At 36.6% G+C, this 72089-nt stretch overlaps 4 protein-coding genes across 6 annotated transcripts; all 4 read left to right on the top strand.

Annotated features, from left to right (window-relative positions):
* The first annotated feature begins 2357 nt into the window (after positions 1–2357).
* wdr47b (WD repeat domain 47b) lies at positions 2358–22429 on the top strand. Its single transcript, XM_073843791.1, has 14 exons — positions 2358–2483; positions 5166–5335; positions 6521–6604; positions 6692–6776; positions 8449–9236; positions 12428–12533; positions 13458–13627; positions 14974–15201; positions 15293–15460; positions 17278–17447; positions 18378–18548; positions 18659–18790; positions 19805–20023; positions 21580–22429. The coding sequence occupies exons 2-14, from the start codon at positions 5178–5180 to the stop codon at positions 21720–21722; spliced, it is 2622 nt and encodes an 873-aa protein (XP_073699892.1). The 5' UTR covers positions 2358–2483; positions 5166–5177; the 3' UTR covers positions 21723–22429.
* Positions 22430–22556: 127 nt separating this feature from the next.
* LOC141338250 (chloride channel CLIC-like protein 1) lies at positions 22557–33673 on the top strand. 3 transcript variants are annotated; one of them, XM_073843793.1, is made up of 12 exons: positions 22557–22662; positions 22877–23058; positions 26846–26965; positions 27137–27247; positions 27338–27562; positions 27650–27790; positions 27932–28031; positions 28248–28345; positions 29907–30053; positions 30130–30705; positions 30990–31067; positions 32736–33673. In XM_073843793.1, exons 2-12 carry the CDS (start codon positions 22885–22887, stop codon positions 32811–32813), a joined length of 1848 nt encoding a protein of 615 aa, XP_073699894.1. In that variant the 5' UTR covers positions 22557–22662; positions 22877–22884; the 3' UTR covers positions 32814–33673. The 3 variants fall into 3 exon arrangements, with proteins under 3 accessions (XP_073699894.1, XP_073699896.1, XP_073699895.1); XM_073843794.1 differs by having other exon boundaries at positions 22628–22777; XM_073843795.1 differs by lacking the exon at positions 30990–31067 and having other exon boundaries at positions 22626–23058.
* An 843-nt stretch (positions 33674–34516) lies between these two features.
* LOC141338118 (chloride channel CLIC-like protein 1) lies at positions 34517–47075 on the top strand. Its single transcript, XM_073843678.1, has 8 exons — positions 34517–34606; positions 35481–35676; positions 42127–42305; positions 45364–45483; positions 45644–45742; positions 45831–46061; positions 46126–46260; positions 46671–47075. Exons 1-8 carry the CDS (start codon positions 34517–34519, stop codon positions 47073–47075), a joined length of 1455 nt encoding a protein of 484 aa, XP_073699779.1.
* Positions 47076–48652: 1577 nt separating this feature from the next.
* On the top strand, positions 48653–60093 carry LOC141338119 (chloride channel CLIC-like protein 1). Its single transcript, XM_073843680.1, has 10 exons — positions 48653–48656; positions 51696–51877; positions 57753–57818; positions 57983–58075; positions 58167–58382; positions 58480–58626; positions 58767–58866; positions 59031–59128; positions 59325–59471; positions 59545–60093. The coding sequence occupies exons 1-10, from the start codon at positions 48653–48655 to the stop codon at positions 60091–60093; spliced, it is 1602 nt and encodes a 533-aa protein (XP_073699781.1).
* The last annotated feature ends 11996 nt before the right edge of the window (positions 60094–72089 follow it).

Below are 72089 nucleotides of genomic sequence, written 5' to 3' on the forward strand. Positions count from 1 at the left end.
GTTGTTTGCAGTTTCTCACTCACCACATGACAAGAGCAGTTGTCCTTTTTCTACAAATCTGTGAGTTGCCGGGCTCTAGTTGGAACTCATACTTGGTCGCGGTATCAAACTGTATCGCGGCACATAGCTTTTTGTACCGTTACTCGTGGTAGCAACTGCCGTTGGGTCTGGCGTCTTTCTGTTTTTCCTTATAATCTTCCTTTCAGAAAAGCAAAGCACGTGTGAAACGTTTCGTGTTTTGCTGAGTTCAGAAGCTCCAGTTTGGTGCATTCTGAACTACGAATTTTGTAAATTTCATACAATGTATTTTTGGCTATTGTTACAAATATACCTGTGCTACTTAAGATTTTGTGGTCCAGACTCACATTTAACAATGTTACTGATTTTACTGTATTTTTAATCAATAAACTCATTCTTGGTGAGCATGTGGAACTTCAAAGCTTTTATAAAACCTTACTGTCCCCATACCCTGTTAACAGCAGTGTATGTTCTGTTGTGAAGATCATTAGGTAGATGGTCATTAAGCAGCTATAGGTATAGCCTATGAAATGCAGAGGTAGGACAATTTTCAAAGAAACATTACACCACTAGCAGAAAGTGGGACACAGTCCTGCAGAGAACAATTCTAGTTGCAGGTGCATTTATTGCATAAAAAAAACAAAGGCCTTTGCCAAGCAGGGTCTCGCTCACAGACAGGAACTGATGGACACTTGGGTTTATGAACTTCTTTTGTGACCTAGATTTAACAAAAATTGAACAGCAGAAGACTCACAAAGATAAAATCAATTGATGAACTGTACTTTGAAAGTCAATACTTTGTGAGATAATAGGGTAAATAGGGTACAAAAAATGACTTAAACCTCTTCACCAATGGTCACTGAAACAGGTGCTTTGTCTTCAGATATATCTGATCTCATGCGGTTGACCACCCTCATGAGGTCAAATATTTCATGAACTGTTTCGTTTTGTATTCATTTTCTTGCCTTGTTACATAGATTTGAATGTCATTTAGTAGAGGCTGTCTAGTCTGAGACCAAATGTGTGTTTGTAGTTTTTCCTAAATATATATTTCCTATAAAAGTAAAGAAACTGTACAATAATCTAGATAACAGTTTTACATGGTTGAGCTGAGTCAAGATCTCTGATGGATATTTAGTTATATTAACTGAACTTTGCTGTAGTTTACAGATTCACAGGAAAAAAGTCAGAATTGTAAGTTTATATCTCACAATTATGAGAAGAATGTCAGAATTGTGTGTTTATTTAATGTAATTCTGAGGGGAAAAGTCCGAATTGTGAGTTTGTGTAATGTAATTCTGAGGAAAAAAAGTATATCTCACAATTCTGACTTTATAACTCGCAATTGTGAGTTTCTAAACTCAGAATTGTGAGTTTGTGTAAAGCAATTATGAGAAAAAGGTCAGAATTGCGAGTTTATATCTTAAAATTATGAGAAAAATGTCAGAATTGTGAGTTTGTGTAACGCAATTATGAGAAAAATGTCAGAATTGCGAGTTTATATCTCACAATTCTGAGGAAAAAAGTCAGAATTGTAATTTTATATATTGCAATTCTGACATAATTTCTCAGAATTGCAAGTATATATCTAATTCTTATAATTGTGAATTTGTAAAGCAATTATGAGAAAAAAAGTCATAACAAAACATATTTTTAGTGTGTTTGCTCATCTGCAGTACACCTCTAAGACATTTCCTGTCAGATGTTAGAAAGTGTCTGTAAGATGTTTCTGATTTAGAATGTATGTAAAACCGACTTTTTAAAGACATTGATCAGATGCTTTCCAGATGTAGCGGTCTTTAACAGACATCTTGACGTAGGCTATATATCTCTGAATTCATCTCAAACAAGCTCTTGTTTCAGCTCAACCGTAAGTTTCATGTCAGCAATGTACTCAGTATAATTCAAAAACATGCTTATGGATCAGTCTTGTGATTTCATAGCGCCATCAAGCGGTCATACAGCACAACAGCAGGCTTTTTTGCCTTCTAGCAAAATAAAAGGATATACTACACTACAATTAAATAATGTTTCTTAAGTGTCATAATGTTGAATAGTTTCAAATAAGAAATAAGAAAGCGTTGTCCATTTTTGTCCTATGTCCATTTTAGACCGAGCAAAATCATTTGAATAATTTGAACCCACATAATGTCATAATTTAGATTTCCAAACTCATAATTTATAAGAGAACCTTAAAGAACAGAGCAAGGTCCAGCGATGCAGCGGTGCAGCGGTGCGCTCAGTGGGTGTGACCGAGGCAGCGCGTCTCTCCGCCGGTAACCGGCGCTGCTGCTGCCGCTGCTGCTGATGGAGAGAGTGAGACAGGCGGAAGGTGGGTGGGGACATCTGAGCCATTGTCGGGATAAACGCACCTCACGCTCGGGCGACTCAACGCTGAGCTCGCGTTAATCCGCCCTGGAGAGGACTGAATAAACAACTCGGGTTTGGCCGAAGCTCGATTTCAGGTAAGGTTTTGGAAATGCTGCAGGGATTTTTTACCTTTGTCTTGCTAGCACACACAGAGTTAAAGCTCAACTGCGTTGTATTGGGGGGCCAGACAGGACATGAGGACATGCATGCTGTTTATACCTGTGATTGTCAGCGAAAATGACAGATTTGAGGATGCATGCAATGAACTGGGTCAGTAAATGGTCAGCTCAGCAGCCTAATTCCCAATGCTGCTCTCTCCATTGCACTGGTGCAAACACATTGAAATGCAAGCTTGTCTTTGCTGACAGGACTGCATGGCACAAGTTGTCGCAGTACTTGCATGCAACTGTTTGGCATGCACAATAAATCAAGACTTTAAGATGCTTTGAATCACATTAATTATGCTTCATTTGAAAAGGGATTGAGATATGTGACATTAATTGATGCATTGTGTTTATGTTGTTTTTTTTATCCTATAGGTGTGCTATTTTTAGTATATAGAGTTAATGATAATTACTACCAAATATTTTTACTAAAAGCTCTTTTTAAAGAAGTCTATTTATTGCATTTATTTATTTATTGTTTGTTTCACCTAATATACTAAGTTAATCTATCCCTAAGGCCTAAACTTCACATTAATTGTTTATAATAATTTATAAATATATGTATTTATTAAATGTATTTATATTTGTTTAGTGTAATGTTCTGAGGTAATGATATTTTCTATCCATCACCTATTAACTAATTTATTTATTTAAATGTATAAATTACATTTGTAAATGTATTATACTAAATTAATATTTTTAAATATTTAGTTGTTTGTTTGTTTTTGTTTTATGTATTTATTTTTTGATCTTTTGCATTTTTTATCACTTTATTTATTTATTTGTAATGCTTGAATAAATGTATTTATTAAATGTATTTAATGTATTTAGTTTAAAATACTAAGAATATGTTAAATATTAACATGATTTAATATAAATATCTCAAATATGTCATATTTAAATAAATAAATGTTAATACAACAAGTTGTATTTACATTATTAATATTTAATATATATATATATTGAAAAATATTATGTTAGTACAATACATTTTTGTGTGTTATTGTAATAATATTTATATATATATATATATATATATATATATATATATATATATATATATATATATAATACAATAACACAATAACACACAAAAATGTATTGTACTAACATACTATTTTTCTTATACCCAACAGAATATTCCATTATTTGTTTGTTTTTGTTTTTATGTATTTATTTTTTGACGTTTGGTATTTTTATCACTTTATCTATTTATTTGTAATGTTTGAATAAATCTATGTATTAAATGTGTCTTATGTAATTGATTTAGTTTAAAATACTGTTAAATACTGATTAAATGTATATATTTATATTTATCAAATATATCATATTTAAGTAAGTAAATATTAATAAAACAAAATGTATTTAAAATGATTATTAAAATTTGATATTTATAAATAAATAATGGTAACACTTTACAATAAGGTTCCTTAGTTAACATTAGTTAACCACATTAGTTAACATGAACTAATAATGAACTGCACTTATACAGCATTTATTAATCTTTGTTAATGTTAATTTCAACGTTTACTAATACATAATTAAAATCTTGTTAACATTAGTTAATGCAGCGTGAACTAACATGAACAAACAATGAACAACTGTATTTTCGTTAACTAACGTTAATGAAGATTAGTAAATACGGTAACAAATGTATTGCTCATGGTTAGTTCATGTTAGTTAGTACATTAACTAATGTTTAACTAATGAACCTTATTGTAAAGTGTTACCTAAATGATTCAATATTAGTAAAATTACACTCACAAATGTATTGTACTAAAATAGTAGTTTTCTTATACCCAACAGAATATTTAATTATTTATTAGTTTTTTTTTGTTTTGTTTTTTTGATGTTTTATTTTTTATCACTTTATCTATTTATTTGTAATGTTTGAATAAATGTATGTATTAAATGTATTTTATGTAATTTGTCTTGTTTAAAATACTGAGAAAATGCCAAATATAAACATGATTTTATATATATATATATATATATATATATATATATATATATATATAATCTCAAATATATCATATTTAAATAATTATTTATACAAGAAAAAGTATTTAATATAAATATTCAATTATTTAAACATTTATAGATTTTATAGATTTATATATAAATAATTAAATATTAATAAAATTACGCACACATCATATCATATCTATAAATATTAATAAATGAAATATATAAATTTAATATTATTTTTTAAATAATTGAAATATATATTTATATATAGATAATTAAATATTAATGACTATATATATATATTCATATATTTAAATGTTCATGAAATATTCATAATAAATATATTTAATTTTAATTGTATTTATTTAATTTTAATTTTTTTTAAACTGGATTCTTAGTTTCTGAAACCTTGCTCCCACGAATAATATTTATTTATTGGTTTTTAGATTTTCATTTCGATGTTTGTGAAGGCTTTGTCTGGACCCTCAACAAAGAGCATTTATCATCCTTATGGGAATATTTGGTTCCCACAGTGTAGGCGAAACCACACACACACACACACACACACACACGCGTGCGCGCGCACACACAAACACACTCTGGCTGTCCTCGCTTACAGATAACCTCGTCCCTCTGTCCCTTCAGGAATCTGACACCATGACTGCAGAAGAGATTATAAACATTAAAGAAGCAGAGATAATCAAGCTGATCCTGGACTTTCTGAACTCCAGAAAGCTCCACATCAGTATGCTGGCCCTGGAAAAGGAGAGCGGCATCATTAATGGGCTTTATTCGGATGATATGCTCTTCCTGAGGTCAGTAATAAGCTGTTTTTAAAACTTAAACAACTAATGAATTTCTGGTGATTCTAAAACAACTGTTTAAAACATTGGATTCACTAAGGCATTTTTAGGTTTTTAAACAGAGCAAAACAGCATTTCAATTGATCCAAAATGCAGAAAAAAAAATTATGAATTCAGTTTTTTAGAAACCATTTACTATAGTCTTTTTTGAAAAAGCTGTGCCATCCTTAAAGGAACACTCCACTTTTTTTGGAAATAGGCTCATTCTCCAACTCCCCCCGAGTTAATAAGTTGAGTTTTACCGTTTTGAAATCCATTCAGCCGTCTCCTGTTCTGGCGATATCACTTTTAGCATAGCTTAGCATAGATCATTGAATCCTATTAGACCAGTAGCATCACGTTCAAAAATGACTGAGTTTCCATGTTTGTTGTATTTAAAACTTGACTCTTCTGTAGTTATATCGTGTACTAAGACCGGTGGAAATGCAAAGCTGCGAGTTTCTAGGCTGATAAGATTAGGAACTACACTTCCATTCCGGCGTAATAGTCAAGGAAGTTTGCTGCCGTAATATGGCCGAAGCAGGCGGAGTATTATCAGAAATGAGTTCCCAGCTAGTTTAGCATTTGCACATGTGCTGCGTGGTATCACTGCTCCTGCTTCGGTCTTATTACGGCAGCAAACTTCCTTGACTATTACGCCGGAATGGGAGTGTAGTTCCTAATCTTATCAGCCTAGAAAATTGAAGCTTTGCATTTCCACCGGTCTTAGTACACGATATAACTACAGAAGCTATGTATCTACAACTACAGAAGCAAATATCGAAACTCATTGGCCATTTTTGAACGTGATGCTATTGGTCTAATAGGATTCAATGATCTATGCTAAGCTATGCTAAAAGTGATATCGCCAGAACAGGAGAACGGCTGAATGGATTTCAAAACAGTAAAAATCAACTTATTAACTCGGGGGGGAGTTGGAGAATGAGCCTATTTCCAAAAAAAGTGGAGTGTTCCTTTAAATGGTTGTGCTGCTTAATGAACTGTTGAAATGGCAAAACAGTGTGTTTTTCAAGTCATGAAGTATTGAGTACACTTGCATTTCCTGCAGTAACATCGTTTTTCACTTATGAAGGAATGTTGGTTAATATTTTTGGCAGGTAAACTCATTTTTGGCTCTTTTCTGTTTTTTTTTCTTAGGCAACTTGTATTGGATGGGCAATGGGAGGAAGTTTTGCAGTTCATTCAGCCTTTGGAGGGCCTGGATAAATTTGACAGAAAGAAGTAAGCACAGTCAGTTTTGAATCTTTTGCCAGCATTCAGGCTTGTGTTGCTTGTTTCACAGTCGTTTGGGCTTTTTTTCCTCTTCAGGTTTCGGTATATCATCCTAAAACAGAAGTTTCTGGAAGCTCTGTGTGTAAACAACGCCATATCTGCTGCAGATGACCATGAGAATGTGAGTGTTTGTATGTGTGTGTGTGTATAAAATGGGATCATGTTAATGAGGATATGAGGATAAAATGGGATATGATAATAATAGGAATAATGTGAATGAATGAATTTTATATTTAAAAATAAATAAATAAAAATGAATTCAAGCAAAATGAGAAAGCTTAATTGTATATTATTATTATTATTATTATTATTATTATTATTTACAATTAAACATTCCATTTAGCATAAAATCAGACATGATTGATTTATATTTATTTATCTATTTGTTTACATTTAACTAACTTTTATCATTTTTAATTATGTTAATAATGGTAATAATGTGAATAGGATTTTATACTAATAAATAAATGAATTATTGCAAAATGGAAAATTTAATTGTTTATTATTATTATTATTATTATTATTGTTATTTACAATTAAACTTATTCCATTTTGTATAAAATGACAAGATAGATTGATATTTATTTATTTACCTATTTATTTACAGTTAATATTTTTGTCATTTTTTATTATGATAAAAATAGTAAAAATGAGAATGAATGACAATTTTATACTAATAAATAATTAAATTCATGTAAAATGGAACATTTAATTGTTGATTATAATTTACTATAAACTTATTCCATTTTGCATAAAATATGACAAGATTTATATTTATTTATTTACAATTAATTAATTTAGTTATCAGTTTTGATGATGATAATAATAGTAATAATGTGAAGGAATGATAATTTTATATTAATAAATAAATACATTAATGCGTGTAAAATGGAAAGTTTAATTGTATATTATTATTATTATTTACAATCAAACTTCCATTTTGCATAAAATCAGACATGATTGATTGATATTTATTTAGTTACCTACTCATTTAGTTACTTGTTTTTTTAATAATTTTTGATTATGATAATAACAGTTAAAATTAGAATGAATGATAATTTTATACTAATAAATAAATAAATAGATATATAAATAGATGCAAAATGGAAAGTTGAATTGTTTAGAATTATTATTGTTATTATTTACAATTAAATGTATTCCATTTTGCACAAAACCAGACAAGATTGATTGATACATATTATTGTTTTTATTTATTTGTTTACCTGTTTATTTACAATTAATTCATTTTGATCATTTTTGATCATGATAATAAAAGTAATAATGTGAATAATTGACAATTATGTACTAATAAATAAATAAATTCATGCAAAATAGAAAGTTTAGTTATAATATTATTATTTTATTATTATTGATAATATATTATTAATAATATATATATATTTTTTCAATTAGGCACATTCAATTTAGCATAAAGTCAGATTTATTTATAAAAAATGATCAGTTTTGATGATGATTATTATTATTATTATTAATAATAATAATAATAATGTGAATTAATTGTTTTTATACTTATAAATAAATAGATAAAAGGCTAGACTTTTATGCAAAATTATCAAAAATAGCCTTTAATACTGATACATACGTAAATAAATAAATAATGTTTATAACCTTTAATACATAAATAAATAAATATATAAATGATACTTGTTGTTTATGCAAAATGGAAATGGTGTAATTGTAACTTGTGAATATTTTTGTTATTTGTACCATGAAAATAGCCTTTAATACTGAGATATTATACCTCTTATAACCTCTTTCTTTTCCACCTGCAGCTGGAGCTGACCATGCAAGACGCGGTGAAGTCCCTTCATTCCCTGGAAGAGTTCTGCCCAACCAAAGACGACTACAGCAAACTCTGCCTTCTCCTCACGCTCCCGCGCCTCACAAACCACGCCGAATTCAAAGACTGGAACCCCAGCACGGCCCGCGTGCACTGCTTCGAGGAAGCCTGCTCCATGGTGGCCGAATTCATCCCCGCCGACCGCAAACTAAGCGAAGCTGGATTCAAAGCCAGCAGTGACCGTCTGTTCCAGCTCCTCATCAAGGGAATACTCTACGAATGTTGCGTCGAGTACTGCCAGAGCAAAGCCACCGGAGAAGAAATCAGCGAGGAGGAGGTTCTCCTAGCTGTCGACGTCCTGTGTGGAAATGGTTGTGAGGAACTAGACTTGAGTTTGCTGTCTTGGCTGCAAAACCTTTCTCCGTCGGTCTTCGCTTGCGCGTTCGAACAGAAAACCCTCAGCATCCACGTAGACCGGCTTGTCAAACCGGCCCGGACGGGTCACGCGGATCTTCTCACACCTCTGCTCACCAAACTCTCACCCTGCCCATCATCACCTCTACGCCGGCCGCAATCGGCGGATACTTACATGTCTCGCTCTCTCAATCCTGCCCTGGATGGACTGTCCCATGGTTTGGTGGGAAGAGAAAAGAAAAGCTCAGAAGGTGATGGAAAATCAACGGCCATGTCGCAGTCGTTCGCCAACTTCGGGTATCCTTCAGGAGGAAATGGAAGCAAAAACCCACTGGAGAGCAGCGGCTTCAGTGAATCGCCTGACAGGTGGGATGGCACATTCGTAAATGACAATTTTGTTGTCATTTAAAGGGATAGTTCATGCAAAAATGATAATTCTGTTATTAATTACTCACCCTCATGTCGTTTGAAACCTGTGAGACCTTTGTTCATCTTCAGAACTCAAATTAAGATATTTTTGATGAAATCCGAGAGCTTTCTGACTCTGCATAGACAGCAATGCAAATTCAATGCCTAGAAAGGTAGTGAGGACATCGTTGAAATAGTCCGTGTGACATCTGTGGTTAAACCGTAATGTTATGAAGCTACGAGAATTCCTTTTGTGCACAAAGAAAACAGAAATAATGACTTCATTCAACTATTTCTTCTCTTTGATGAACGTTCACAAGAGTACAAGTGTACTTCCTACCTTTCTGGGTCTTGAATGTTGCGTTTCTGTCTATGCGGGGTCACAAAGCTCTCGGATTTCATCAAAAATATCTTAATTTGTGTTCTTAAAATGAATGAAGGTCTACGGGTTTTGGAATGACATAGGATGAGTAATTAATGACAGAATTTAAATTTTTTTGGGTGAACTATCCCTTTAAGCATTTGTAATGTCGATTCAAACCAGTATGACTTTATTTTTTGAGGAACACAAAACAAGAAATTTTCTTTTTTTTTTTTTTTTTTTTGTCAGTACAGTGAAAGTCAATAGGGTCCAGTGTTGTTTTGGACCCAATTTACTTTCATTGTATTGATAAAAACAGCTATATCAACATAGTTATATAACAGAATATCTTCCTTAAGTCATAAACATCAGTCATGAACAAAACCAAACATTTCACCATAAAGTATGAAATACTGTAGTAAAATCTAGTTTCTCAGAACTGGTTTCTGTAGAAGGTGTTACTGTGAGCGGTGAAATTCACCATATGGTGTTCAAGCTTAACACTTTTAATCCAGTTAGATCCACCGAAATAAACCCTGGCAGCTTTACTAGTTAAGTCTAAAACAAACTTCAATGACTATATATTTCTGAGAATTTTTGTTGAATACTGGATAAGAAGTGGCAACAGAAACCATAATATTAATGTTCAACTATTTTTCAAATGGTAGAGATTACACTACACTACTGGTTAGATGTTTGAAATTTTTTTTTAAAATGAAATGAATGAATACTTTTATTCAGCAAGGATGCTTTAAATTGGTCAAATGTGACAGGAAAGACATATTAGAAAAGATTTCTACAGATGTTATTTGTAACGTTCTATTCGCCAAAGAATCCTGAAATAAATATAATGGCTTTTATGTTCAACATTCATAATAATAAGAAACGTTTCTTGAGCAGAAAAATCAGCATATTACAGTGATTTCTGAAGAATCATAAGACACTAAAGACTGGAGTAATGATGCTGAAAATTCAGCTTTGCATCAAAGGAATAAATTACATTTTAAAATATATTCAAATAGAAAACCGTTACTTTAAATTGTAATATTATTACACAATATTAGTCTTTTTACAGTATTTTAGATCAAATAAATACATCCTCAGTAAGCAGAAGAGACTTACAAAAAATATTAAAAAATCTTACCCCAAAAGTATTTTAAAAGTAGACATTTTAAGCTTTCTATACACATATTTTTTCATGTCTGTGAGGCAAGTATTCACTGAGATTCAGGTTTTACAAAAGCAAATTGTTTTGTTGTTATTATGACTATACACAAATAAAAGAAGACCTGTTGCAGATTCAAACAATACATTGTTGTTATCTGGATGATCAAAAACGAAAGTATCTTTAGTTCTTTTCGCGGCCATCCAGAAAAATTGAGACAGACCATACTCCCTCTTCGACCCCAGAGGGTTAAATGGCAGTGTGTATTGTATATTTAATTGTTTGTGCTTATTTCTATGTACATTTCTCATCATCTAATGCCCACTTAATGTTCATCTTTTAAAAATCCTAATCTTTAACAAATCTCATAGTGTATATATATATATATTTTTTATACTTGTAGCATTTATACTAGCCATTTATCAGTTATTGGACATTTATCGTTTGAGCCTGAATTTTACTGCATCCACAGATGTTAATGAGATAGTTCACCCAAAAATGAAAGTTCTGTCATTAATTACTCACCCTCATGTTGTTCCAAACCCATAAGACCTTCATTCATCTTCAGAGAACAAATGAAGATATTTTTGATAAAAATCCGAGAGCTTTCTGACCCTGCATAGACAGCAACACAACTGACACGTTCAAGGCCCAGAAAGGTAGTAAGGACATTGATAAAATAGTTCACGTGACATCAGTGGTTCAACTGTTAATTTATGAAGCTACGAGAATATGTCGTGGTACTCTCGTGAACTTGTGAAACTCGAGAAATTGTTGAATAAAGTCGTAATTTTTGTTTTCTTTGTGCACAAAAAGTATTCTTGTAGCTTTACAATGGTTGAACCACTGATGTCACATGGACTATTTTAATGATGTCCTTACTACCTTTCTGGGCCTTGAATGTGTCAGTTGTTTTGTTGTCTATGCACGGTCAGAAAACTCTCGGATTTCATCAAAAATATCTTAATTTGTGTTACGAAGATGAACGAAGGTCTTACAGGTTTGGAACGACATGAGGGTGAGTAATTAAAGGAGTAGTTCACTTTCAGAACAAAAAATTACAGATAATGTAATCACCCTCTTGTCATCCAAGATGTTCATGTCTTTTTCTCTTCAGTCGTAAGGAAATTATGTTTTTTGAGTACAATATTTCAGGATTTCTCTCCATATAATGGACTTCTATGGTGCCCCAAGTTTGAGCTTCCAAAATGCAGCTTCAAAGGGCTCTAAACGATCACAATTTATGTACATTTAACCTCAAATGCTCGTCTTGTCTAGCTCGGCAAGACGAGCATTTGAGATTAAAAAGTATATAAGTTATAAATGTTTTTAGAAAATAACCCATTGTTTGCTAGATAAGACTCTTCTTCCTCGGCTGGGATCATTTAGAGCCCTTTGAAGCTGCATTTAAACTGCATTTTGGAAGTTCAAAGTTGGGGGCACCATAGAAGTCCAAAATATGGAGAGAAATCCTGAAATGTTTTCCTCAGAAAACAACATTTCTTTAGGACTGAAGAAAGAAAGACAAGAACATCTTGGATGACAAGGGGGTGAGTACATTATCTGTACGTTTTTGTTCTGAAAACTACTCCTTTTATGACTGACATTGTACTGTTCCTCCAGAGCACCAGTGCAGGACGAGAGAATAAACGGCTCAACAAACTCACTTCGTCCTCCACTGACTCCTGGCAGAGATGGTGGAGCCACGGGTTCAGCTGAAAAATCTGAGGTAACACTTCAGTTCCCTTTTAAACAAGCAACATTTAAATTACGTGCCCAGGATTTTAAAGAATTAGTTCACTTCCAGAATAAAAATGTCCTAATAGGTTTTTGAGGAAAACATTCCAGGGTTTTTCTCCATATTGTGGACTTCAATGGGGATCAACAGGTTGAAGGTCCACATTGTAGTTTCAATGCAGCTTTAAAAGTCTCTACACGACCCCAGCCAAGGAATAAGGGTCTTATCTAGTAAAGTTTTACTAGATTTATATTTTAAATTTTACTGTCATTTTCAAAAAAAAAAAAAAAAAAATTTGCTCTGCGATGCACGTCTACGACTCCACTCCTTATGTAATCACGTTAGAAAGGTCACGCGTGGTTAGTTCTTTGACTGTGTACTTCGGTTCAAAAAGGTAGGGTAGGGCGAAAAACTCCATCTCATTTTCTCCTCCAACTTCAAAATCGTCCGAAATCGTTTTTTTGCCCTTTTTGTAAAGAGCGTTTGGTTTTCTTCGCACGTTCGCTTTGTAAATACTGGGTCAGTACTTCCGCCTACGCCTCAAGCATTACCTTTTCAATGTGATTACGTAATGCGTGAGGTCGTGCTAGTGCAAAACGAGCATTTGTGGTTAAAAAGTATATACATTTTTATTTTATTTTTTTTAGAAAATGACCAATCATTTAGCTAGATAAGACCCTTATTTCTTGGCTGGGATCGTGTAGAGCCCTTTAAAGCTGCATTGAAACGGCAATTTGGACCTTCAACCCATTGATCCCAATTGAAATCCACTATATGGAGAAAAATCCTGGAATGTTTTCCTCAAAAACCTGAATTTCTTTTTGACTGAAGAACGAAAGACATGAATATCTTGGATGACTTGAGGGTGAGTAAATGCTGATGGATTTGTCATTTTGGTTGTTTTTATGTGTGCAGGAGCAGCTTCAGGAGTTCCAGCGGCAGCGGTTGCGGGTGCAGCAGCATCTTGAGCAGAAGCAGCAGCAGAGGCAGCTCTACCACCAGATGCTGCTGGAGGGTGGAGTTCATCCCCCAGATCAGCCCACAGACACAGCACAGCACAATCTCACACAGAAGTTCCTGAACAGGTCAGATCCAGATGACCCGTGTATCTCTAAAGTGCCCCACAGTGTTGTTGATTGATTATGTGGTTTCCAGTGTCAAGATGATGAGATTGAAAGTGCTTTAAATGCCTCTTGGACTGGAACATGCTTACCGCTAACTCTCATTTGTTTCACTTGATTTTTATTGATGTGCCATTACTTTCAAGCAGGGAAATAGTATTTGATGTATTCTTTTCTATTAGACTGTATTATATTATATTAAGTATTACACTTTATTATTCAGTATGATTTATAGGGATAGATATTAACCTGTAAATGTTTAGCAATTTTGAGACTATCAGCAATGTTTGTTTTTTCAGCAGTTTTGTGAACTACAGTACTTATTGGATTGGCTCTTATTAAATCATCAATTTTTATATAAATTCTATACATAACATTTTATTATATATAGTTACATTTTATATATATATATATATATATATATATATATATATATATATGTATGTGTGTGTGTGTGTGTGTGTGTGTGTGTGTGTGTATATATATATATATATATATATATATATATATATATACACATAACATTTTAATATGAAAATGTTGCCATTTTGAAATGATCAGTAATTAACCAGTTTTTTTTAAATGTCTGTTATTTTTCAGCTTATTTGCTGTATGTAGATACAATACAATAAATAAATAAATATATATATATTTATAATAAATATACATATATATTTTATTCATCTAAATATTAATTAATTTATACGTGTGCATGTATGTATAGAAATTAGTTATTTATTTGTATTTTATAATTTATTTTATATAAATTGCTATTATAAAAATAGAAATGGATTATATAGTTATATAAAATTATGGATATTTTTCCATAAGTTCTATTTATTTTTCACACTATATATTATATTATATTATATTATATTATATTATATTATATTATATTTCCATTATTTATTTAATTATTAATTAATTAATTAATTATAATGTAATAGTTAATCTATATTTTTCACACATTATTATATTTAATTGTGTTATATAATTATATATTTTATATAGAATTCTTTATATTTATTTTTACTTATTTATTATACACTATAGGATTTTTTTTTTTTATGTTTTTTTAAGTATAATTATTAGGAATGTAATTATTATCATAATAGGGCCCAAATTGCTCCGTTTGTTAATTCTGTTTATTATTTTTATTTGCTTTGAATTAGTTTAATTGCGAATTTTAGAGTAAATATAATGTAAGTTAATTTTGAAAACTGCATTTCTGTCATTAAATTCTATAAAAATTAAAATGATATCAGCTGTTGATTATCCTGATCTCTAGACTTTCTTGATCATTTCTGTAGGTCTATTCAGAAACTAGAGGAACTGAATGTGGGAATGGAAGACCTAGGAGAAGACGTCCAGGCTTTGGCCCAGCAGTGTAACGGTACGCCAGCGAGCGGAACCTGTCAACAGACTCCAGACACCGGCCCAGGCCGAAACAAGACTGCGCTGATCAGCAGCACCCCTCAGAAGGGAGGAGGTCGAGGTGTCCCGTCTCTGGACGAGTCCCCAGTGCTGGTCAACCAGAGGTTTCTCAAAACCTTCAACCCTACGAAGATGAAATACTTAATACTTAAAACTGGTTGTTGAGCTGCCTCTAATGCTGATATATCACAACAGTGTGTTTCAGGACGAGAAACCCAAATCCCCATTTGTTGCAGTACAGACGCTGGAGGACACGCAGGCTGTGCGTGCGGTCGCCTTCCACCCATCCGGGATGCTCTACGCAATCGGCTCCAACTCCAAAACACTGCGTGTCTGCACTTACCCACAATCCCTCAAAACCAGGTGTGTTCTGGTGTATTAAGACATATGAATTAATATAACATGAATGACTAGCCTGGGTTTCCCCGTGCTGCCTTGCGCGCAGCGCGATTTTATTCACGCTGCTAGGAAACCATGGACCAAATTTTCACCTCAGATAGTACGAAATGGAACAGCAGTGTAATAGTAATAGCTGCAAAAGCGTAGTCCAGGGAATGTACAACATTACAGTGAAACTAAATATTATATCAAATAGCATTGCCTCTTTTCCGTTTCATTTAACGTTAAACATATTGATAGCGACAAAAATGTGGTTCATGCAACGCGTTACAAAACAATAATTACAATAAAAGGAAGTGATATCAAACACCACTGCCTCTTTGTTTTCTTCAAAATATAAACCACAACTCTCTTTTTGTACTCATTTTAAAAATAATAAAACATTAATATGTGATTTAGGCTATATGTGCACTGTGTATAATACATCTTTATGTATAATAAAATGAAACATGACAAGCACAACTCTGCCTTTTTCGTTAAATGTCAGTTTTAATGAACAATATTAGCCATTATAAAAGTATAAGTATAAAGTATAAGAGACTTATGTAATCGGAAATAAAGACAAAAGCAGACAATTCGGTCAAATGCATGCTAAAAAGTCAGCGTTGAATTACGATTGATAAATAATTTATGAAGCATAACTTTGTCCTCAGTCAAAAGTAAACTCTTCGTCTTCTTCCTTGTCGAATTACTGTCGCTCTACGTACGTCGTCCAGTATAATTGAAACGATTGGCTGTGAGCAATGCACAGGCGCATTTGATAGACATTTGTAGCGCCCAATAAACGGCTCTGGGCATTTGTAAACCATGCCTCAAATACGAGAAAATTAACATATGGTTCCCAGACCACGAATCATGACGTTGTCATGACGTGGTTTGGCGTTAGCCAGGCTAGTTTCTTACTATAATATGTAGTAAAAAAAAAAACATGAAAGATCTACATTATTTTAAAAAATCCACATAGTTTTATACATATTTTGGACTATGGGGGGCGCTAGAATTTCAATGATGTCAAATGGTTGCACTCTGGCGCTACATGTTGCTATTTTTACCGCAACACAACTCAGAAAACAAAATGCTAATATGATGACCACAGTTACTGAAAGAGCTTACAGATGGCGAAGGATATAAGCGTAAACTTAAACCAAATGCTGCATGATTGATTTTTCCCCATAAGGAGTCTAAATGCCTCAGGATATCGAATGAAATCCACGCTGCTTTTAGTAGCTGTGGTCGACTTAAAGCCTCAAAAGCATCAGGGCAGAAGTAGAGAGAACAAAGACGCAGGTCTTTAGGAAGTTTTATTTGTCCAAAGGCACCTTCTTATTCTTTTCTACTCCTCTTGTTGCTAGAAAAGCAGTGAAGACAACCAAAAGACATTACAACCAAAAGCCAAACAATGTGGCATCGTATCAGTATTTTATTTTCTAAATTGTGTTGCAGAAAAAATAGCAAAAGGTAGCGTCAGTAGCTCACCAAGTGCAACCATTTTTTAAATACTGTAAATATTTCATTGGTTTTCTACTACGTATTTCAGTAAGAGACATCATTTACGTTATATTAAGCCATCCAAGTCTTGTTGCAAACCTGTATGAGTTTCTTTCTTCTGTGGAACATGAAAGAAGATATTTTGACGAAAGTTAGAAACCAAATGGTTTCAAGTCTTATTGACTTATATAATATGGAGAAAACACACAATGGAAGTCAATGGGACCCAAAACTGTCCAAAACTTGAACATTGTTCTGAATGTCTTCCAACGTCCTCTGTTCTTTCTGTCTAGCGCTCAAGGTCCAGTAAAGCAGCCTGAGATCTGTTTCAAGCGTATTAAGCACCATAAAGGCTCTATTTACTGTGTGGCCTGGAGTCCCTGCGGGCAGCTTCTCGCCACGGGCTCCAATGACAAATACGTCAAAGTTCTTCCTTTCAATGCGGACACCTGCAACGCCACAGGTAACGTGCCTTTCAAATAATATCAGATCAAATGTGAACCTTGAACACAAAACCAGTTATAAAGGTCAGTTTTTTTAAAGGGGTCATCGGATGCCCATTTTCCACAAGTTCATATGATTCTTCAGGGTCTTACTGAAAAATTCTTTAATATGATTTGGTTAAAAATTCTTAATGGCAGTGTAAAAAAAACACCCTTTTACCTTGTCAAAATCAGCTCTGCAAAAAATCAACTCATTTTATTGCATTAGCCCTTTAAATGCAAATGACCTCTGCTCGCCCCACCCCTCTCTGATGTGGGATTATGAGCCGTAATGTTTACTTTAGCTGTGTTTAACAAGCACATTATTAAGAAAGGCCATTTGCAAAGATGCATAAAAAACCCTTATACTCACTTCTGCTGTGGGTGAAGCTGCATCAGGAACGATTCGCACGAACATAGACGCATATGTAGATCGGGATCGGCGCTTTCCTTTTTAAAAAAAACGAAAGTAACGTTATCCTCTGCGTCTTCAGCAGCTCAGATGTTGGGGGTAAATAACTACTGTTATGTTATTACATCCAACAACAGAACACCTCAATCGCTCAATCTGAGACATTCTTGTCTTCCCCTGCACCTGAGTCAACACAATGGCGAAAACGTTTTTATCGATGCATATTACTTATCAAAAAATTAGTTTCGATATATTTACTTTTGGAAATTTACAAAATATCTTCGTTGAACATGGTCTTTACTTAACATCCTAATGATTTTGGCGTTAATGAAAAATCTATACTTTTGACCCATACAATGTATTTTTGGCTATTGCCACAAATATACCCGTGCTACTTATGACTGGTTTTGTGGTCCAGGGTCACAAATGTATCTTGTGTAGTGTAAAACCACAACAATCAGTAATAGATGATAAATGGGCGTGTGTGTTTGGACTGCAGGTCCAGATCTTGAGTTCAGCATGCATGACGGCACCATCAGAGACTTGGCGTTTATGGAGGGTCCTGAGAGCGGAGGGGCCATCCTGATCAGCGCTGGGGCTGGAGACTGTAACATCTACACCACTGACTGCCAGAGAGGACAGGGGCTGCACGCACTCAGCGGACATACGGGTACACACACACACACACACACACACACACACACACACACATAAACCGTCCTGTATGAATGTATAAACAGGATGTGATGTTGTGTTGTATGATCTGATGTGCTGTCGCAGGACACATCCTGTCTCTGTACACGTGGGGAGGGTGGATGATCGCCTCTGGTTCTCAGGATAAGACGGTGAGGTTTTGGGACCTGCGTGTGCCCAGCTGTGTGAAGGTGGTTGGGACGGCCCTGCATGGAACAGGTGTGTGTTTCTTCTCAGCTTCTTTACAATCCTTTATTTTTGGACAATTTTCAATTTTTTTCATGACCTTCTCTGCTGTTTGTGATTTATGGGATAAAGATTTCTAGATGATAATAATAATAATAATAGTATTGATTATTAGCATTCATATTATTTAATATAATATTAAAGTTATAATAATGTAATAATCATAAATAATAATAATATGCATTATTAAATTATTATTGATTTGTATTATTGCTATTAAATACAATTTAAATTCAGTGACCACAACCAATAAAAAACCTGTTCAACAAAGTAAAATAATAAAAATAATAATAATAATAATAATAATAATAATTAGAATCGTATTAAACTTACAGAATACAGAATATTACAATTAATAAAAATAAAAATACAATAAGATAATAATAGTATCTATTATTATTATTATTAATAATATAATAATAATAATAATAATAATAATAAATATTTTTATAAAATAACAACAACAACAATAATAATCATAATATATGATTAGTCCAATTATTAGTGCTATTATTTTTTTATTAACTTATTAATTAACTTATTAATTTTTTATTAACTTATAAATATTTATTTTTTATTATAAATACTAAATTAATTCTTTATTTGTATTATTAATTATTAGTATTAGTGCTATTAAATCAAATTTAAATTCAGTGACCAATTCAGTAAACCACTGCAAAACATGTTCAACACAATAAAAAAATAACAGTATTATTAAATACAATATTAAACAATTCAGTGAAAACAACCAATGCAAAACATGTTCAACACAATAAAATAATAATAATAATGATAACAATAATAATATTAGTAGTAGTAAACACAATATTAAACAATTCAGTGACAACAATCAACAACAACAAAAAAATTAGCACAATATTACAACAGCACTAAAAATAATAATCAAGGGTCAACCATTTTTTTAAATTGTTATTGAATGTCTTTTGCACAGAGGTTTGAATCTATATATACTGTGTCATGTGACAGGAAGTGCTGTGGCCTCGGTGGCAGTGGATCCCAGTGGGCGGCTCATGGCCACCGGATTGGAGGACTGTCGCTGCATGCTTTATGACATCAGAGGAGGTCGAACCGTCCAGGCGTATCAGCCGCACACCAGCGACGTGCGTTCTGTGCGCTTTTCTCCTGGTGCTCACTATCTGCTCACCGGCTCCTACGACAACAAAGTCATGATCACTGATCTTCAAGGTAGACAGAAATAATGTCATGTTAAAAAAATCACCTGCCAAAATAAGTCTTTCATGAGCTAAATCGTTGTAAAACAAAATTTTCCATCTAAATTACATTAAATGTCACATTACAAAAGTAATATGGCTTGTGAATGGCATTTCATTTTTTTAAAATAATTTAGTATTAGTTTCATAATGTTAGTTCCTTTCACTGACTTACCTTTAAATTTTAGTATTATGTTAAAAAAAAAAAAATAATAATAATAATAATAATAATAATTGATTATAATAATGTTAAATTAATTGGTTTTGATTATTATTATTATTATTATTACTAATAGAAATAAAATATAATTAAAAAAACCTCTGTTATTTTGTCACATTGTAGATTATGGCTTGTGAATGTCATTTCATATTTCATATTTATTTTAATTAATTGGTTTAATATTATTATTATTAAAAACTAAATACCAATTTTCTTTTGCAACATTGCAGATTATGGCTTGTGAATGTCATTTCATATCTCTTTTATTTCGAATAATTGGTTTATTATTATTATTATTATTTTTTTACTGTATTAAAATTAATTATAATATTAACAAACAGCTCAATAAATGAATGTCAGTTCGTTTCAAAGAATTAGCATTATTTTCATATTTTGTTTATTATTATTTACTGTATTAATTTTTTTTTAAATATCAAAAGACACCTCAATAAATGAATAATGTCAGTTATTTTTACAGAATTAGCTGAGCAATATTTTCATATTTTGTGTTTTTTATTATTATTATTATTATTATTATTATTATTATTATTATTATTATTACAAATAAAATTAAATACCTTCTTTTGCCACAATGCACATTATGGCTTGTGAATGTCATTTTATATTTATTTTAATTAATTTTGTTTATTATTATTATTGTTGTTGTTGTTGTTGTTGTGGCAGATTATGTCTTGTGAATGTCATTTCATATCTGTTTTATCTAAATTAATTGGTTTATTATTATTATTATTTACTGTAAATACAATAAAAATGAGAAAAAATTAAATATTGAAAACCAACCAAAATATTTAAATATTGCTATTATTATTATTATTATTATTAATAATAATAATGATAATAATAATACATTATACCAATAAATGAAATCACTGTTATTTTGCCATATTGCAGATTATGTCTTGTGTCATTGGAAAATTATTATTATTATCATCGTTGTTTTATTTATTTATGTAATTAATTTATTACAATTAATTACATTTTAAAAGTATTATTGCTTAGCAATATTTTAAATAATATTTTCTTATTTATTAATAATTTACTATTTATTATATTTATTAATGAATAATAATAATATTTATTATTATTATTTTCAGCATTTTATATTATTCAATATTTTATATGTTTTATATTATAATAAAAAAATGAAAAGTACAGTTGTAATAATAATACTACATATTATTAATATTTATTATTATTATTATTATTATAAACCCCACTGCACTTTCTCTCTCACCTTATGGAAGTAAAATGCTATTTTATCCAAGTTAAATTCTCCTGTTTTTCTCTAGGGGACCTCACCAAAACCCTACCGGTCTCTGTGGTGGCTGAACACGGTGATAAAGTGATCCAGTGCCGATGGCACACCAGAGACCTGTCCTTCTTGTCCTCCTCAGCCGACAAGACGGTCACACTATGGGCAAACCAGTCTTAACCCAAACAGAAGCCATACGGAAGAGCACAGAAAAACACAGATCCTCCTGCACTCAGACTGAAGAGGACAGTTCAGAGTGAAAGAGTGTGTCAGTGTGTGTTTGTTTGTATTTCTTTGTAACCAATCAGTACACTCACATGAGAAAACAAAACAACCGACTGTTGATTCTCAGTAGTCATGTCTACATCTGGAATTGCATGTCAAACAGCTTTATTGTAAAATGTATTGCAATTCAGAACAACTAATGAACGTTTCTTCACTCACAAAGACAAAAAAATGCCATTGCTTTTACATTTAGCTATTTCAAGTGAAAAAAGGGTCCTGAAAATGTGAGCTGAATTGTGCCTTGAGGTGATGTTCTCTGTAGTTACACTTATTCGATTGAATGTCTTGTAAATATGGGCTTTTGTATAGGCTTCAATGCTAACTCAAGGCATTAGATCATTGTAAAGCACACTGCACTATGGACTTCACTCATCCAGCAACTGTTTATGCCGCATGGATAGTCATGTCTTTATTTATTTACAGTTTCATGCATTTTTTAGGAATGCTTTTATTTTGGATTGTCATTTTCCTAATATGCATAATATGCATCACTTTTGCACATTAATTCAGCACCTTTTTGTACTGATGCAGAGGACAGTTAGAGGACTCTCTCAATCACCCAATGTACAAAGTATGTATTAGTAATTTATTTGAAAATGGAAATAAACAGTTTTGAAATTATTTTTCATTCATGTTTTTAAATACAACAGTGTCCGCTTGGGGGCGATGGGTGCCACATGAAGTTATGGTGTTAAACCAACGAAGAAACTTCATCACAAACGACTGCACATAGATATGAGTACATAGAAGCCGTTTTCGAGCTTTTATACAATTCCGGTTTTGATTCTAGGTTTGTTGTTCTATACGCTGGTGTATGACAGCTTTCTTCCAACATGTAAGGAAATGTTTGGTAACTATCTCGGTTGATTTTGTTTTTAGTAAATCTATTTTAGCGTCAACGTTTAACCTCTATGTGGCCGATAAATGCATTTAGTACATTTTAGAATAATGTAAGTTCAACAGAATGTCCAAGAATGCTGTATTTATAGCAATCGATTAGAATTCGTTTTAGCAGTGAGTCTGGGTTTTCTCATTGTTTTCTCTTCCAGTGGAGATTATGAAGATGCCAAACTGTTCGTCGTGTGGATTCTGGAGTTTGTTTATTTTTTGTAGTCTGTTTGTTATTGTAAATGCTAACACTAATGTCCATGAGGATGATGATGCATGGATCGATCCATATGACATGCTCAACTACGACCCAACGACAAAGCGCATGAGAAAACCCACTGAGGTAAAAACTCCTATATTAAACCATCTGACAGTATATTCATGTATTAGCATGCAGGGCATTATTCCCTCTTCTTTTCGGTAAAAACGGACTCAATTCAATGCCTCACTTCTAGCATTTTATATCTAACGTTACGTATTTTAAGGTTTTACTAACTTTTTAGTTTATAAGAATTTGAAAGGCATAGTTCCTAACAAAAAGTGGAAGTTTAGACACTACTTTCATTTTCAGACTAAAAGTCCTTATGGAGCTCGTGTACACCGAAACATGTTCGGTTAATTTCATTTAATTATTGAGAAAAAACCTAGCCGTTAAGCTGCCTTTTCCCTCTAAACGGCATGAGCGTTTCTTGTGTGAACTCAGTTAAACACTCGGTTTAAGATGAATGAGAAATTTTGCTGGCAAAATGGTCGATTGTCTGTTGTCATTGATGTAGAAATGTATGACCAACAGCGGGACGTTCTAAAACGCTTAACGTACATAGAAACGACCAGGAAACCCAAAATTTCTGTTAAACCTTACTTGTAACAAACACTAACTACTATCAAAAGAACGAGCCCCTATTCCACAGATAAAGTGAATATTATCACATTAAGCGTTTTCTCCCCCATAGAAGTCCATTATAAGGAAACAGCTTAACGTGGTTTAACTTTAACCAGGGAAGACCAAACTTCTGTCAAATTTTACTTACAACAAATACTTGCAGCTGTCAAAAGAATGAGCTCTAAAGTGAATATATATAAAGTGAATATATCACGTTAAGCGTCCCCCATAGATAAGGAAATAACTTAACGTGGTTTAACGTATCTTAACGACTAAGGAAAACCAAATTTCTGTCAAATGTTACAAAATAAACACTAGCTGCTGTTAAAAGAATGAGCTCTTATTCAGCCTATTGAATAATATGTTATTCCCTCAATTCATTGAAGCGTCCACGTTAAGCTGTGAAATAACGCTTAACATATTATTCACTTTATATGCTGAATAAGAGCTCATTCTTTTGACAGCAGCAAGTGTTTATCATATGTAACATTTGACAGAAGTCAGTCTTCCCTGGTCTCTGTTGAGGTACGTTAAACCACGTTAAGCTGTTTCCTTATAATGGGCTTCTATGGGGGAGAAAACGCTTAACGTGATATTATTCACTTTATCTGTGGAATAAGCACTCATTCTTTTGATAGTAGTTAGTGTTTGTTACAAGTAAGGTTTGACAGAAATTTGGGGTTTCCTGGTCATTTTTTACGTACGTTAAGCCACGTTAAGCGTTTTTCACGTTAAGCGTTTTAGAACGTCCCACGAACAGCTCGCAAAGTATTAACTTTCTGTTGGTAAGTGAGGCTAGTTCATTTGACCAACCTGAACTCATTGCGAAATTTATGTGTGGAAATCTTACGCCCTCAGGCAAGGTTCCCAGCCTTTTGGAGTTACCTATTAAAATGCCTGGATTTAGCTTGTGAAAGTTTGCAGAGCTACAGTAAATGTAACTGCACCTTAACTCTAATAAACTATTTAATTTGGACAATTCAAGTCAACAACTCTTCACCTCACAGAACTGTCAGTATTCTTACAACCCAGCCAAAAAAACAGCTAAAACCTAGGCTGCTTTAAGATGGAAGTAGCTGGTTTTACCTGGTGTTTTCCCATCCTGACCAGTTAAGATCAGCCTGATAGAGTGGCCAAAACCCCTCTAAAACCAGCCTGCTGACCGGTTATGACCAGCTAAAACCAGGCTGGTTGACCAGTTAAAACCAGCCAACCAGCCTAGGCTGGTTTTTTCACCAGGGAAGTGTCGCACAATGTCAACAAGGTGCAATTTTGCTTTTACCAAACAAGACCAGTGTTGGGAAAAGTTACTTTTTAAAGTAATGCATTACAATATTGAGTTACTCCCTAAATAAGTCAAGTCAAGTCACCTTTATTTATATAGCGCTTTCAACAATACAGATTGTGTCAAAGCAACTGCACAGTATTTAAACAGCACAATTGTAAGTAACGCATTATTGTAAACAATCAATTTTCAGTTAAAAGCAGTTCTTCAATGAATTCAGTGATATCATCATCAGTTCAGTTCAAATAGTATACGATATCGCTGGAAAGTGTCCCAAACTAAGCAAGCCAGAGGCGCCAGCGGCAAGGAACCAAAACTCCACAGGTGACAGAAATGGAGAAAAAAACCTTGGGAGAAACCAGGCTCAGTCAGGGGACCAGTTCTCCTCTGGCCAGACGAAACCAGCAGTTTGAACCAATGTCCGATTGTAGAGAACTCATCAGGTTCCTGTAGAGTAGCGCCGATGGCTGTCTAGGTTGGCAAGGTCTTTAGTGATGATCCGTCTCTGGAGCTCATTTGGTTGACATTCAGGGCTATAGAAGACGTCTCCAGTGGTGATCCATGATCTAAGCTGGGTAAGGACTGGATCCGGGGGACTGCAGTGACCATCTGATCCGGATACAGGCTGGGTCTGGTGGCTATGGTGACCTCGGGATAAGAATGAAACAGACTAATATTAGCGTAGATGCCATTCTTTTTATGATGCAACGAGTACATCAGGTGTTATAGGAAGTGTTTTCGCTCCGGTTGACCTAATTAATGCAGCCTAACAATCCTTTCACGGATTTGAGTTATAGGAATTTGTTTTTATGTGTAAGCCAGGTTAAAGAGATGTGTCTTTAATCTAGATTTAAACTGACAGAGTGTGTCTGCCTCCCGAACAGTGTTAGGTAGATTGTTCCTGAGTTTAGGCGCTAGATAAGAAAATGATCTGCCACCGGCAGTTGATTTTGATATTCTAGGTATTATCAAATTGCCAGAATTGTGAGAACGCAGTGGACGTGAGGGACTATAATGAGATAGGAGCTCGTTTAAGTACTGAGGAGCTAAACCATTGAGGGCTTTATGAGTAATTAGCAAGATTTTAAAATCTATACGATGTTTAACAGGGAGCCAGTGCAGTGTTGACAGAACCGGGCTAATATGGTCATACTTTCTGGTTCTAGTAAGAACTCTAGCTGCTGCATTTTGGACCAGCTGGAGTTTATTTATTAAGCGTGCAGAACAACCACCCAATAAAGCATTACAATAATCTACCCTTGAGGTCATGAACGCATGAATTAATGTTTCGGCAAATAAGTAACTAACTACGTTACTTAGTTACTTCCCCTAGACTCGTTGGCTGGTCTTAGCTGGTTTAAGCTGGAAGTAGCTGATTTTAGCTGGTCTCCCAGCCTGGCCAGGCTGGTTTTAGCTTGTGGTTTCCCAGCCTGACCAGCTTAGACCAGCCTGGTCAGGCTGGAAAAGTGGCCAAAACCCCTCTAAAACCTGGTTGGCTGGTTGACCAGCTAAAACCAGCCAACCATCCTAGGCTGGTTTTAGCTGGGTTTTTTTTTTTCACCAGGGAAGTGTCGCACATGTCAACAAGGTGCGATTTTTATTTGACAAGACCAGTGTTGGGGAATTGAATTTCAGTTTTATTCATTTTGAGGAATACTGTATCTGTTTTTTTTTTTGTTTTTTTTTAGAGATTGAGATGATTTAATGCATGTTCATATTTATTCTAGAACTAAAGTAACACCTTACTCACAATTTCTCTCAACATGGGGACAGGAGAGCTTTTAATCAATAAATGGGGGGAAAAGTAACTCATATTTTCTTTTCAATTAAAAAGTAATGCGTTACTTTACTAGTTACTTGGAAAAAGTAATATTATTACAATGTAATGCGTTACCCCCAACAATTTAACAAGGTCTTGTAAGCGCTGTCATTTTCATCATCACAAATCTACATGTTTTACAGTCTGCCAGTTACTCAAATGTGCCAACCAAGAGGAGGGAATTCAACTCAGAATCCTGTGAAGTGCAACAGTGTCCTGATGTGTCTGAGTGCACTAGTAAACTAGAGAGTTTGCAAAAAGAGGTGAAGAATTTGTAAACGCACCTTTTAGTAGACCTAACAAAATGGTACTGCCATGTTTATTGCATGTAGTACATTTTTTTTAAGTACTGAAGACTTGTATTGTACCATTCAACACTTTGAATGACTGAAACTATAAATTATGTTATTTCTTGCTGCGGTCTATTTGTTTAGTTTGATGAACAGAAAAAGAAGGGGACCTCAACCTCTACAAAGCCAGTATGTCTTCCAGTGTTCAAGCGATTTCTTTCCAAGCTCATTAAAGAAACGTCAAAACTTGGCCTGGTATGTGACTGTGTTTTCTCTAGAGAACTGAATCGACGTTAATCTACATTGGTGAAGGTTTTACATCTTTTTCTTTTTTAAAACCTTTAGCCTGATGATGGACAGACATCCATGCATTATGACGCTGAGGTGAAGCTGTCCAAGCAATCTCTGGTGGAGATCCAGAAACTTTTGAATGAAGAGAACGACTGGACCACTGGAGCCATGGATGAGGCTCTCAGTCAAATTCTGGTCAGATTCAAAGTCCACGACCACGAAGCCTGGAAGTGGCGTTTCGAAGACACATTTTATGTAGATGCTGATACTGCCCTGAAGGTCAGCTTTTGTAAAACACTTCAGAGATAAACATATTTGATTTAAATTAATATGAATATTTAATATGTGCTGTATTTTGTTTTACAGGTTTCTTTGATTGTTCTGATCATTGTAGCCATAATCTGCACTGAGCTCTGGTCTGTGGTCTCCTGGTTTGTTCAGTTCTGGAGAATGTTTGCTGTTTGCTTTTTCATTAGCTTGATCTGGAACTGGTTCCATCTTTATATGGTAATTATTCTTGTGCTTTTGACTGTCTATGGAATGTTTGCTAAACCGGTATTGAACGGATGACAAGGATGAGTTGAAAGGTATTTTCACTGTATTGTACAATAACAAGTTTAATTGGTTTAAATATTTCTCCATGGCTAGGTTGCCTTTGCTGATCACAAGAAGAACATTGTAGAAGTAGGGAGCTTCAATGACAAATGCACTGGGCTAAAACAACTGGACTGGAAAGATGGTTTATCAGGTGAGCTGCTTAAAGTTATATGAATTTGTTAAAAACTTGAATAATTTGATTATTTATTCACCTGTATGATGTAAAACTATAATTTAAAAAAAATCTTCACAGAAGCTTTAAAATTCAGCTTTTGAGTTCCACTGAAGAGCCTACAGATTTTAAATGACATGAAGGTGAGTAAATAATGGTTTTAAGATTAACTGTTGTAACTTACTGTTTATTTAGAGTGGTACAGACGGACATGGACTCTTCAAGATGATCCTTGCAAAAAGTATTACGAGGTCCTGGTGGTGAACCCCATTTTGCTTGTGCCTCCAACAAAGGTTTGTATCTTTTGTTTTCTAATGACATAAACAAGAGGTTGACTGATAATTATGTTGTTGATAGTTAAAATGTTCAGTGTAAAATAATCTGAATCTAAAGGCAAAAACAGTATGATGATCCCTTTAGATAAATTTATAAAAACAGATACATCAATCCTAGAAAAAAAACCCCCAAAACAAACAACACTTCAAATAATATGTATCCAAATGAACACCATTAAAATGCATATACATTGCCTTTATTTTTTTCACATTTTATATTGAACTGCTTTAAATTACTTTTTTCCCAACTCAATCTACACTTCATATACTATAATGACAAAGAAGAAAATAGGTTTGTGACAACTTTGCAGATTTATTAGAACATTTATTAGAAATGCTAAAATAAAAACATTGCGTAAGTATTCATACCCTTCATGCAGTACTTAGTTGAAGCACCTTTATAGCCTCAAGTCTTTTTGGGTATGATGTGACAAGTTTTGCACATCTACATCTGGCCGTTATCTGCCAATCTTCTCGTCACCTCTTCACCTCTCAAGATCTGTCAGCTTGGATGGGGGCTGGCAGACATCTCCAGAATGTTTGATTGGGTTCGGGCCCAGGCTGTGGATGGGCCACTCAAGGACATTCATAGAGTTGTCTATAAGCCACTCTTGCTGTGTGCTTAGGGTTATTGTCCGGTTGGTGAACCTTCTGCTCAGTCTGAGGTTCTGAAGGCTCTGGACTAGGTTTTCATTAAGGCTATCTCTATATTTAAATGTGTTGAGCTTTCCTTCTACTCTGCAGAGTCCTTCAGTCCCTGCCGCTAAAAAAAGCCCCACAGCATGGGGCTGCTACCAGCACACTTTACTGTTAGGATGCTACTGTGCAGGTGATGAGCAGTGCCTGGCTTCCTCCATACATGAAGCTTGGAATAGAGAGCAGATACACAGAATCTTTTCGTGATTGAGGATTGAGTTTGGCTACACTGCCATAAAGAACGGATTGGTAGAGTGCTGAAGTGATGTTTGTCCTTCTGTAGGTTTGTCCCATCTGCATAAATGATCATGAAGCTCATCAGATTTTTGCTCACCAGTCTAGCCAAGGTCCTACTCCATCATTTGCTCAGTTTGGCCAAGATGCCAGCTCTAGTTAGAGTCCTAGTTGTTCAAATCTTCTTCCATTTTGGGTAATGGAGGCTATATACTTGTGAACCTTCAATGCAGCTGATTTTTTTTTTCTTAACTATTCCCACCATTTTTAGCTGGTAGACCTTTTATTAAGAGGTGTGTGCCTTTCCAACTCGTACTCATTTATTTGAATTTTGCCACAGGTTAACTCCACCTAAAGAGTAGTAACATGTACAAGCGATATGAATGCTCCTGAACTCAAATTCAAGTGTTCCAGAAAAGGGTATGAATACTTGTGCAATGGAATTATTTGCATTTTTGTTTCAAATTTGCAAAGTTGTTACAAATCTGTTTTGTGCTTGCAGATATCTGATTGTTTTAAAAGCAGTTATGAGAGCTGTAACCAGAGATTTCATTCAATTCATTTATATTTTTGTGGGGTTTTATTCCAGGCTATCACGGTCACCATAACCAGTTTCATCACAGATCCCTTGAAGCAAATTGGGCAGGGAATCAGTGAGTTCCTCAGAGCCCTGCTGAAGGATCTACCAGTCACTCTTCAGTTACCTGTGCTCCTCTTCATTGCAATAGCCATCTTTGTAAGAGCTGTGAATGACTTGCATATAGTAGGATCATTTATTTGTTATCATACTAAGTCATGTTTTCTCTTTTCAGGGGTTCATGTATGGAGGTGCTCAAGCAGCTATACATCAAGCAGCTCGCATGCCACGGCTTGGTTGGCGACGAGACCAGCCACCTCCTGCGGTTGGACAGCGTCAAGCTCCTCAACTAAGGGAGCATGAGGAAGCTGGTGGTGATTCTCCGCAGCCACTACAGGTGCCCCAAGACAACAGAAACAGAGTAAATCAAGCAGGAAACCGAGGGGACCAGGGCTTCAGGGCAGGAGAAGCTTATGCTCCACAAAATGGACAGGACAACAGAAGCATGGAAATTAGACAGGACTTTTCCGGCGGTCCCAGAGGGCGCCAGAGAGTAGAGACTGTGCGTGCCACAGGTAACATGTGCAGCGATGATGAGATTGATTTACAGCAGCGGACAGAGGAAGTGGACCCTGGTACAGTGGAAAATGCAGAGCCTGAAGTGAAAGCTGAAGAAAAGGAGAAAAAAGCATCTACTGTGGACAAAAAGGAGCAGAAAGACACACAGAGTCCAGACAGAAGGGAGGCTGAAACCAATGTGCCTTCTGCACAAACTGATGTAAAAACACTTGGAGCTAATCAAGGAAATGAGGTAAGTCCTTTTTTAACACCTTATTTAGATAACTAACCCAAATAAATAAATAAACCAGTTACTCTACCGTTGGGAAATATGAAGTCAGTATGTTTTTTGACTCATCAAGGCTGCATTTATTTGATTATAAATGCAGTAAAAAGAGTAATATTGTGAAATGTTATTAGAATTTAAAATAACTTTTCTATTTGAATATTTTTTTTAAATGTGTTTTATTCCTGTGATGCATTTAAATTGCATTTTTATTAATTCGTATTTGTATTCCTTTAATTCAAACACTGCAGCACTTTATGTGCATTGAAAGGAAATGGGCTGCTCAAAATAGCCTGAAGCTGCAGGTTATGGTTTGCAAGCTTAACATTGTATGTCTGTCATTATAGCTACAATTACAGTATCTCACAAAAGTGAGTACAGCTTGTATAGCAGTATAACTCAACATACAGCCATTATTGTCAAAATAGCTGGCAACAAAAGTGAGTACAACAGCAGTATGTTGTTTAACAATGCAAAGTCACATGTCCTATTCATCATGTTTATGTTTCTGTCGGCTTGACAGGACCATACAATACAAAGTTGTGTATCTTGTATTAGAGCAGTTAAAATTAGGTGCTTTAAGTACAGTTCTTTCATACTGACCACTGGATGTTCAACATGGCATCTCATGGCTCTCTGAGGATTTGAGAATTAGAATTGTTGCTCTCCACAAAGACGGCCAAGGCTATTAGAGGTTCTGTAACACCCTGAAACCGAGGTACACTACAGTGTTCAGGGTCAAACAGAGGTTTTCCAAGATGGGGTCGATCAACGAAGTTGAGCACATGTTCTGTGCGTCAGGTGCAGAACCTGGCTTCGAAAAACAGACGCATGAGTGCTTTAAACCATTGCTTTAAAGGTTGCAGAAGTAGAAGGTCAGCTTGTCAGCGCTCAGACCATACGCCGCACACTGCAACAAGTCGGTTTGCATAGGCGTTATCCCAGAAGGAAGCCTCATCTGAAGCTGGCTCAAAGAGAGCCGGCAAACAGTTTGCTGAAGACAACCTGTCCAAGAGCATGAATTACTGGAACCATGTCTTGTGGTCTGATGAGACTATGAGATAAACTTGTTTGGCAGCTCAGATGTGTGGAGATGCACTGATGAGGAGTACTAGAAAAATTGCAGCTCCGTGAGGAGTGGAAGAGGATCCCAGCAACAACCTGTGCAGCTCTGGTCAATTCCATGCCCAGGATGATTAAGACAGTGCCAGATAACAATGGTGCTAACACAATATATTGACACGTTGGACTAGTACACTTAGGGTGTACTCACTTTTGTTGCCAGCTATTTCGACAATAATGGCTGTATGTTGAGTAATTTTCAGGGGACAATAAATCGATACTGCTATACAAGCTGCATATTAACTACCCTAAAATATATAAGATAAGACAAGATAAGATAAACTTTATTGTCCCAAAGGAAATTTGTATTAGACACATACAGTACATTACAATCTTCTGTTTCATACAAGTAACATGTGATACATGCATACAGTGGCCCATCACTAGTCTACTCAAAATATACAGTGAGCAAGAGTGAAGGACATGAGTGGGACGTGAGATAATTTTTGGTGTTTGTCTAAAAGTTTTTTCAAAAAGAGGCTGAAGTGTGGGATGCTGCTTAACTCCCCTAATTTTCATGGCTCTCTTTGTTAACGTTGTAATTTGGGCCAAGTTTAATTTCTATAGAGGGGTGTACGCACTTTTGTGACATACTGTATATGACAGTTGGTGTTCTATGAAATCCGTGTCTGTGATTCTGTTGCATCAATGTTAAGTTGTTTCTATTCATCTGTGTTGTCCAAAGTGCATGCACATATTATACATTACATTGTGCTCGTACTCATATCTTATCAAACCTGAAGCAATTACATAGAATACACAAGATACCAAATACACAATATGCCATATCTCACTACAAAATGCTTTGCTCATACCCTTTACTTTTGTGTATGTGTATCTATCATTTTGACCAGAAAACTGTTTTGTTTCTGCAGGGAGCATCAGCAGATATTACTGTAGAAGAAGAAGGTTATTCAAGCTTTAAAGCTCCAGTTCAAGAAACACTGCAATAAAATTGACTATTTTTGTGTCATTGACTTTTTAATTAAGTATTGTGAAAACTGTTTTTTTTTCTTCTGAAATTAAAATATATTTTTGCTATTTTTTCTTTGTGTTAACTAATTTAAGTAAATCTCCCGATGTATCATTCAGATGTTATAAAGAGCCAATGAAAGGTGCAGGATTTTTGCTTTCATTTAGCTGTCTCTATTAATTGCAATATTTTTATGGACATTATATCAATATCACCAACTAGCCAGGATGTATGAAGTTTGTCTACTAGCTACTCCTCATTCATCAAACACGTTCATATTAAACATTATTGGATTAAATGATTATTTTTTTGTGTGCATCTTAGGGACGACTTCTTGTCAAGCTTGTTATATCAACCCCAGCAGAGAATGGACGGTTTTGCCATTTATTCTAATTATACTCATACATTTTGGACTATTTTGATGATGTTGACTCAGGCTCTATTATTGTGTCAGTAATGTGTTGTTGTCATATTGTTTGATTTGCTTGTTTTGTTTACATGTACTTTTATGATTATGCTTTGTAAAGTGCCTTGAGCACTGGCTGAAAGCACTATATAGATTAAATATAATTATTATTATTGTTATTATTAACAGTCAATTTGCTTGACACAGCTGGAGATCATGTGATCTCAACATGGCGGCAACCCATAAGAAGGCGACCCGCCTTCTTAAAGTCTTCATCGACAGTGAGTGTGATATTTCTCAAAAGTGCTGTTCATTTCTTTGTGAAAAACTTATGCACCTTTAACGTGACCTCAGAAGTAATGCTCCAGCTTGGGGACATTTTTACCTTACCTTGTCTACTTCACTCATTAAAACGACACTTGCTGTATTAAAAATAGCATGTGCTGTTTTTTTTTTTGTTTTTTGTTTTTCATTTCAAGACGTTTTTTAGTCGACTCTTTGTGATGTTTCACAAGTCCGTGAACAAAGTGAAAGAATGTTTTATTTCTTACAGTAAGGTCACGCCTATCAGGAAACATCCTTACTCTTGATTGGTTGATGAGCACTGTGGAATGTATTGCAGCCGTGATGTCAAACGCAAGGTTATTTAGTAATTTAGCGACCAAGGAATGCTTGTGGCTGGAAACACTCTGGTTACTAACGTAACCTCGTTCCCTAAAATAAGAAATGAGCGTTGAGTTGCTACACATATGGAAAACGACTGTGTACTCTGAATACTGAAGTAAATGTTCACATTTGTATAGTCACACGGACAAATGGTGCTTAAGCCTGCCAAATGTCTGCTGCTATATAAGTCAGCTTTGAGTGCCATTTTGTCAGAATCCTTCAACTAATAGCAACAGTCATCGACTCACTTGCAGCCTTATAGCATTGCAGGTTATGCAACGCTCATTCCCTTATCTCAGCAAACGGAGGTTACGTTAATAACTGTACTGTTCCCTATCATACGGTCGTTCCCATTGTGTTGCTATGCATATTGGGAATGCATCCAATAATGCCGTGCTATAAGCAAGTGCCGAACAAAGCCACCCTGCGAGCCCAGCCCTGGATCACCTGTAATAAGGTTTCCTAAGAAACCCGAGCCAATTATGAAATCTAAGCCACCAGGCTGGGGTCCGCATAACAAGACTCTCTCCATTCACAGAGGAGATAAGGTAAAGTAAGATGACAAAATCTGTCCCTGAAGGGCAGGGATGTCCAAGTTATAAAATCTGGCAATGGTAGACAGCGAAGACCAGCTGGCAGCAGTAAAGATATCACCAATAGAAACTCAGCTGGACCAAGACCAGGAGGAGGCCATTCTTTTGGTAGAATGGGCCCTCACTTCAATAGGATACTGCAAGTCCACGGAGGCATAAGGCAGGGCTACAGCGTCAACTATCCAGCATGATAGTCTCTGCTTCATGACTGGCAGCCGTTTAGAGTGGCCTATGAAGCAAACAAAGAGCTGCTCTGAATGCTGGCAGTGGCTACAGCACTCTATATAAACTCTAAGAGCCCGAACCAGCAGAGTAGGTTCAGACCCTGCTCATCCTCTTGAGTTAGGAAAAGATATAAAAGTGATAACTTAGGCACATAGGCTCTGCATTGGTTTAAGCATGACTCTAAAGTCGTTAGTTCCAAACTCAAGGCATGAAGCATTGACCACTCGCTTGACCAACGCTAATTCCAGAAGTAGGGTGGTCTTAAGCAACAGGGGCCGTAAGTCGACACGTGGTAGTGGGAAGAGAAGAAGTGGTCTTTTGAGTATGTCTATCCGCTATCACAGCGGTAGTCTGCTAGGGCATGTGCTAAGTGAGAAGGACGGGCCCAGCCTGAACAGAGTTTCCTTTGCCTAGAGCTGGGAATGGAGAGTGAGTGCGAAGCTTCTTTGAGGGTAGTCCAGCCTCAGCTTTGGGATCAGGACAGCTTGAGGTTCAGGGTCCATCACTACTCTGGGGCGAGGACCTTGACACTTAGGAAACGTGTAGCATCTAGCTGTCTGAGGTCAATGCTGAAGCCTAGGCTCAAATTTAAGCTGGGACTGGGCTGGGGGTGGCACAGTTTTCACAGGCTGGTGGAAGAAAGGAGCCTTCTGGTGACATGTACCAGTCGCCAAACTGGGGCGCTTTGGCAGGAAGTGACACATTGCCTGTGATGACTTTTGTGCTGACATAAACTGCTCAGCAAATCCATTTACAGGCAGGCCCAAGCAGTTTCTTGGGAAAGACTGGGGTGTCGAGGAAGGCGATCTTGTTAGCGTCCTTCAGAAGGACTGTGTTGGGGTCCTGGCCAGAACATGCCCACTCTTCAGCATCTGAAGCTGTCAGGGACATGGAGCCATCAATGATAACGTCCGCTTCAGACCTGCCAAAGGAGATCAAGCTGCTCGCAGCCGGTGAGTTTACTCACCCACAACAACTTGAGGGTGAGTAAATGGGGACAAAACTTTAATTTTGGGGTGAATTAACCCTTTTATTGAAGACTATGAAATCCTCATGAAGGAGTATACAGTCAGTGTTCTCAAGGTTGTGATAATACCCCTAATAAAATCACTAGACAACACAATACAGTAATCACATATGGACTGTATCCATGTAATACATACAGTATCTCGCAAAAGTGAGCACACCCCTCACATTTCAGCAACCATTTTAGTATTTCTTCTCAAGGGACAATATTATAAAAATGAAACTTGGATTTACAGTTGTGTGAAAAAGTGTTGGCCCCCTTCAAAAAAGTTTCGAAACCACTGCTCTAGCCACACCCAGGCCTGATTACTGCCACACCTGTTCGCAGTCAATCACTTAAATAGGACCTGCCTGACAAAGTGAAGTAGACCAAAAGATCCTCAAAAGCTACACATCATGTTGAGATCCAAAGAAATTCAGGAACAAATGAGAAAGAAAGTAAATGAGATCTGTCAGTCTGGAAAAGGTTATGAAGCCATTTCTAAAGCTTTGGGACTCCAGCGAACCACAATGAGAGCCATTATCCACAAATGGCGACCAATATTACCCCAAGAGCGCAGCGATGACTCATCCAAGAGGTCACAAAAGACCCCACAACAACATCTAAAGAACTGCAGGCCTCTCTTGTCTCAGTTAAGGTCAGTGTTCATGACTCCACCATAAGTAAGAGACTGGGCAGAAATGGCCTGCATGGCAGAGTTCCAAGACGAAAACCGCTGCTGAGCAAAAAGAACATAAAGGCTAGTCTTAGTTTTCCCAAAAAACATCTTGATGATCCCCAAGATTTTTGGGAAAATACTCTGTGGACTGATGAGACAAAAGTTGAACTTTTTGGAAGGTGTGTGTCCCTTTACATCTGGCGTAAAAGTAGCAGCATTTCAGAAAAAGACCATCATACCAACAGTAAAATATGGTGGTGGTAGTGTGATGGTCTGGGGCTGTCTTGCTGCTTCTGGACCTGGAAGACTTGCTGTGATAAATGGAACCATGAATTCTGCTGTCTACCAAAAAATTCTGAAGGACAATGTCCGGCCATCTGTTTGTGACCTCAAGCTGAAGCGAACTTGGGTTCTGCAGCAGGACAATGATCCAAAACACAACTCTGAATGGCTGAAGAAAAACAAAAAGAAGACTTTGGAGTGGCCTAGTCAAAGTCCTGACCTGAATCCTATTGAGATGCTGTGGCATGACCTTAAAAAGGCGGTTCATGCTCGAAAACCCTCCAATGTGGCTGAATTTCAACAATTCTGCCAAGATGAGAGGGCCAAAATTCCTGCACGGCGCTGTAACAGACTCATTGCAGCTTATAGCAAACGCTTGATTGCAGTTGTTTCTGCTAAAGGTGGCCAAACCAGTTATTACGTTTCGGGGGCAAACACTTTTTCACACAGGGCCACGTGGGTTTGGATTTTGTTTTCCCTTCATAATAAAAAGCATTCAAAATCTGCATGTTGTAGTACATAATAAAACATAATTTTGTGGCAAAAACATGAAAATAATCTGCCTTTTTTTTATCATATTGTTTACTGTATTTATTTGTTTGGCCAGTGTTGTTGTGGGTTTTGGTTATTTTGCTGCTTTAAGAACTACAGCTGCCTGGAACTACATTCACCATGTGTTTCCCTGAAAATAATTGCACACCTTAGAACATTCAAGCATTCAACAGCTCTGTAGTATAACTATAGTTAAACGATGATAACCACAAATGAACCATGTTTTTGCTACACCTACCATAGTTTAATGGTATTTGAGACACAAAACTCAAGCTTGTGGTGTAAATACAGATGCAAGAGTCTACTTTCCCCCAATATCAGAGCCACTGAGGAGGCAGTAGATGAGTTTTGTTATTGATGGTAGCTCATTATCATTTAAAGACACATGCACCAAAATGGGTAGCTGTGAACAGAGCTGTTTTTGACAAGGTAAAAAGAGTGTTGCTTTACACGACCACTGAGGTATTTTAACCAAATAAAATGGCCATCTGATGTCCCCATTAAGATTTTAAAGAGCCAATTAAAGTTGCAGGGGTTTTGCTTACATTTAGCTGTCTCTTATTTTGTCTAGATTTTGTCCTTGTGCTGTCTAGTGGAGTGCTGTCCTGAGAAAAGCATTGGGCGTCTTTCTGCAGACATAACTGAGCATCTCCAGCAGCACAGCTATATGGCTTCTGAGATGCTCAGGAGATGACCGTTGGTGATGGTATTGGGCCAAAAGATCTTCAATAAGTACTGGAGGCATTCAGTTTGGAAGACATCAAACTTACTCTTGATGGCAGTAATAGTCTTCCGACATTAAGAGCTGAACAAGTGTATGTTTGTGCACAATATAAAATCTTGATCTTGGTGTTTTGTAATTAATATGTTGGACCACGATATGGGTTTGACCATAACATATGTTTGGTTTGCTTTTTCTAATCATACTGTTAACGTCTTTCAAGCAGCCACCATTGACTATAATTTTGCTGCCAAGGTAGACAAACTAGTCTACTGCTTATAGAGAGCTATCATTAACATCTTCAGAACTGAAGTTCATTAGTGCCTTTTTGCTGTTGACTTTGAGGCCGATGATGCTGTCTATCCCTGAAGACTTTTACATTCTGCATGTTTTGTGGTTTGTTCGAGAGTAACTCAATTTATCAGGATAGACCAGGTTTTCCAATATTGACATGAGTATCCACACGATCAGATCAGTCGGTTAGTTTGGTGGATAATATTAGACATTTTTTGGGAGTTAAGCTATATTTGATCAATTTAAACAACAGAGATTAAATGAAGCTCCAGGGAGCTACAGACACAAATCACTCTGCAGCACAGCAAACAGGAAGTATAATTTCATTGCAATAATTTCAAATAGATATTTGCATTTGTAATTACAAACAGACAACAAAAAACTAACTCTGATGATTTAACAGTGTTTTACCATTGTTGTTTTTTTCATGTGCTTTGTCGTTGGGTCGTAGTTGAGCATGTCATATGGATCGACCAAGTCATCATCATTCTGGTTGATATTTGCATTTGTAATTACAAACAGACAACAACAACAACAAAAAAACTGATGATTTAACAGTGTTTTACCATTGTTGGTTTTTTCATGTGTTTTGTCGTTGGGTCGTAGTTGAGCATGTCATATGGATCGACCAAGTCATCATCATTCTGGTTGATATTTGCATTTGTAATTACAAACAGACAACAACAACAAAAAAAAAACTGATGATTTAACAGTGTTTTACCATTGTTGGTTTTTTCATGTGTTTTGTCGTTGGGTCGTAGTTGAGCATGTCATATGGATCGACCAAGTCATCATCATTCTGGTTGATATTTGCATTTGTAATTACAAACAGACAACAACAACAACAACAAAAAAAAAACTGATGATTTAACAGTGTTTTACCATTGTTGGTTTTTTCATGTGTTTTGTCGTTGGGTCGTAGTTGAGCATGTCATATGGATCGACCAAGTCATCATCATTCTGGTTGATATTTGCATTTGTAATTACAAACAGACAACAACAACAACAACAAAAAACTGATGATTTAACAGTGTTTTACCATTGCTGGTTTTCTCATGTCCTTTGTCGTTGGGTCGTAGTTGAGCGTGTCATATGGATCCACCCAGTCATCATCATTCTGGTTAATATTTGCATTTGTAATTACAAACAGACAACAAAAAACAAACCCTGATGATTTAACAGTGTTTTACCATTGCTGGTTTTTTCATGCGCTTTGTCGTTGGGTCGTAGTTGAGCATGTCATATGGATCGACCCAGTCATCATCTTCCTGGTTAATATTTGCATTTGTAATTACAAACAGACAACAAAAAACAAACTCTGATGATTTAACAGCTAATAGTTTGTTAATTATTTATAACTGTGCCTTATAGATAGCCAATAGATAACTTACAAGCTGTTAGTTAACAAGTTATAAATGACTTGTTAACTGTATTTTAATGATTTATAACTATACCTAATAAATTAGTAATAGATCATGAACAAGCTGTTAGTAAATTACTTACTAAAGACTTGTTAAGTATCAGTTAATAGTTTATATATGTTATTGGGACGTTATTCTAAAGTTGTAACTATTCTTCATTTATTAACTGTTAGTAAATGAGGAATAGTTGCAACTTTAGAATAACGTCCCACTAATATACATAAGCTAATAACGAACACTTAACTAATACATTAACTCACACTTTACAGATCAGTTGTTCATAGTTTAACCACCTACTAATAAAAGTGAAACATGGTAGAACAGCAAATGGATCGCCGCTGGTTCACTCAGTATAGAGGGTCCAAGGTGTGATAAAACATCTTCATATCAATAATGCCAATGGCTAGATTTTTATTTATTTTGTTTTCATGTTTAGCACAAAAAGTGCCCAAACCTCAGAAAAGCCTATGGGTGGAACAAGGTTGAGGTACAAAAATTGTGTATTTTAAATATCACATCAAATTTCTGTAGCTTGAACTTGTTCCATCCATTTGCTGTTCTACAAAGTACAAAGTCACTGGTATTAGTAGATGGTTAACTATGAACAACTGATCTGTAAAGTGTGAGTTAATGTATTAGTTAAGTGTTAGTTATTAGCTTATGTATGTTAGTGGGACGTTATTCTAAAGTTGCAACTATTCCTCATTTACTAACAGTTAATAAATGAAGAATAGTTGCAACTTTAGAATAACGTCCCAATAACATATATAAACTATTAAATGATACTTAACAAGTCTTTAGTAAGTAATTTACTAACAGCTTGTTCATGATCTATTACTAATTTATTAGGTATAGTTATAAATCATTAAAATACAGTTAACAAGTAATTTATAACTTGTTAACTAACAGCTTGTAAGCTATCTATTGGCTATCTATAAGGCACAGTTATAAATAATTAACAAACTATTAACTGTTATTTAACAAGTCATTTATTACTCATTAACTAACAGTTTATTAATGGTCTATTAACTAGTTATAACGGATAGTTATTATAAAGTGTTACCTTGGTTTTTTCTATGGGTTTCATGTCTGGTAAGTTTGCTGACCAGTCAAGTACACCAAAACCATGTTCATTTAACCAACTTTTGGTGCTTTTGGCAATGTGAACAGGTGCCAAATCCTGATGGAAAATGAAATCAGCATTTTTAAAAAGCTGGTCAGCAGAAGGAAGCATGAAGTGCTCTAAAATGTCTTGGTAAACAGGTGCAGTGACTTTGGTTTTCAAAAAACACAGTGGACCAACACCAGCAGATGACATTGCACCCCAAATCATCACAGACTGTGGAAACTTAACACTGGACTTCAAGCAACTTGGGCTATGAGCTTCTCCACCCTTCCTCCAGACTCTAGGACCTTGGTTTCCAAATAAAATACAAAACTTGCTCTCATCTGAAAAGAAGACTTTGGACCATTTCTTCTTCTCCTTAGCCCAGGTAAGATGCCTCTGATGTTGTCTGTGGTTCAGGACTGACTTAACAAGAGTTATACGACAACTGTAACCAAATTCCTTGACATATCTGTGTGTGGTGGCTCTTGATGCCTTGACCCCAGCCTCAGTCCATTCCTTGTGAAGTTCACCCAAATTCTTAAAACGATTTTGCTTGACAAGCCTCTCAAGGCTGCAGTTCTTTCGGTTGGTTGTGCATCTTTTTCTTCCCCACTGACACCCACCCAAAGTACTTGTAATTTAATTTTATTCAAAGTATGTTTTCCATCCAATTTTACTTGATTTAACTTAATAATACGGACATGTAGAATTTTATTTACATTTTAATTACAGTGTGACAACAATAAGATATTCTATAGAGAGATTTCATTGTTAAGAATAATTGGGAATATTCACATGTAATGTATAATCATTTAAAACATGATATGAAAGTTACAAAATCAGAGAGCAATACATTATGGTTGATTATCATCATGCTTACCAGGAGTGAATGAAAACAGGCAACACTGGATGAATAATAAGCATCCTTAGAAAAAACAAGTATGTTAGATATGCTACATCTAACATATGTACTCTCTGATTAAACCATGGTGTATTTAAATACATTTGATCTTGTTCAGGAGTCTAGGTTGAATTTCTGATATATCACTGTCCGCTGGGGGGCGATGAATCCATATTTGAGTTTTTGAATTACGGTTATGATGAACGCAGGTGTGCTTTTCTGAGTGGGAGTATCACAGGTGTCTTGCAACATGTAAGTAAACGTTTGGCCTTTGTTTTCATTATTCAGCCATCAGTGTGTAACATGGTAACATCTAGGCGGCTGATAGATGCATTTACTACATTTTAAGATGTAAAAAAAGCCTGAACTTTATATACACAATTTATAACAATTAATCAGTATTTTTAAGTTTGAGTTTTCTCATTGTTGTCTGTTCCAGTGGAGATTATGATGGCGCCAAACTGTTCGTTGCATGGATTCTGGAGTTTGCATATTTTTTGTAGCCTGTTTCTTATTGCACATGCAAAAATCCACCAGGATGAGGATGATGTATGGATCGATCCATTTGACATGCTCAACTACGACCCAACGACAAAGCGCATGAGAAAACCCTCTGAGGTAAAAGCACTTTTAAACCATCTGACAGTTTTTACTTCATTTCAAGAATTCACAGAGACCAGGGTGGTAAAAAAAAAGTCGCATTTTGTTTGTTTTCTTCATTTTACAAAAGTATGTTTCATTGTTATTTTTTAGGTACACAAATAAAAATAGACCCTTTACTGTTTGAATGTCTGACATATATCTTTTCACTGACAAGAGCCTGTCAGTTCTAGCATTGCTAAATTATCTTGCTATCATCAAAATAAAGTAGACAACTAAACATACAAAAGGTATCTGACTACCTACAATATGTAGGTTGTGCCGTACTGCATGAGCATTGCCATGCTGTGGGGTTTTTCCAGACATGTTTTTGCATATGTGAAGGATAAATGGATGGATCCATATATATATGGAGGTATATAAAGGGTGCTGCAAGTTTTGCAACCAGATGTTACATGCAACGATTCCTGTCGAATGAGAGGTACGTGAGCACACAATGGCACAAAGAGGTTTACATTCAGTTTCATTTTAGACTGTTGTTTGCTTGGTAGTCTCAGTCTCGGGCGCCACGCCCATAGACCGTTAACTGAACTTCTGATGCACATGGCACACACAATTTGAAACACAACAGGAGTTTTGGAGTCATCACCTGATTGAATGGTTTATACAGGATTTCTGGGAGGCGTGTGTGTCGTGTTCTTTAACGTACCACATGGAAACAAAGCATGGCCTCACCGCTCTTATTGTGGGGACGTTTCCACATGACCTGGCACAAAACGAAATGTGATTGGTTACTTTACCTTTCAGTCATATGGACTCTCAGGCTTTCCTTGGCCATTCAAAGTAGCCAAGGTTCCCAGACCTTCTGCTGCCAGACTGAAGGGTGGCTATGTGAGACTATATGGTTGGCATTTAAAATATTGTTGTTTGTAATGAAATGACACTATAATTTGTGTTATAGATAGATACTGTAGATAAATAGATGAATGCCATTAAATGTAAACGATTTGGAGGGCAACGTGTTTATACTGACATGTTTTTTTTTTTTTTTTGTTTAGGCTTAGGACTAGGCTTAAGCCTTGTCTGTGAAACCGGGGGCAAATCTCTAAATTCTGACTTTATAACTTGCAATTGCGAGTTCATATCATGCAGTTCTGACTTTAACTCGCAATTGCGAGTTTGTATCACGCAATTCTGAGGAAAAAGTCAGAATTGTGAGAAAAACTTGGAATTACGAGATAAAAAGTCACAATTGCAAGATACAAACTCGCATTTGCTAGAAAGAAGTCAGAATTGCGAGTTTGTATCACACAATTTAAAGGAGAACTCCGGTGTGATTTTGACCTAAAGTGTATTGAATCATGATAACGAGTGTAAACGTACCTTGCATATCTCATCTTGTCTTGTCCACTGCTGTCCGAAATCTGGGGTCAGTTATCCGATGCTCACAACAGGTTGTCAATGAGAGTCAACAGGGCATCGAAGAAGCCATGTAAATAAATCACTGTTTTACGCCATTTACGAGGCACAAAGTAGCTCCACACTTCATTGGTAGACTTCCAAGGGCCCTGACATTTAAAACAAGACATTGAGAACTCAGAAAAAGCACCGGTAGTTTATTTACGAGAAGATTTATACAGACAGTAACTGCAAGAAGTTTAGCGGCCGCCGCCATCTTAAATTTAGTCATGATAAGTCGAGTGTCGAGCACCAAGGAATTTATCAGGTTATCAACTTATCAGGTTGTAGTTTCCTTCGTGCTCGACACTCGACTTATCGTGACTAAATTTAAGATGGCGGCGGCCGCTAAACTTCTTGCAGTTACTGTCTGTATAAATCTACTTGTAAATAAACTACCGGTGCTTTTTCTGAGTTCTCAATGGTCAAAATCACACCGGAGTTCTCCTTTAAAGAAAAAAGTCAGAATTGTGAGAAAACCAATTGCGAGATAAAAAGTCACAATTGGAAGATACAAACTCGCATTTGTTAGAAAAAAAGTAAGAATTGTTTGTATCACGCAACTCTAATACAAAGTCAGAATTGCAAGTTTGTATCACGCAATTCTAATAAAAAAAAAGTCAGAATTGTGAGAAAATTTCACAATTGCGAGATAAAAAGTCACAATTGTGAGATACAAACATTAATTTGTTAGAAGAAATTCAGAATTGCAAGTTTATATCTCCTAATTTTGACTTTATAACTCGCAATTGTGAGTTTATATCATGCAATTCTGAGAAAAAGTCAGAATTGTGAGAAAAACTTGGAATTGCGAGATAAGTCGAGTTATAACTCGCAGTTGAGTTTATATCTTTAAATTCTAAGAAAAAAAAAGTCCTAACCTTTATATATATATATATATATATATATATATATATATATATATATATATATATATATATATTCAGTGGTGCAAATGGGCTTCCATAATGTATTCACTTGATGTTTCATTAACAAGGTTCGGGAGGAGCGAGTCAGATACTTAGCCTAACCATCACAAGAGGAGCCCACTCAAGTGAATCAACGCCATAGGTTTATGCAGCTGACTCGCCTCTATTCACTTGATGGTTTATCAGTATCCCTCCACCACCCCATCTCCTCTCCTCCTCCACCACCCCATCTGAGTTCTCACTACTCCCATTCAGGGGGTACTCGGGCCACTCCCGAGCTTGGAGCCCTTCACTGGACAGCACACCAAATATGCATTACTATACTCCGGCTAATTATATGTAAGCGTGAACTTGTGAACTGCTAGTCAACGCAACAAATTCACCTGACCAACCTGAATCCATTTCAAAGTCTCTGTGCGGAAATCTTTTGGATCCCTATTGAAATTTGTAGAACAACAATAAAAAATGGAACCGCACCTTAACTCAGTTAACCCATTTCTTTTGTACTGTTCAGTTCACATTGTGCCAAGTACACATCTTTCCACCTCACTAAACTGTCACTATTCTGACGTCAACAAAGTGTGATTACTTTTTGTTTGTTTTTATCAAACAAGGCCTTGAAAGCACTGCCATTTTTGCAGGAAACACAAGTCTACATCATATTTTAACATTTCTTTAATGTTTTACAGTCTGCCAGTTACCCAAACATGCCAACCAAGAGGAGGGAATTCAGCTCAGAATCTTGTGAAGCGCAACAGTGTCCTGATGTGTCTGAGTGCACCAGTAAACTAGAGAGTTTGCAAAAAGAGGTGAAAAATATGGAAATACACCTTTGTTTAGTAGGCCTCTATAACAAAAATGACACTGTCATGTTTTTGGACATAGAACAATGGAATTATCTTGGTATTGTTGAAGTACTTTGAATATTTGAAAATTCATATTCTTGCTGCTATCTCTGTTTTTTTTTAGTTTGATGAACAGAAAAAGAATGGGAACTCCACCTCTATAAAGCCAGTATTCAAGCGATTCCTTTCCAGGTTCCTTAAAGAAACTTCAGAACTTGGCCTGGTATGTGACTGTGTTTTACCAGGGAGCTAAATCAATATTAATCTACACTGGTTAAGGTTTTACAACATTTCCTATTTAAAATCTTTAGCCTATTGATGGACAGACATCCATGCATTATGACGCTGAGGTGAAGCTGTCCAAGCAATCTCTGTTGGAGATCCAGAAGTTTTTGAATGAAGAGAACGACTGGTCTGCTGAAGCCATGGATGAGGCTCTCAGTCAGATTCTGGTCAGAATTAAAATCCGCGACCACGAAGCCTGGAAGTGGCGTTTTGAAGACACATTTTGTGTAGATGCTAATACCACCCTGAGGGTGAGTTCTTGTAAAAACTTTCAAAGACAAACATATTTGTTTAGATTAGTATTGATAAATATAATATGGGCTGTATTTTGTTCTACAGGTTTCTTTGATCCACACTGAGCTCTGGTCTGTGGTCTCCTGGTTTGTCCTGTTCTGGAGTATGTTTGCTGTTTGCTTTTTTATTAGCTTGATCTGGAACTGGTCCCATCTTTCTAAGGTAATTTTTCTTGTGCTGTTGACTGTCCATGATGTTTTTGCTAAAGCGTTTTGAACAGATGGCAATGAGGTGAAGCAAAGAAACTTGACAAGATACTAGAGGTCCATCATTTTTTTTCTGGTAAATGATTGTTTCCAAAGCTGTTATCAGAGCTGTAATCAGAGATGAAATGCATTTATATTTTAATGGGAGTTTTATTCCATGCTCCCACAGTCCCCGTATCCAGTTTCATCATGGATAACCTAAAGCAAATTGGGCAAAGGATCAATGAGTTCTTTAGAGCTCTGCTGAAGGATCTAATCACTCTCCAGTTACCTGTGCTGCTCATCATTGCACTAACCATCTCTGTAGAAAACATGTTATAGGATCTCTTGTTTGTTATCATACTAAGTCCTCTTTTCTTCTCTCAGGTGTTCATGTATGGCGTTCAAGCAATTTTTGGTTGGCGAAGGGACCAGACGCCTCCTGCATGGGGAGGCGATGCTTCACAGCCGCTACAAGACAACAAAAACCGAGTAAATCAAGCAGGAACCCAAGGTGACCAGGGCTTTAGGGCAGGAGATGCTTATTACCCACAAAATAAACAGGAGGATGTAAGCATGGATCTCCCACAGAACTTTTCTAGCCGTCCCAGAGGGACTCAGAGGGTGGAGACTCTGCGTGCTACAGGTAACATGTCTAGAGATGATGAGACTGATTTTCAGCAGTGGACAGAAGAGGTGGATCCTCGTACAAAGGAAAATGCAGTATCAGCAGATCTTGCTGTCAAAGAAGGTTTAAGCTTTAAAACTCCAGTTCAAGAAACACAGGAATAAAACAGACTCAGAACTGTTTTTGTTTCAACACAGTTTTTTGTGTCATTTACTTTTTTAATACATTTTTTCCTGAACAGGCAGGAATATGATTCCTGATATTTTTTCCGTAAATATATTTATGCTACTTTGTTTTTGTGCGTGTGCGTGTTTAGTTCAATTTTGAAGTAAATCTCCTTAGCTATCCTTCAAAATGTTCTAAAGAGCCAATTAAATGGTCAGGCTTTTCGCTTACGTTTAAGCAAACATTGCTTACATTTGATTACATTTATTAGCCCCATTAATTTAGGATGTTATGCTGACACCTTCTGGCCAGGATGATAAGCTTGTTTACTAACTTCTACTCCTTCACTCAAAATAGCTCTTTTTCCCCCTCAATCTCATCCATCACACACATTAATAGTGAACATTTTTGGATCTCAATGACTTTTCTTTTTGTGTGTGCGTGTGTTTTAGGGGGGTTGAGTTGTTACAAACAAAGCTGTTTTGCCCATTTTTGGAGAGTGGGGTAAGTTGAGCCAATTATTAGAGGTGAGCGGGGTAAGTTGAGCCACTTTTTAGAACTGATAATATAGTACTGAAATATAACATAGAAATAAAGTAAAACAATACTTTATAATCATGAGAAGGGGTGATCCACTGGCTCAATTTGCCCCATGGCTTTTGACTCAAATTATCCCACTCCTATCATTGTAACAAACAGTATAGCTACATATTATAACTTCCTTAAGCTTAAGCATAATGTCATATATATATATTTTTTTAGATTTGTCTGTAATTATCTGACAAGAATGAAAGTGCTTAAACATAAAAAAATCACTTTAAACTGTTTTTAACAGAACCTAAATGTAGTTACCAATTACTTAATGGGCTTCTCTCTAGAAAAGACTTGAAACAAGGGGTGGCTCAACTTACCCACAGACTCAAATCGCCCCGCTCTACCCTTATGTTGTGTCAGTGATGTGATGTTTTGTTATGTTGTTTGGTTTGCCTGTTTTGTTTAGATGTACAATCACTATTATGCTTTTTACCAGATTTCCCAACATCACCCCGATTAAAAAAAACAAAACAGCATATGCTGGTTAGGTATGTTTTGAAGAATGGCAGCCTTGTTTAACAGTGTTTACCAGAAAGCTTCTCCTGGATGACTTTGCATTTCAAATTTTCTAATAATTATTTGATGTGACTGCCTGATTTCTGTGGTATTCCTTAATGCCTGAGAATCTTCCATAGCGATTCTTGGTGAAGGCTGTCAAAAGTCAAAGTTCAAGTATCTGTCATAGCACAAAAATGTGTTCAGAGCAGGCTCATCCTGTTCTAAACCCTGCTCTTGTCAAAAAATGGTATGTATTGTTTAGTGATTCATTGGATTGTGCTGTTGTTCAACAACATGCTGATTGTTCAGCTGATAAAGTTTTTTGAAAAGACTTTTTTCAAAGGTCTAAGACCTTTATACAGTGCATGCAATTACAAATAACGTAAAACTTTCCCTCACAGCCTTGTTTTGATCATTGTCATTAAATTCATTCTATTGTGACAATCACCAAGGTTTTCTTCTGTATTTTAACTCTTTCCTCATGATGGGTACTTCATAGTTATTCCATATATTCTCCCATGGCAATAAGGTCCATGTTGTACTGTAGATCATTATGTCAGCTGATAAAGTTCTGGGCAGATACAAGTTTCAATTAAATGTGGTTTACATGAATGTAGTTTAGCGTGTTCTTGAGTAATAATTATTAATTCTTATCGTTTTACTGGGAGAACATAAATTTAGTCACCTTTTAAAGTTTTTTTTTTTTTGTTCAGTGGCCATCTCAGCAGCTGTCAGGGCCGACCCAAGCCTTCAGGGGGCCCTAAGCAGAATTTTATTTGGGGGCCCCTCTGTGCCACCAATATGACTAATTATTGTGAATCCTTTATTATTCGCACACTATAAATCTAACACATCCAATATAATTTTTTTTTTTTTTTTGTAGCTGTGTTGCTTACATCATACCACTGTTTTTACCCTTGCTATGATCTTTAATTGTAACAGTAGCAAACCCACAGGAGTAGACAGGTAATAATTTGCACTTTAACATTCAAAGTCTTGCAGTACCAGTTGGCATACTTGTGTAGCAAAAAAACTAATAGTCAATGCTCTTACCGTAAACACTTTAACCACTTTAATTATTATTATTATTTTTTTGCAACATGTAAAAAGTGCAATACAATCAACTACAAATAAAATAAATAATAAAAATATAAGGCTAACGTTAACCACTTCACTTTTGGTCAGAAACTTTTGCAACATGTAAAAAGTGCAATACAATCAACTACAAATATAATAAATAATATAATAAATAATAAAATAAAGCTAAATGCCAAAGAACTACAAATTAGTCAAATACAAACAGGGTATTTTTATATGAAAAATATATATGGCAGCAAGCCATCTGTACACCTAAAACATTAAGACATAATGATATAATAACACAGACTCCAAACGTAGGCCAATGTAAGTAATGTTAAACTGTTATCAGTACCAAAGTTATAAAACAGAAGCTTATTTTTATTATTATCACCAAGTTTATGAAACAGAACCTTATTTGTATTACAAAAATATAAGCTAGGAAAGTTATTTTTACACAGAATGCAAAAACTTGAATCTGAATCCAGCTAAGTAACATGTTGTATTATTATATATTAATATTGCAAAGCTTAAATTTGCGGATGTTAATTAAAACATTAACTTTCTTGTTTGCTTAATTAACTAGCCAGCTAACGTTAGCTTGCAATTTAGCCTCATTTAGTTTATACTCATTTTTTTAAATATACCTTTATCTTGCTGTTTTTTCTCTTCCTCTGATTTATTCCATGTTCTTTTCTCTGCACCAGAAAGATATGTCCTTTTTTTGTGACATTATTAATTGTTTTGCTGCAGTGACGCTGCTTCTTCGATTAATTAAAGTTACCTCAGTCAGGCATCGTATGGCTGTCATACTCCAACTGTGCATGCATCCAGCAGCAGCCAGTTAAAATAATATTGCGGTTTTTTTTTTTTTATTGAATAATGGTTTTCATTACCAATATGATATCCACTGAAATATTATACATATATAAATAAAACATAAAAATAAAAAACGATGTAATTTCATGTACTCATGAGGGCCCCCTGGTGGCCACGGCCACTGACTTCCATTCATTTTTAGTTACAAAGCTCTACAACATAATTTTTACTAGTGCGAATTGTAGTGCCAATACTTTTTTCAATGCCACTACAACTGGTTTCAATACAAATGTTTCAGTGCCAATGTTTCCTTTTTCAGTTCTGCTTTTGTTTTCAATGCCAATACTTTTTTCAATGCCACTACAACTGGTTTCAGTATAAATGTTTCAATGCCAATGTTTCCTTTTTCAGTTCTGCTTTTGTTTTCAATGCCAGTTTTAATCTTTGATGCCAAATTTTAAAGTCACCATTCTGGCTCCATAGAATTTCAATTAGAGAGCTCTAGAATTGAATTATTACTAGTAACAATTCCAAATTAGAGAGCTCTCTAATTCAGTTTTTACAAGTAAGAATTCAATTTAGAGAGCTCTTAAATTTAATTACAGAGCTCTGAAATAAAACATATCTTTAATGTGGATTTTTATTATTACTAAAATGAATTATTACTTATGGCATTTTTACTAGTATAATTTAATTAGAGAGCTCTCTAATCGGAATTGTTACTAGTAAAAAACTGAATTTAAGAGCTCTGTAATTTGGAATTATTACTAGTAAAAATTTATTTAGAGAGCTCTCTAACTGTAATTGTTACTAGTAAAAATTTTATTGTAGAGCTCTCTAACTGTAATTCTTACTAGTAATAATTCAATAGAGCTCTGTAATTAAAAATGAATGGAAGTCAATGGAGACATATGACTAGTAAAAATTAATTTGTGGAGCTCTCTGATTGTAATTGTTACTAGTAAGAATTGAATTATAGAGCTCTCTAAATGAATTGTTACTAGGGAAAATGCAATTACGACGAGTAGCATTAGCATTAGAATATTTTAGGTTAAAACGGCTTGCCATATCGCGTGAAACACTGACTGCATTTATTTCACTCCTCCTAGTAATTTCAAAGCCATGCGAGGCGCATCTCAACGATAGGAATAGTAACTTGCGTCAGGGCGTCAGGGTTGACGTGTCAAGGTAAGTTAGACAAAGATTTTACCGAAATATCTAAAATTGTTTTACATGACAAATATGGATAGCCTACATTCACAAGGCTACAACGAAGAATTCAAAGTGCTGTATTTTTTTAAAGGAGTTATAAACAGCTTGTATACACTGTCATGCTGTTTATAGTTTTCATTCGCATATAAATTGTTTTCGAAAATTACTGTATATATGCTGAAGTTCAAGTTTTTAACACAGCATCTTCACGCACATTCCGTCCTCTCAGTGTTTCGTTTGAACGACCGAATTTTGATTTGCGGTTGTGAATCTATAGGCGACAATATTGTATATGGCAGCTCTCTTCGATCATGTAAGGATATGTTTAGCCATCAATGTGTGTCTAAGAAAGATGATACTGAACTTTATATAGGCCTAGCCTATCTTTATAAAAACTGACCTGTTCTCTTCTGTTCCAGCGGAGATTATGAATGTGTCAATCTGTTCATCGTTTGGATTCTGGAGTTTGCTCGTTTTATGTAGTGTATTTGTTATTGCAAATGCAAATATTAACCAGAATGACGAGGAGGATGTTCGGAGTGATCCATTTGACATTATCAACTATGACCCAGTGACAAAGCGCATGAGAAAATCCGCAAAGGTAAAACACTATTAAACCATCTGGCAGTTTATTAATGTATTACAGGGCTTGCAGGAAATTGAAATCCCTCGTCTTCACATTTTTCCAGTGAAAACAGAATCCGTTTAAACTGTATTTTAAAGGGATGGTTCGGAGTAGAATTGAGTTGCTATGCACTCCGAAGCCCATGTAAATACCCCATCCGAAGTTTTTTTTTACCGTAGTCGAACATTTATTATGGAGATATTAGAGTTTTTGCGAATATACGTAAGGGATAATGTACAGGCAGCCGGTAGTTAACGCAGAAATAAGCCCCGACAGTGTGATCAGGAGTGTGATCTTGTGTCACACTGAAGGGGCTATTTCGTGATAACTACAGGCTGCCTGTACATTATCCCGCTTATTACACGGCTACTTGACACATAAGGAAAAAACGGGACATGAAAATGAATTTGAAACATTTTATAGGCATATTTGTTTTAAATTACCATTTTTATCCTTCCGCGAAACGATATAGTACCATGTGACTAACATTCAAACGATACATTCTGTATTTTTTTGTGTGTTGGCTTCGTAGCTGTTATGCTCTATTTTGTCAAGTTCAGTCAGTAAGCTCTCTGTGTCTTGTCGTTGTTTGTTCTTCGTAGTTCAATTTTCGTCTTAATTCGGGAGTTTGATTTGTCCGAATCTATCCACGGTTCTAACATTTTGTTTTTACCGTACATGTTAAAATTAATGTCGAAATTTTCCACAAGATGGCGCCAAACGGTGATCTTTGTTGGCGCGGAGGGATTTTAAACATACAAGTAGTACCGGCTATGCGTTATTACTTTGGAGCGGTCATTATTTGAAAAGAACCAGAGCCATATAGACCTTTTTCCTGAGTAAACGATGAGCGACGCCATTACAAATTCTAACGTCAGATTGAATGCTTTTCTGTTCCGGTTTCCATAGGAAACCCATTCAAATAGTGTCCATCTGTTTTTAATGTAGCTAACGTCCGCTGCTTCGTGTCATCTACACACTCATTAAAGTGAGGCACTTCTTGGACAAATGACGGTCATTGCGACATTGCCAGGGGATGGCGCTATGGAGCCATGTGCTTTTTAAAAACATTTTAATAGGTTTAACATTAGTTTATTAGCTCGGAATATACCATAATTTGACTAGAAACAATGCAGACCGGAAATGCAAAGCATTCTTTCAGTTAAGAGTCGGACTTACTTCCATGTTCAGGAAAAACGTCTATAGAAAGAGAGTTGCGACACGCTTTGATCTCGCCGCCGCGCGGTCACGTGGTTCATGGAGCTCTCAATAGTTCCTAACAACTCTGCGCTGTCAATGTGTTTGAATGGGTTTAAGTAGGATAGACAGCAGTTTTACTATATTTGCAGCAATTTCGAGTAATTATTAAGTTGGCTTGGGAAAGCCAACTTACTGAAATCCTATTTAAACTTCTTCTTCTTCTTCTTCTTCTTCTTATTATTTTTTTTACCGAAAAATATTTAGACACTAACTCCTCCTAGACCGTTCAAGCTACATACTCCAAACTCGGGTCAGATCTTCATACTGTTCAGACTTAGATTGCTATATCTTTTCAGACTGGTTTGAGTTATGGTTTTCTTAAAAATTAATATTAAAAATCATAAAAAGTCCCATAGACTTTCATTGACCAAAAGTCCATGTCTGTTTGAACTATGTTTAATGTAAACTGCTAGAAGCCATTGATACTCAATTAAGCTTTAAACTATCAATCTATCTATCTATCTATCTATCTATCTATCTATCTATCTATCTATCTATCTATCTATCTATCTATCTATCTATCTATCTTCAAACCTTATCTATCTATCTATCTATCTATCTATCTATCTATCTATCTATCTATCTATCTATCTATCTATCTTCAAACCTTATCTATCTATCTATCTATCTATCTATCTTCAAACCTTATCTATCTATCTATCTATCTATCTATCTATCTATCTATCTATCTATCTATCTATCTATCTATCTATCTTCAAACCTTATCTATCTATCTATCTATCTATCTATCTATCTATCTATCTATCTATCTATCTATCTATCTATCTATCTTCAAACCTTATCTATCTATCTATCTATCTATCTATCTATCTATCTATCTATCTATCTATCTATCTATCTATCTATCTATCTATCTATCTATCTATCTATCTATCTATCTATCTATCTATCTTCAAACCTTATCTATCTATCTATCTATCTATCTATCTATCTATCTATCTATCTATCTATCTATCTATCTTCAAACCTTATCTATCTATCTATCTATCTATCTATCTATCTATCTATAGCTATCTATCTATCTTCAAACCTTATCTATCTATCTATCTATCTATCTATCTATCTATCTATCTATCTATCTATCTATCTATCTATCTATCTTCAAACCTTATCTATCTATCTATCTATCTATCTATCTATCTATCTATCTATCTATCTATCTATCTATCTATCTATCTTCAAACCTTATCTATCTATCTATCTATCTATCTATCTATCTATCTATCTATCTATCTATCTATCTATCTATCTATCTATCTTCAAACCTTATCTATCTATCTATCTATCTATCTATCTATCTATCTATCTATCTATCTATCTATCTTCAAACCTTATCTATCTATCTATCTATCTATCTATCTATCTATCTATCTATCTATCTATCTATCTATCTATCTATCTATCTATCTATCTATCTATCTATCTATCTATCTATCTATCTTCAAACCTTATCTATCTATCTATCTATCTATCTATCTATCTATCTATCTATCTATCTATCTTCAAACCTTATCTATCTATCTATCTATCTATCTATCTATCTATCTATCTATCTATCTATCTATCTATCTTCAAACCTTATCTATCTATCTATCTATCTATCTATCTATCTATCTATCTATCTATCTTCAAACCTTATCTATCTATCTAACTATCTATCTATCTATCTATCTATCTATCTATCTATCTATCTATCTATCTATCTATCTATCTATCTATCTATCTTCAAACCTTATCTATCTATCTATCTATCTATCTATCTATCTATCTATCTATCTATCTATCTATCTATCTATCTTCAAACCTTATCTATCTATCTATCTATCTATCTATCTATCTTACTAGTCATGCTAAAATCATGTTAGCGACTTGCTAGTAATGCTAAAATCATACTAGCGACTTGCTAGTCATGCCAGAATCATGCTAGCGACTTGCTAGTCATGCTAAAATCATGCTAGCGACTTGCTAGTCATGTTAAAAAACATGCTAGCGACTTGCTAGTCTAGCTAAAATCATGCTAGCGACTTACTAGTCTTGCTAAAATCATGCTAGCGACTTGCTAGTCATGCTAAAATAATGCTAACGCCTTGCTCGTCGTTCTGAAATCATGCTAGCGACTTGCTAGTCTTGTTAAAATCAAGCTAGCGACTTGTCATGCTAAAATCATGCTAGCGACTTGCTAGTCATGCTAGAATCATGCTAGCGACTTGCTAGTCATGCTAAAATCATGCTAGCGACTTGCTAGTCATGCTAAAAAAATGCTAAAATCATGCTAGCGACTTGCTAGTCTTGCTAAAATCATGCTAGCGACTTGCTAGTCATGCTAAAATCAGGCTAGCGACTTGCTAGTCATGTTTAAAATCATGCTAGCGACTTGCTAGTCTTGCTAAAATCATGCTAGTGACTTGCTAGTCATGCTAAAATCATGCTAGCGACTTGCTAGTCATGCTAGAATCATGCTAGCGACTTTGCTAGTCATGCTAAAATAATGCTAAAATCATGCTAGCGACTTGCTAGTCATGCTAAAATCATGCTAGCGACTTGCTAGTCGTGCTAAAATCATGCTAGCGACTTGCTAGTCATGCTAAAATAATGATAAAATCATGCTAGCGACTTGTTAGTCATGCTAAAATCATGCTAGCGACTTGCTAGTCATGCTAAAATAATGATAAAATCATGCTAGCGACTTGCTAGTCTTGCTAAAATCATGCTAGCGACTTGCTAGTCATGCTAAAATCATGCTAGCGACATGCTAGTCATGCTAGAATCATGCTAGCGACTTTGCTAGTCATGCTAAAATAATGCTAAAATCATGCTAGCGACTTGCTAGTCATGTTAAAATCATGCTAGCGACTTGCTAGTTGTGCTAAAATCATGCTAGCGACTTGCTAGTCATGCTAGAATCATGCTAGTGACTTTGCTAGTCATGCTAAAATAATGCTAAAATCATGCTAGCGACTTGCTAGTCGTGTTAAAATCATGCTAGCGACTTGCTAGTCGTGCTAAAATCATGCTAGCGACTTGCTAGTCATGCTAAAATCATGCTAGCGACTTGCTAGTCATGCTAAAAATCATGTTAACGACTTCCTAGTCTTGCTTAAATAATGCTAGCAACCGCACAGCAACCGCATAGCAACACCTTAGCAACCACCCTGGGTACCTTAGCAACCGCATAGCAACACCTTAGCATCTATTCACATTCAAACTATTTATATCTTCTAACTATTTATATCTATAAATCTATCTATTTTCAAACTATTTATATCTATCTAGCCTATCTATCTTCAAACTTTATTAATCAAACTAAAACTATTTCAAACTGAAAACCTTTAAACTTTCTTTAAACTAAAAGCTTTTAAAACTACTTAAAACTTACTGGCTAGGCTTTCTCAAGCCAACTTAAAGTTTGCTAACAAACTTTTTATCTAGTTAACACATAATGTGCATTGATTGTGTATTGATAACTTCTCTGAATACGCTTTACAATCGCATTTTATTCTGGCGAGTGATTGCAAGTTTTGCAACAGTAAAATAACATTAATAGAACAGATGGTTATTATTAGGTTATTTTTTTAACCCTGTAAACTATTATGACAATTCAAAAGCTTTATTCTCAAGTATTGCTGACATTTTGAAACACTTTGACCTATTACATAAGACAATTGTTTTATTAAATACTTTTAACTTACATACTTATACACAGCGGGGTTCTCAGCTTAACTGGGGACAGACTAGCAGAAACATTCTAAGACTGACCCGAACACACTTAACGACAGTTTCCATCGAATGGAACCAATTTTAGTCTTTGACAATCAGAAAGGAGCACACACCTAATGACTCCACTACACAACAACAACAACAAAACAGTGGACAAAAACTGAATCATCTACCGGCGCACCCGCAACTGCACCATAATACTGCGGAGGACACCTGTGCTTTTATTTGAAACCTGTGTTTTACCTGTTGAAACGTTAACCCTCTAAACATTAGACGTCTGAAGGTGGTGCTGATTATGTCTATATTGCGTCCATTGGTCCAAGACCAATTCTACACATCTAAACGACGTGCAAGAGAAGTTGAGTTGCTGAAAGTCAGAGCGAGTCTGCAGATTTGAGTTGACATTGGTCACAGACTCTGACTTTTTAGCTTCAGACTTTGATTCCATCCAGTTGGAGGATATTAAACATGTTTGGTATTTTCAGCCGATTTTAGAACGCATATTGTATTCATTTGTTATGCATCTCCTAGCAACAAGGCACAAGTTTCTGCACAAGTTTGTTGTGATCATCGCAGCTATTTCAAAGTCTGCTAGTGTAATTATCCTCAGTCATGCAGTGTATGATGCCTATTGTTTAAAAAATCTGTTCAGATTTTAAAAGTCGTGTAGTGTATTCCAGCCTTTAGGGTAACGTTAAAATAATGCTACCAAAAACTAACATTCTATTTATAAACAATAATTTACTTTCTGGGAACCAAAAATTGGATAAATTAAAGAGATAGTTCCTCTAGTCTAAAAAATTACTCATCCAGTTAATTGTTCTAATGTCATCTGACCTTTTTTATTTTTCAGGTTGTGTCACAACAGTGTCCTGATGTTTTTGAGTGCGCCAGTAATCTAGAGAGTTTGCAGAAAGAGGTGAAGAATATGTTTAGTAGACCTTAATAACCTAATTGTACTGCCATGTTTTCTGGAAATACTGAAGACTAGTAATGTACCATTTAGCACTTTGAATGGCTGAAAATATTACATTATTATTTCCATATTGTTATATGATATTATTGCTACCTACTTTTTTTTAGTTTGATGAGCATAAAAAGAAGAGCACCACCATATTGCCAGTATTCAAGCGATTCCTTTCCAGGTTCCTTAAAGAAACTTCAAAAGTTGGCTTGGTATGGGACTATGTTTTCGCCAGTGTAATGATTCGACTTTAATTGAATTATCAGTGATGGTTTTACAAATTTCCATTTTTTAATACTTTAGCCTGATGATGAACAGACATCCGTGCACTATGCTGCTGAAGTGAAGCTGTCCAAGAAATCACTGGTGGAGATCCAGAATTTTTTGAATGGAGAGACTGACTGGACCACTGGAGCCATGGATGAGGCTCTCAGTCAGATTCTAGTCAAATTCAAACTCCAAGACCATGAAACCTGGGTCAAAGACACATTTTATGTAGAGGCTGATACCGCCCTAAAGGTCAGTTCTTGTTGTTCAAAACTTGTTCAAGGGCAAACAACATATTTGTTTAAATGAATATTAAAAAATGTAACATGTACTGTGTTTTATTCTACAGGTTTCTTTGATTGTTCTTATTGCTCTGACTATAGCCATAATCTGCACTAGGTTCTGGTCTGTGGTCTCCTGGTTTGTCAATTTCAGGAGAATGTTTGCTGTTTGCTTTTTCATTAGCTTGATCTGGAACTGGTTCTGTCTTTATATGGTAATTATTCTTGTGCTGTTGACTGTCCACGATATGTTTTAGAGCAGTACTGTACAGATGACAGTGAAGAGTTGAAAGATGTGTTCAAAGGTATTGTACAATAACGAGTTTAATTGATTTAAATATTTCTCCATGGCTAGGTTGCTTTTGCTGAACACAAGAAGAACATTGTGGAGGTGGAGAGCTTCAATGCCAAATGCACTGGGCTAAAACAACTGGGCTGGATGGACAATTTGGCTGGTGAGCTGCTTAATGTTTTTTGAAGGAATATGTTTAAATAAAAATTAAACGAATAAGATTCCTCTTTTGCGTTTAACTGAAGAGCGTACAGATTTTAGATGACATGAAGATGAGTATAAATAATGATTTAGAGATGAGACTGTTGTAACTCCTTGTTTATTTAGAGTGGTACAGACGGACATGGACTCTTCAAGATGACCCTTGCAAAAAGTACTACGAGGTCCTGGTGGTGAACCCTATTTTACTCGTGCCTCCAACAAAGGTTTGTATTTTTTAGTTTCCAACAAGAGAAATTTTAACTTGATAAGACACTAGCGGTTGACTAGTAATGACTCATTAGCTAATAAATTTCAGTATGTTTAATCAAATTTTCAATGAAAAATAATCTAAACCTAATTGCAAAATAAAGTGAGATGAAATACATTAATAATATTAAGTTTTGTGGGGTTTTATTCCAGGCTCTCACGGTCACAATAACCAGTCTCTTCACGGATCCCATGAAGCAAATTGGGCAGGGCATCAATGAGTTCCTCAGAGCCCTGCTGAAGGATCTACCAATCACTCTCCAGTTACCTGTGCTGCTTATCTTTGCATTTGTCATCTTTGTAAGGACTGTGAACAGCAATATTGTGGGATCTCTTATTTGTTACCATACTAAGGCATCTTTTCTCCTCTCAGGTGTTCATGTTAGGAGCTGCTCAAGCAGCTATACATCAGGCAGTTCGCTTGCCTTTTCTCTTTTGGCGACGGGACCAGCCACCTCCTGCGGTAGGACAGCATCAAGCTCGTCAGCTGAGGGAGCATGAGGAAGCTGGTGGTGATGCTCCGCAGCCACTACAGGTGCCCCAAGACAACAGAAACAGAGTAAATCAAGCAGGAAACCGAGGTGACCAGGGCTTCAGGGCAGGAGATGCTCATGACCCACAAAATAGACAGGAGGACGGAAGCATTGAACTCAGACAAGATTTTTCCGGCGGTCCCAGAGGGCGCCAGAGAGTTGAGACTGTGCGTGCTGCAAGTTACATGTCCAGAGACGATGAGTCTGATTTACAGCAGCAGACAGAGGAGGTGGATCCTGGTACAGTGGAAAATGCAGAGCCTGAAGTGAAAGCTGAGGGGAAAGAAAAAAGTGCATCTACTATGGACAAAAAGGAGCAGAAAGACACACAGAGTCCAGACAGAAGTGAGGCTGAAACCAATGTGCCTTCTGATGAAAATGGGAGCTAATTAAGGAAATGAGGTAAGTTTCAGTTATTTTTCAATTCCTCTTCTAGATAGTTCACCCAAATAAGTAAATAAACAAACAAACGTACACGATTATTTCTGTAAATTATTCCTGTGAGGCATTTTCCTCCCTAGGATTCTTTGTGAATGGCTGTTGAGATTTTGAAGTCCAATAAAGTGCATCCATCCATCATAAAAAGGCATAATAAAGGCCTTCTAAAGCAAATCGGTGCATTTGTGTAAAAAAAAAAAAAAAAAAAAAAATTTTTAAAAAATTTTAATCTCTAGCTTCTTCTAAATGTCACATTAACACGTTAACAAAAGAGTGGCACTCCAGCGGATGACGTAGGATGTAGGCATAGTATAGGCTCCGGTGAGAATATGCTAGTCACACGAGAACCAAATTTTGTTTTCAGTAATGGAAAACCAGTCTCCTTTTGGCCTATATCGAAATCCTCCGTCATTTTTCTTTACAAATTCTTATTTTTGTGCTTTTGATTCATGACTGGTGTTTTGTTTTGCTCTCTGCTCTGCACTTCCACATTCATCATTTCTCACCGGAGCTTATGCTACACCTGCATCCTACCACTGCATGAAAAGGTGCGTCAGTGAACAGGACTGCAACATTTAACTATCATTTAGATTGAAAAAAGATTAAGCAAACACTTAAAGTAAATCATTAAACTGAAATACTACATATTTTTTGAAAAAGAAACAATATAAACTTAATCAAAAACAAACACAATAATGAATACACTTGCATACACTTGATTCTTAATACTTGATTCTTACAGCTGTTGTGTGTTGTTTTTCATGAGTCCCTGGATTGTCCTGGACTGCAGGTTCTGCAATCTGCTTAGGCTTACAGTGTTTTGGAAAATGCAGCCCAGAGCAGTTCAACTGCCTGCTGTCCTTCAGAAAAATCCTCCAAGTCCCGCAAACTCTTTGGTTTCCCAGCATTTTCTGCATATTTGGCCCCTGTCCAACAATTCCTAATGATTTTGAGATCCATCCTTTCACTCTGAGGAAAACTGAAGGACTCCTACACAACTATTGTAAAAGGTGAAAACATTCACTCATGCTCCAGAAGGAAATAATGCATTAAGAGCTAAGGGTGTAAACTTTTGAACAGGATGATGATATTTGTTCTTTTAGTAATGCCCTTCAGAAACTACATAGTTTACCCTGATCTTCCAATTCAAATAGTTTACACTCCACGTCTCTTAATGCATTGTGTTGCTTTCTTGAGCATCAGTAAATGTGTTTGCTACTTGTAATAGTCATGTACGAGTCCCTCAAATTGTCCTTGGTGTGAAGATAGATCTGAAAGCATACAGTCACTGCTGGAAAGGGTTCAAAGACGGTCCCACATATGGGATTTAGAACGTTCAGTGACAGCAACTGACAAATTCAAACTGCGCTTTAGGTTTCAGACATTTAAATACACATTACTACACAGTACTTGAAAACGAGACATTTAGAGTTTGTAAAATACACACATATGTGTATATGGAAGCAGCAAACAGCAGTCTATTCAAATATAATTTGCAGATGTGTTTTAATCATATCACATACACATAAGTAACTAAAAAGTTCACTCTATTCCTCTTCCAGTTCACCAGCCACTTACTTTCATGTATTTCGGGAGAAACAGATGAATTTACGTGCTATAAATCCGGCTGACAGGACTCTCTGAACGGCAGCGCTAACAAACATGGCGGCGCCCATCTCACATTATAGATTACTATCCAGATCATTTATATAGGGCTTTAAACGACATATTTGTGAATCGGAATATCAGATAGTTCATGGCATGATAAGCAAGTGTCTGAATAAAAAAGGAAAAATGAAATAAAAGCGATCTATCTGTCATACAGTGTTATTGTGTCTGTGTTGTGTCACGTGACAAGCTTGACGCGTCGCCATGGAAACAATAAGGGCGAACGTTCTAAAATAACGGTCGCTTAAATTTAAAACTCACCACTGAAAGGGTTAAAAGATTTCTCATTCTATCAGTGGGAGTGTATATTGCAGGTTGCAGGTTCAGTGAATGTACAGCACTCTCTCCACCCTCAATACCACGACTGAGGTGAGTCCCTTGAGCAAGGCACCGAACCCCCAACTACTCCCTGGGCGCCGCAGCAATAGCAATATGGCTGTCCACTGCTCCGGGTGTGTGTTCACTACTGTGTGTGTGCACTTGGATGGACTTTCCTACTGGTGCAGGGATGTGAGGGAGGCGGAGCGAAAGTCCACAACACCAAACCCCTGACGCTGATTGGTTGGAACACTGTTTGTTTATCTGTGGAAAGGTTGGTAGTGCCGATTGTTTTTTTTGGCATATCTCGGACCCTAGGCTGACCAGAGAGATGTGGTTTTTTCACAGACAATTTATGGGGCAGGCAGCGAGCGGATCGTGATGAAAAGTCAGCTGAATTTGACACTTTATGTTTCAGGCTAGAAATCGCTGATACAACCTTTAATATGACTTGGCCACAACAAAACCAAGTGAACGGAAGTTGTTTCCTTCTGGTCACTGTACATATGTACATAGGAAGGGTTAAAGAATAAGGTGGCCTACATCATTTGTTCTCAATTCTGGTCCTGGGGGACCCCTGCTCTGCACATTTTGCATGTCTCCCTTATTTAACACACCTGATTGAGATCATCAACTCATTAAGAGGGAGATCCATGAACTGAACTAACGAGCTGATGATCTCAATCAGGTGATGATCTGATCAACCATCAGGAGGCCTCAGGTCTCGTTCCCTTTACAGGTTGATGCAACGTTGATGGCACAGAAAAGAATAACATAGCCCCGGGATAATGGAGCCTTTCTTGAGCTTCGCTCCGAGGGAGTGGCCTATCAGTATAAGGTCCTTTCATTTTGAAATGTCCCTGGCACCCCCGCACATTTACAAAGATTGAACCAGGGAGCAGATTTGTTGTCGAGGAACAGCATAGCCCTGGGAGAATGGAAGTTGCACCCTCTATCGGTTCAGAAAATCTGGTCAGTTTTTGGCAAGGCAGAGGTCAACCTCTTCGCCTCTGAAGACAACTGTCACTGCACAACCTATTTTTCAAAAACACGGGATGCTCTGGCCCATGATTGGCCAAAAACCTGCCTGTATGCCTTTCCCCCGATCGCCCTGCTACCCCAGGTTATCAGGCAAATCAGGGAAACGAGATTTGGGTTCCAGAGATGATTCAGTTGCTGTCTGCAGCACCGTGGCTGATACCACTGAGGAGAGACCTTCTCTCGCAAACGCAGGGCAAGATTTGGCAGCCCCAGCCAGAGTCTTCATGTCTGGTCGCTCGAAGGGAGCCTAACCAACTCCCAGTGAGAGTAAAAAACACCATTTTAGAAGCTATGCTCTTAAGTGGTCAGTCTTTAGTGACTGGTGTTCAGGAACCAGGATCCAGTTTCATGCGACGTGTCCCATGTGCTGACATTTCTACAAGAGCTACTAGACAAGGGCCGTACCCCTTCCACGCTCAAAGTTTATATGGCAGCTATCGCGGTAAACCATTCCCCCGAAGCTGGCCGAATGATAGGCAGAAACGACTCATTAAGTTCCTTAGGGGCGCTCAATGGTCGAACCCTCCTCGCCCTAGGACCGTGCCTACATGGGACTTATCTGTAGTCCTGAGAGCCCTCTAAGGGCCCCCTTTTGAGATGCTCATGTCATTCGGCTTGAGGGCCCTAACACTAAAAACCGCTCTGCTTTTGGCCCTAGTGTCGGTCAAACGAGTGGGTGACTTGCAAACCCTGTCTATCAGTGCTTCCTGTCTTGAGTTTCTCTCAACACCATTTAGAGCACAGGTATTTTCCCTGTCGGATGGCAAACAGGATCCTAACTTGCTGTGTCCTTTCAGGACCGGCTGGTCGTCGCCGTCTACCTTTTATAAGATTCTACAATTTGGACGTTCCTGCCTTGCAGCCGCGGGTTTTATCCGCTTAATTACTCTCCTTTAACCCCCCCCTCTGGGTGGGTGGAGTTATATTTAGTAGACCTCAGGTTACCTTCAGGTCTCTTGGTAGCTCGGGCTTTTTGGGGCCCTCTCTGAGTGTCCTTCGGCTGAGCTCGCTGAGCAGAGTAGTACTGTTTTTGCTTTTATCACGGCGTGACTGGATACGTTCCCTATAAGCAGTCATCAAAATGACGACGGAACGAGAGTTACCTTTCGATAGGGAACGCTCCGGTTACTCGCATAACCCATAGCCTTGCTACAGTTGCACACCAATTGATGGCTGTCGCTTCAGTCTTTGGGTTCTGATGAAATGGCGCTTTTAGCCGAATTATATAGCAGTCGGCTCCACCCCTTCTGGCGGCCTTAAGCACCACTGGTTTCAGTATCCGAGTAAACAGGAAGCAGTCGTCAAAATGGCGACACAACGCTTGTTCCCTTTTCTCAGGGAACTGAGGTTAGGTGAGTAATCAGAGCGTTATGTCTGATAAACATACCGTTATTTAAATGATTTTATGTGTGCATACTAACCTTCGTTTGAGGTAAATCTCTCAGAAAATCAGCAACGGAGCAGTCGAAGCGGGAAAAAATGACTCTTGACAATGTCAAGCTAGAAATAGTTTAAAAATATTACAACTTCGAACTACTTTTATTATGTTCTTATAAACATGTTATTTAAAATGGTTTTATATATTAACACTTACCTTTGTCTGCGGTAAATCTCGTAAAATACCTGTCAGCGCACACGCAAACACTGCTGCAGACAGTGAGGCAGAGTGGGGGAGGGGTAAGAGCAGTGATGCTCAAAGTTGATTCCAAAAAGATTCGATTCACGGGCGTCAAGAATAGCGAGTCTCGGGTGATTCAACTCCAAAAGCTAGACCTGAAATGTCCGTGCGTGATATTACTGTGTTCATTTCCTCTATTACCACACTATAACAAACCCAGAGATACACTATCCGCGAATGTGTGGATTTTTATTAATCTCACTCAAATTTTGTGATTCTGTAAATCAGAGGATTTATTTAGATTTATTAAATTCGGATTAACAATTGTTTTTCACAGATAAATGCCCCAAAAAACAAGACAGTGCTGGCTCCTTATGTTGTCATAAGGAGCAAGCACTGCCTTGTTTTTTGGGGGCGTTTATCGGTTACAAAATAGTAACCATGGTGCATAAAAAACATGGTTATTACAGTTTAAAAGTGTTTTTGCAGTAAAACCGTGGTTTTACAAATATGGCTGTTATACTGGAAACCTCTGAACATCATGTCTAGTGTGTGCAATCAGAAATATCCGGTATCCAAAAAGCTCAATGGATCTTGAGTGTATGAACGTGTACGGGTAATTTTCGTACACAAAATTTCACTGAAATATCCATTGTCCGATTTATCCAGGAAATGTGTTTTCAAGCAGTGTACTTCATCTGCTGGAACACCACTCTCTTGTGAATGTGCAGACAATAGTTAATGGAAGCTAAGGATTACTCTTCATAAAGTTTTAAATATAGATATTTCACTCCGAAATATATTCACTCCAGAACGCCTTTATTAATCCCCTGTAGTTTTGTGGAGTACTTTTTATGATGGATGGGTGCACTTTATTTTGCTTCAAATATTTAGCCATTCCCTGCCGTTATAAAGCTTGGAAGAGCCAGGGCATTTATTTTTTTATATATATATAACTCTGATTGTATTCTTCTGAAGGAAGAAAGTCATGTACACCTGGCTTGGGGGTGGGTAAACCATGGGGTAATATTCATTTTGGGTGAACCGTCCCTTTAAGTCAATAGTCTAATACATGTGCATTATTTATTTCATTGTGCTTGTGTAACCCCTCACACCCGGCTCCTTCTGCAGTTTGTTTTGTAGGGGCTTCAGCAGAATTAGAACCGGAGAGAAGGGATATAGAAGATTTGAGAATCTACTCCAAGAATCAGGGCAATACACTTTCCTTAGTTTCATTTTGAAGTAAATCTGCTAAACTATCCTTATGATATTATAAACAGCATAGCCTCTGAACGGTGCAGGGTTTTTTTCAATTTCTGTCTTTGGTACAAGAATATCACTGGTTTTAAACGTTATACTGACACCTTCTGGTCAAGATGTGTTAAGTTTGCTGCTTTACACAAAGCTGTTAATTATTTTGTTTTCTCCATTTCATCCATCACACATATTGATAATGAACATTCTTGCATCAGATCTCAATGGTGTGTGTTGTCGAGAGTTTTAGCTGTTACAATATTTATGGACATTTTTTTGCCAGTTTTCAGTTATCTACCTTTTTCTTTAACACTTACTGTAAGCAAGCATAATGGCGAGACTTCCAGTTCATTATCCACTATAGGGAAATGACGAGAAGAATAACAATGTGCAGTAAATGGTAAAACTGTTTGCACTACAAAGCAATGTGTTCATAAATAAGATAATACAATAAAATAATATGGCAAGACACACCAATTTGCAATATCAATAAGCCAAACGAGCTGTGTTGCACAGCTAAAAATAGCTGATGAGACCCATAAAAATTACAAATGGTGAATAAAGGTGGATACTTTTTCATTTTACGTCAGTTTGATTACGTATTTTGCTTGTTTTGTTTACATTATTATCATACATTGTTAAGTGCCTTGAGCACTGGCTGAAAGTAGGCCAAACATTACTATTATTATTATTAACTGGTTTTGTCATATCATGGTGAAATAAAACTTTTTTGGAAGACTAAGTGTGGAGTCCTCATTGAATGTGATTTTTCCTCAGAAGTGATGTTCAAATTTCGTGCCGTTTTAATGTGAGCTAATGTGTTACCTTGTTTTATTAAAAGCACACCACACTTGCTGTATTAAAATAGCGTGTGGTCTGTTTGTGTTTATAGTAGTTCCTCAATCGACTCTTTGTGACGTTCACAAGTCAGTGAGCAACTGAAAGAACGTTCTATTTCGTCTAACAGTGAGGCCACGCCCACCGGGAATACTCCCGGCTCCTGATTGGTCGATGGGCGCGGCTGAACGTGTTCCAGCTGTGACGTCAAATGCCAGGTTAGTTAGTAATTTAGTGATCAAGGAACGCTTGTGGCTGGAAACGTGTTTTGTCTTGGATAACAGGTGGCATGGAAATGTCAGATAGATACTGCAAGGCATGAGGGGTTGATGTCTGCCAAATGTCGGCTGCTATATAAGTCAGCTTTGAGTGCCATTTTGTCAGAATCCTTCAACTAATAGCAACAGTCATTGACTCTAAAGTTGTTAGTTCCAAACTCAAGGCATGAAGCATTGACCACTCGCTTGACCGACGCTAATTCCAGAAGTAGGGTGGTCTTAAGCAACAGGGGCCGTAAGTCGACACGTGGTAGTGGGAAGAGAAGAAGTGGTCATTTGAGTTAGTCTATCTGCTCTCACAGCGGTAGTTTGCTAGGGCATGTGCTAAGTGAGAAGGACGGGCCCAGCCTGAACAGAGCTTCCTTTGCCTAGAGCTCCGGAATGGAGAGTGAGTGCGAAGCTTCTTTGAGGGTAGTCCAGCCTCAGCTTTGGGATCAGGACAGCTTGAGGTTCAGGGTCCATCACTACTCTGGGGCGAGGACCTTGACACTTAGGAAACGTGTAGCATCTAGCTGTCTGAGGTCAATGCTGAAGCCTAGGCTCAAATTTAAGCTGGGACTGGGCTGGGGGTGGCACAGTTTTCACAGGCTGGTGGGAGAAAGGAGCCTTTTGGTGACATGTACCAGTCGCCAAACTGGGGCGCTTTGGCAGGAAGTGACACATTGCCTGTGATGATTTTTGTGCTGACTTAAACTGCTCAGCAAATCCATTTACGGGCAGGCCCAAGCAGTTTCTTGGGAAAGACTGGGGTGTCGAGGATGGCGATCTTGGTAGCGTCCTTCGGAAGGACTGTGTTGGGGTCCTGGCCAGAACATGCCCACTCTTCAGCATCTGAAGCTGTCAGGGACATGGAGCCATCAATGATAACGTCCTCTTCAGACCTGCCAAAGGAGATCAAGCTGCTCGCAGCCGGTGAGTTTACTCACCCACAACAACTTGAGGGTGAGTAAATGGGGACAAAACTTGGGGTGAATTAACCCTTTTATTGAAGACTATGAAATACTCATGACGGAGTATACAGTCAGTGTTCTCAAGGTTGTGATAATACCCCTAATAAAATCACTAGACTACACAATACAGTAATCACATATGGACTGTATCCATGTAATACATACAGTATCTCACAAAAGTGAGTACACCCCTCACATTTCAGCAACCATTTTAGTATTTCTTCTCAAGGGACAATATTATCATACAGTTGTGTGAAAAAGTGTTGGCCCCCTTCAAAAAAGTTTCGAAACCACTGCTCTAGCCACACCCAGGCCTGATTACTGCCACACCTGTTCGCAGTCAATCACTTAAATAGGACCTGCCTGACAAAGTGAAGTAGACCAAAAGATCCTCAAAAGCTACACATCATGTTGAGATCCAAAGAAATTCAGGAACAAATGAGAAAGAAAGTAATTGAGATCTGTCAGTCTGGAAAAGGTTATAAAGCCATTTCTAAAGCTTTGGGACTCCAGCGAACCACAGTGAGAGCCATTATCCACAAATGGCGACCAATATTACCCCAAGAGCGCAGCGATGACTCATCCAAGAGGTCACAAAAGACCCCACAACAACATCTAAAGAACTGCAGGCCTCTCTTGTCTCAGTTAAGGTCAGTGTTCATGACTCCACCATAAGTAAGAGACTAGGCAAAAATGGCCTGCATGGCAGAGTTCCAAGATGAAAACCGCTGCTGAGCAAAAAGAACATAAAGGCTAGTCTTAGTTTTCCCAAAAAACAACTTGATGATCCCCAAGATTTTTTGGGAAAATACTCTGTGGACTGATGAGACAAAAGTTGAACTTTTTGGAAGGTGTGTGTTGAGTTATGTTATTGTATATGTTCTGAATCAACGCTGTGACCTAGTTTCTGGAAGTGGGCGTGGTGATACACCGGTGCGCAATTATCAATAAATGGCCACTGCTCATTTTCAGTTTGTGAGTGCATGCAGGCCAAAGGAATTTGTGTGTCTGTGTGCTAAGTTTTTCCTCCGTTATGAGAACCGGCATTCCCAGTTCTTTTGGAGATGGCCGCGCCAACAGGTTATGGGCCCAGATCAGAGTTTGGGAGCCGATGGAATCGGTTATGTTTTGACAGAGAGGAAAAGAATTATGAACTGTGGGAAACGAAATTTCTGGCGCATTTGCGTCTGCTCGGTTTAAAAACCACGATATTGGGTGAAGCTCCAGCCATGGATGACGCGGAGGAAGACGCCAGTAAAAATGAAGAGGCATATGCAGTTCTAATTCAGTTGTTGGATGATAAGAGTCTGTCGCTTGTAATGAGAGACGCTGCTGATGACGGCAGGAAGGCGCTACAGATCCTGAGAGACCATTACGCTGGTAAAGGGAAGCCACGCGTAATAAGTTTGTATACGGAGCTGACATCTCTTCAGAAGGGTGTGAATGAAACCGTTACAGATTATATTATTCGTGCAGAGACTGCCATCACAGCATTGCGGAATGCAGGGGAGACTCTGAGTGACGGCTTATTGATCGCAATGATTTTAAAAGGTCTGCCTGATGTATTTAAACCATTCTCTGTTTACGTTACACAGCGTGATGAAAAGTTAACGTTTGCCGATTTTAAAACGAAACTGAGGAGCTATGAGAGTACAGAGAACTCTGTTACTGCTAGCATGGGTGAGGACAGCGTGATGAAAGTCAAAGGAAGAGACAACTGGAGTGTGAAACTCACCTGTTACAACTGCGGACAGAAAGGTCACAAAGCCGCGGAGTGCACGTCAGTTGCTGGGGAGCGCAGGGAGCTGAGACAGTGGTGCAGTTTCTGTAAAAGCGCCACGCACAAAGACTTGCACTGTCGACGGAGAAAGCGGGATAAGGTGAAGCAAACAGTGGACGAGGAGGAGGATCACACGTTCGCATTCAAGGTGGAGCAGGTGGACGGCGCTCCGGTCGGCGGAGTGAAGATGAAAGGCCTCATGGTAGATTCCGGAGCTACTAAACACATCGTAACAGACATTGGGAAATTCTTGGATTTTGACTCAAGTTTTAAGCCTCAGAGCCATATTCTAGAGTTGACTGATGGAGAGCGGGCTAGCGGCATCGCGCTGAAGAAAGGCACCGCTAAAGTGCGTTTGAGAGACAGTAAAGGCCGCATTGTGGACATGATGTTGATGGAGGCGCTTTATGTGCCATCATTTTCCCAGGACATCTTTTCCGTTAAAGCGGCAATTACGCACGGAGCGACGGTCATCTTCAAAGAAGGACAGAACCGGCTCATCCATAAAAGTGGTACAACTTTTGATATTCATATGTATGATAGATTGTTTTATTTAAGTACTGTTGCAGCTGAGGTTGATGAGTGTAACGTGTGCTATGATCTTCAGACATGGCATAAAATATTAGGTCACTGTAACTATGATGATGTGTTGAAGTTGGAGAGTGTTACAGATGGGATGAAAATTAGAGGTAAAACTGACAAGACCAATTTGAAATGTGAAGTGTGTATAAAAGGTAAATTTGCTCAGGACAGAAACAGAGATCCAGATGAGAAAGCAAAAGATGTATTTGAACTTGTTCATGCAGATTTGGCTGGTCCTATAGAGCCAGCAGGAAAAGATGGTTTCAGATTTGCTTTAGCGTTCACAGATGACTATTCAGGAGCTGTGTTCACTTATTTTCTGAAAACTAAGAGTGATACTGTTAAAGCCACAGAGAGGTTCATTGCTGATGTTGCACCGTATGGTAAAATCAAGTGTGTAAGATCAGATAATGGAACGGAGTTTACATCTTCTGTGTTTCAGTCACTGCTCAGTAAAAACACCATTAGACATGAAACCTCAGCTCCTTATTCACCCCATCAGAATGGGACAGCTGAAAGAGCTTGGAGAACTCTATTTGAAATGGCAAGATGCATGTTAATTGAGAGTAAATTACCAAAAGAGTTGTGGACGTATGCAGTACAAACTGCGGCTATAATTAGAAATAGATGTTATAATAGACGTCTTGGACAAACTCCACATTACTTGATAACTGGGAAGAAGCCTGACCTGTCCAAAATGAGAGCATTTGGGTTGGAATGTTATGCATACAAATATGACAAGAAAAAGCTTGACACTCGTTGTGAAAAGGGAATATTTGTTGGTTATGACAAAAATAGTCCGGCATATCTTGTTTTTTATCCAGACACAGGGAAAGTACTCAAAAATAGGCTGGTAAAGTTTGTTACAAAGAGTACCAATGAATGTGATACTCAAACAGAGGAGGATGTGTATGAACACTTTGAATATAAAAAGCAAGCTGAAACCCTGTTACCAAAACTTGACATGACTAAAGTAATCCCACAAGAAATAAAAGTAGAGTGTGATGCTAAAACTGACTTAAAAAGCGAAAGTGAGAGTAGTCAGAGTGCTCGATATCCAAAGAGAGAGAGGAGACCTCCCCAGTACTATACAGATTATGATTATGAGATAAAAGGTGATGAGGATCAGGCGTTAATAAATATTGACTATTGCTATCGTGTTGCATGTGATGTTCCTCAGACACTGAAGGAAGCATTGAGCTCTTCAAAATCAGAGCAGTGGGCTAAAGCTATGAAGGAGGAGATGGACTCTCTGATAGAGAACAATACCTTCACATTAACAACTTTACCTGAAGGTAAACATGCAGTGGGGGGCAGATGGGTTTACGCCATAAAAGAAAATCCTGACGAGACAATCTATAAGGCCAGATATGTGGCAAAAGGTTATAGTCAAGTGCCTGGTATTGATTATAACGAGACGTTTTCACCGACTGCTGATATGACATCTGTACGTATCCTAATGCAGCTTGCAGCGCAGTATGATTTACAGTTACATCAGATGGATGTTAAAACTGCATATCTGCATGCTCCTATAGACTGCGAAATGTATATGGAGCAGCCTGAAGGATTTGAGGTCAAGTTAAGAACAGGAGAGAAATTGGTGTGTAAGCTCAATAAGTCA

Source organism: Garra rufa, chromosome 7 (genome assembly GCF_049309525.1).
Source record: "Garra rufa chromosome 7, GarRuf1.0, whole genome shotgun sequence".
NCBI lineage: Eukaryota > Metazoa > Chordata > Actinopteri > Cypriniformes > Cyprinidae > Garra > Garra rufa.

Excerpts from the sequence above, each read along its gene's own strand:
- wdr47b (XM_073843791.1), top strand. The coding sequence starts at position 5,178 with ATGACTGCAGAAGAGATTATAAACATTAAAGAAGCAGAGATAATCAAG. Across the intron at positions 12,534-13,457 it reads GTTCAGCTGAAAAATCTGAG|GAGCAGCTTCAGGAGTTCCA; the intron begins GTAACACTTCAG and ends TTATGTGTGCAG. Across the intron at positions 13,628-14,973 it reads ACACAGAAGTTCCTGAACAG|GTCTATTCAGAAACTAGAGG; the intron begins GTCAGATCCAGA and ends TCATTTCTGTAG.
- LOC141338250 (XM_073843793.1), top strand. The coding sequence starts at position 22,885 with ATGAAGATGCCAAACTGTTCGTCGTGTGGATTCTGGAGTTTGTTTATT. Across the intron at positions 28,346-29,906 it reads TGCTTGTGCCTCCAACAAAG|GCTATCACGGTCACCATAAC; the intron begins GTTTGTATCTTT and ends GTTTTATTCCAG. Across the intron at positions 30,054-30,129 it reads TCATTGCAATAGCCATCTTT|GGGTTCATGTATGGAGGTGC; the intron begins GTAAGAGCTGTG and ends TTCTCTTTTCAG.
- LOC141338118 (XM_073843678.1), top strand. The coding sequence starts at position 34,517 with ATGGTAGACAGCGAAGACCAGCTGGCAGCAGTAAAGATATCACCAATA. Across the intron at positions 45,484-45,643 it reads TAGAGAGTTTGCAAAAAGAG|TTTGATGAACAGAAAAAGAA; the intron begins GTGAAAAATATG and ends GTTTTTTTTTAG. Across the intron at positions 45,743-45,830 it reads AAACTTCAGAACTTGGCCTG|CCTATTGATGGACAGACATC; the intron begins GTATGTGACTGT and ends TAAAATCTTTAG.
- LOC141338119 (XM_073843680.1), top strand. Across the intron at positions 59,129-59,324 it reads TACTCGTGCCTCCAACAAAG|GCTCTCACGGTCACAATAAC; the intron begins GTTTGTATTTTT and ends GTTTTATTCCAG. Across the intron at positions 59,472-59,544 it reads TCTTTGCATTTGTCATCTTT|GTGTTCATGTTAGGAGCTGC; the intron begins GTAAGGACTGTG and ends TTCTCCTCTCAG.